Source organism: Callospermophilus lateralis, chromosome 11 (genome assembly GCF_048772815.1).
Source record: "Callospermophilus lateralis isolate mCalLat2 chromosome 11, mCalLat2.hap1, whole genome shotgun sequence".
In the NCBI taxonomy this organism is placed as follows: Eukaryota; Metazoa; Chordata; class Mammalia; order Rodentia; family Sciuridae; genus Callospermophilus; species Callospermophilus lateralis.
In genome coordinates, this window is record NC_135315.1 from 21,339,342 (window position 1) to 21,411,430 (window position 72,089).

Consider the following 72,089-nt stretch of genomic DNA (forward strand, 5'->3'; position numbering starts at 1 on the left):
TGCAACAGATATTCTAAGTGTATCCTAGTTATATCTGGCATTTGACTCCTTCATATCTTATGATCTAACTACTTTCCTCCACCACCATCACTCTTGTTCAAACTTACTATTCATGGTGTCCCACCTAGATGGCCACACAACTATATCCCTTCAATTCTTCCTACACCAAGCCGATCCTGTCACTCCATTGGTTAAAACCCCTCAAAGGCTTCCAATTGCTCTTGGAGTAAAGACCAAAATATAGTAAGGTCTGACCTTTCTCAAATTGTGGGCCTCCTCTCCATCCTCAGAAACCCTGATGGCCTTGTTTAGCTTTAATTAATATATATATATATATATATATATATATATATATATATATATATATATATATATATATTACAACATGACGTTTTAATATACATTTTGATACACACATATTCAGTGAAGGACTCAATACAGTCAAGTAAATTCTAACATCTGCTGCTCCATCCCATTCTAGTTCCTTTTCACAGACTTTTTCCCTTTGCCCAGAACATGCTGCCTACTCCAATTTTGGCCAGGCTAACTCCCACTCACCAGTCAGATCTTAACTCAAATGTCACCTCCTCTGAGAAGACTTAACTGGCCTTTGCCCCTGTACTGCCTGCCACCACCACTGTTAGCCAAGTTCATTTCTTCTATTTTAATATACACATGGCATACTGTGGTTTCCTTCATAGCTCTAGCACAGTATAAAATAGCGCATCAGTCCACTGCAGAGGAGACCATCAATACCTGCTGAATATATGTGCATGGCACTGTGTGAAAGTGCTAGATTATTCACTCAATAAAAGCTAGAACAATACCTGAATTACCCTCTAGGTAGTTCCAGTACTTTGAACATTAAAAATGATTAATAGGCATTTGTTGCAGGAATATTGAATGGTGCTAAGACACTTCTATTACTTTCTTGAAATATCCATCATATTTTTATGTGTTTGTTAGTTACGTCTAAATTTTCCACCACTCATCTTTGGTAAGACTAAATGAACAAACACTAGCTTCTCAAGACACATAAGTACAGTAATGACCATCACAAGAAGACACTAAGAGCATGCCTTGAATATATATTACCTGAGTCTATTTGTTTTGATTACTCTATTTAAAATATGCTTGAGTCACATGGAAATTAATTCTACTAACTTTCTTCCCATTAAATCTTAATAAAGAAATTAGACTGTCATGGACTGAAAAACAAACATTTAAAAGGTGTTTGCATTTCACCAAGATGTTCAGTGAATGCAATTAGTATTTTCAGAAAATATTCAAAATACTTGATACTCTATGGGGACACAGAGTGTATCCAAATATGCAAACCTTAACTTGGCCATTTCACAGGTTTACTGATATAAATCATATTGCTCAATATCTGGTGATTCAGTAGAAAGTGATCTTCAGTTTCAACAGGCTGTCTTTTAATTCAGGACACTGTTTTTAAAGGAAATTAACCCGAGGACTTTTTCCCACACATCTAAAGAATAGTAGAAGTTGCTTTCACAAAATATAGTAACTTGGTTTCTATGCAGTACCTATAAAGGGGAAAAAATTCCAAAGTTATTCTCTTAAAGAAGCAACTTTGGAAACCTCTAACTCATCATTAGAGTGTGCTTTATACAAATGAAAAAACTAACTATGGATACAAAACTGAGTTCTCTTTAAGCAACTGATGGAAGACTGTTTTTTACATGAAAAAAAAAAGAGTCTAAAAACAATACTCCTAGCAATTTGATCAAAATAAAACTTGTGCCCTCTTAATCTTCAGAGGTGCCCTATCTAAAATACACTTTTCCCTCAAACTAATATTTACTAATATTACAGAAGCAACTGTGAACCTGCATAGACATGCAAATGTCCTTACTTTGGGGTACAAAGTGACCTGCCTGTGAAAGAAAATGCAGATGAGGTAATACAGAAGTTTGCAAGAGGGAAAGAATACATAGGGCTGGGTGTGAGGACCATTCTTTTGGCATAAGAAGCATCTGAAAAGAGCCTTGAGAACTATATAAAACTATATACAGTGTTACATAGAAATGGATAGGCAGCAAGAAATTTAATGTGCCTGTCTTATAAGAACTTTAAGGTCCTTGACCCGTTGGTCTGGACTTTATTTTCAGAAGATGAATGTTTGCATCTAATTCTTTGCAAAGGTAGGGCCATGTATCATTGACCACTCAGAAATAAATCCCTAGAACTTAATGCAGCATCTGGCAGAATATGGGTAGGCCAAATATGTTGGTTGAAATGATGCTTAGAAACATCACATTAGGCTTATATGTTGTTTACACATGATTGAAAACTTCAGAGGAAAATGGGCTGAGGGTGTAGCTCAATGGTTACACACATGCTTAACATGCACAAGGATGTGGGAGTAGATTCCTAGCATCAAAACAAAACAAAACAAAAATTCAGGGGGGAAGATTGGTTGAAATTCAATGAAAACTATTAAGTCTGTCATTTGGCTCAATTTACAATAAAAGCACATGTTGATTGAATTTTTCATTTTGTACCAATTATGCTGTCATATAGGTTTGGCTATAATAATATGAGTCATACAAAATTCCAAAATCTGGAAACAGTACGACAGTCTGTTTTAATCACTAAATTAAAGCAAATGAGACACCGACAAAAATATAGGAAAGTATTCACTGATCAACCTTCATTGGGAAGAATGCCTTACCCAGCAATGAGACACAGCAACACTGAACAGTTGAACAACTCGGAAGAAAAAATATGAATAGTCAGGGAAAGTTTGTTTGGAGGAAAATAAAAATCCAATATGTATCACTAGATTTTGCAATAAATATGTGTTGCAATATGATTTTAATTGAAGAAGGAAGATAATTATAGCTTAAGAGCCAACTACTTAATCAACACCACAATCAGAATGTCTGAATGACAAACCTTAGCCCCACACCCAAGAAAAGAGGGTAAACCCAGAAAGTGAGTAAAACAAGTTTCCATTACAAATGTGCTGAAGCCATGTGGGCCACACTGAAACCACACCCTGAAACCAAGGGTGGGGGGACACATATGTTATTCATTCTTAATTATTAAATTTAAATAATTTATGTGAATTTAGATCTTTTTAAAAAATTAATTCCATGTTGTATTACATTCTGGAAATAGTACTTCCCTGAATATTGATGCAGTTGGGGTAAAACACAGCATGCATTTCTAAAAATAAAACCATTTTTTCCTAGTATTAATTCAAGGAATTTTTTTAATGCATGCTAACTATGTTTTACCTAAATTGCATCAATATTTTTTTCCAAGTATTAGAAAAAACAGCTTACATGATACTATAGGTGGAAATCCATCATCTAGGGGACAATTAAGTGAACTGGTAATCCTTTAACTTGAAAAATAAAAGATTTCAGAGGACAGATTAAACTTTGTCAAATATCCAAAAGACTCTCCACCAGCAAAATTATATTCCCTGTGGTAGATTTCATTCAATATAAAGACAACTTTTTGATAGTTTGAGCATCTCAAAAATGGAAAGCCTTGTAAGACAATTAGTTTCCCATTTCTAGAAATATATAAGTAGAGAGTGGGGATATTTGAGCTTAATGTTTAATATTTAACAAGACAGAAGGGCCAACATTTGTGAGTACTTCTACATTTAAGATACGTTGTATGTATTGCCTAAATTGTTGGTCTCAAATTTATGAATTGGATGTCTTTCATGAGGATTAAGAGGGATTACATAATTTACCATACACCCAGTAAGAAGAAGAGCTGGAGTTTGAAATGTGATAATAACCTCTAAGGTCCCTTGCAAACTGCATTCTGGTTGAAACCATGACAGTGAATGTTAGTAGTCTAGATAATTCCAATGTGGTCATTTCTATTTGTCCAGTCTGGTATTGTTTTCTGAAACTTTCAGTCAAAAATGATATTAGCTTTCAAGGTGTGTTGGGTCCTTTCCAATGTAATTCTGCATTTTTGATGGCTACAATCCATAACAAATCATCTGAGTTAGAGAGGGAAGACAGTTTTAGCTCACATGGCTCCAACTCAAGAAACTAGTCATGGTGTCCTGGATTCATGTTATTAAGAATAATTCTGCAGCAAGTTTGGTTTCAGCAGAAAGATGTCATTATCAAATAGTAATGTCCACCACGAGAGCAGAACAGAAGAACGGCAGCAAAAATGTTCTGTGTGTATTATCAACAAACTACATATTCCCTAAAACTATTTTTCAATTTTTCATCATCAGTTCTTGAGTGATGATGAAGAACCAATTAATTATTTAAAGTAATGCTTACTGATATTATTTCTTAAACCATTAATGGAAGGTATGGGAATATATAATAAAGCCAACAAAAAGCTCTTGACAAAACTAGATTATCAAGAAGATTATCAAATATGTAAATTAAAATTACTTTGGAAAACTTGCCATAGCCCAGAAACTGTTCCTCTCAGCTTAGCAGGTCCAGAAACTGAACTGGACCATACCTAGAAGGGAGCTGACACTTGAGCTAGTGTACAATGACTGTATTCACAATACTGATGTGTACATTAGAGTGTCAGTTTGGACATATTTTCCCACGTGTCCAAGACCACTTTCCTGGGCACTTGCACTCCTGCACACTCACCACAGTGACTCTTCTAAAGAGTATATTTTTTTCAGATATATTTTTAATGATACCACACGTCTGTTTTGATAAGTTTCCTATGAAAATTTAAATTACTCATTCAACAGGTGGCCTTTCTGGGGTCCCGAGGATACAAAGATAAGTAAGGTACAATCCTTACCTTTGAGGAAGTCATATCTTACAGTGTGGAGGGTGGGGGACAAGACACAAATAATCACTAGATAGGATAAAGACCTATGTGTATTATCAAAATCTTGCTGACTGAGGGTTCAGTTTCTTGGATCGATCACTATTATTTCTAAATCCTCTCTCTCCTTCCAGGTCCCTACCAGGCTAACTTGTTGGCTACCTGAATAGTCTCCTTTTCTTTCTTTCCCATGAGGGAACACTTCCTAAGTACTTCTAAGGAGCTCAAAATCCGACTTGCTTCTTTTGACAAGGGTGTTCTCTACCCAACAATCTTGCCTTCACTCCTCACCCTGCTTTTGTCCTATACACCCACTCAATAAGCTGCAGCAACATAAGATACAGATGGCTTCATCTCATCTCCACCCTTTCCTTCCTTAATGACAAATGGCCTAGCTTCTGTGCCCTGAATTGTCCAGAACATTCTTGCTCTCTGATCTCGAAGGATCTTGTGGCAACATCATGGGCATTTTTTTTTTTTTTTTTTTTTTTTTTTTTTTTGCTAGGCTTCATTCTCCATGGTCTTTCTGCAGAATTTGAAACTCAAGGCCTTCAAGAACTTTCTTCTAGAAACCCTGTCAGGTGAATCCCCCATGCTATAATACTGTGATTTCCAGTTTTCCAGATCACCCTTTATTCACTTTCTTTTTTATTTAATAAAATTTTATTTACAACTTTCCCTCAAACTACAAGTGCTCTTCAGACTAGCATTAAATTATATTGCACATACATAGTTACAACATTTAGATTTGCTCTGTAACATAATCACATTAAAAATAAGTAACTTGCCTTGTAATTCATAGTTTAATTGGCTCTTAAATAGTTTCTCTGGGGGGGAATAAAATTTTGGGGTTCTTTAAGAAACTGATAAATATAATTAACATCTATGTATTCATTTAAATTCTAAGGAATCCCAAAGATGAAGATTTGTTGTTTTTTCTAAAAATGCAATACAAGAATGCACTGAACCACAACATATAGTGATAGAATGGAATAGTATAGACAGATACAATTTTTTAAGTGTACAGTTGTAGGATATTCCATGTGGAAAAAAAAACCCTGATACTAGTAATTGTTTAAAGAAAAAAAACTGAAGTCAACAAAAATGTTGAAAAACAAAATTATATACTCTTAAGTAAGAAAAAACAACACAAAAAACAAAACCTATAGAACTGAAAAACATTTATTTTACTATCTTAAAAAGCAAACTAGAGAAGCTGATAAGCAGAGGGAACTAAATGCAATTAAATGCCTCATAAATTGAGGCATCTCTACACAAAAACGGAGACAGTATAATGAACTGACCTCAGAAGGGAAATGAGTAAAACAAAATTTCACAAAAGTCTTAATGATACCTTACTGCACAGAGTATCAAAGTTACAGTCTATATTTCTCTCCTTAGGTTCATAGTAAATGATCAAGCTTCTGTTTAATGCATGCTTTTTGTATGTCTTCTCTGGGTAGCAACATATGCTATATAGGTAATATACACACACACGCATTTTAGCATGAGAATCACAGTTCTCATAGTGACTTGCTTTTTAACCTATATTTATATACATTTTATTTCCATTACAAAACAATTAACTTTCTAGTGATTCATTTTAATTAACATATTACATAAAACAATTGATTTAAATGATTCGTTTTAGTAATACAACATAATGGGTCAAACAGTTTAAGCATAATAGGGTAACATGGCACTTTTAAAATTAATTTACCACAGTAGGAAAGTTTTTAATTTTAAAATGTAAGCAAGATGAGACTACATAGTTATGAACAGTGAAATAAATAATTGAGGTAATTTTTCATCAGTGGCCATTCATTATTTTACTTTTAGGAACCTGGAAAAAATTGTTATCATTGAGTTTTACATATTCTGGTAAATCTAAATGCTTCTTAGCTTCTTCGATATCACCTTGAATTGTTGAAATAAGTGACTCTAAAGAATCAAAGTTCCTTTCTGGTCTGAGGTAGCCAACAATGGCCACATTGAGGACTCCCCCATAGAAGGCCCCTTGGAAGGTATGGATATTAGTTTCCATGGACTTTTTCATGGTCTTGTAGTATGGGTATCATTCTATGCCCACCACCATCTATCTGTCTTATGGACATCTCCACTTCCAGCACTGCCAACACTGCTTCAACCATCATAAATGCCAGCGGATATCTGTGTTACCTACCCTGATAGGTATCTTCCAGACACCTGGAAGATTATCTATACTTATTCCAGAAAATTAGCTGTGGGGAGGCCCAGAGTTTGGAGCCACAGCTGAAACCTCTCACCACCTGGCCCCAGCAGAAGTCTGGCAGGTTTCTCATGAGGTCATCATCTAGGGACACCAGGTGCACCCCAGTGTATGTGTCCCATGGAGCAGCTGTGGATGCTGTGCCTGGAGCCCTGGACCAGCAGATGGACAGGGCAGGAGCTCTGTGGGCTACATGGGCACACCATGCACTGTGGGGGTCCCTCATACAGCTGATCAACAGAAGCTGCATGACAACTCGGGAAGTGTGTCTCCCTTTATTCACTTTCTTTTCCGAGTACTTTCTCTCTTTGAGTGTTTCCTCACCATTAGAACTGAACCCTCTACTCTCTCCTTTATAAAAGTCAGGTGGTCTAAAGGCTTCAACTACCACCTCAACTTGGATAATCTTTGGATAAGCTCTCTCCTAAATTATTATACCAATTTCCATGTTTCCTTTAATGTGCATTCATGATCATATTATATAATCTATAAACTATAAAGACTGAAAAAATATGTAATTTTAGTTAGTACCTTTGAGAGAATTCAACTATAGTCCCAAAGGATAACAGTACTCATAGGATCTTTTCAGAATAAATAGCCAAATTGAAAAGCAACTTTGTAGTTTTGGTCCTCTTGACATTTTTGACACTGTTGACCATTCCATCTAAAAAATTCTCTTCTCCCTTAGCTCGCTTCAAACTTCTGTCTCATGGTTCTTTGTTACCTGTCAAGCTCTTTTGCTTCTCATTAAATACTACAGTTTGTCAAGATTTTATCATTGGTCCTCATCTCTACCCACTCTTCCTGGGAAACATTGTGCAATCCATGCTTTCTCTTTGCTAGTAACTTGCAAAACCAGCCACAGTTTCTCTCCTGGATTCCAGACCCACACTGCCCATGGAATATCTACACCTGAATGTAGATGCCCCATCCCCGGCTCCCCTATCCTGAAGTAATTCTTCTCTATAATACCTGTTCCTCCTTTTCATCCATCTATTAATTAATGGAATTCTTCTAAGACCAAAACTAGAAACCTTTTGTCATCTTAGATTCCCCCACTATCAACCTGCAACCAGCCAACAGTCAAATGCCACCATTTCTATCTTCTATCTTTCTCTTCTTACCACACCACTCTGACATTCTGTTTCTTCCCTAACTCTCAGACACTTGCAAATCCCCCTATCTCATCTCCCTGACTCTAGGTCTCCTAAAATCCAAGTAGTACATGTCAGCAAAGTTAACTTTCTAAAAACTAAGGACACGTTTATCTCCTATTTAGCAGCCTTCAATGGTCCACTTTATGAGTATAGGACCAAATTCCTTAGAATGGCACTAAAGGACCTTCCCACTGTAGCCCCAACTTATTTTCCAGTCTTATCTCTTGGCATCCATTCACATATGGTTTATGCCAAACCAAACTTCTCCCAGTTTTCAAATATATCATGTATGTTTTTATCTCCTTTATACATGCTGGTCTATCTAGTGTTTTTTCCCATGCAATGAATTCTCACTCATTCTGTAAGATACCATTCAAATGGCATCTCCTTGAGTCATCTAGAAACTAGTTTCTCCTTGCTAGCACTTCATAAGGTCTTTTCCTTATATAAATCTGCATTATCAAATTCTTCCACCTCTCTTATAATTATGTGTCTTGTCCCCTACACTCCACCCCATAAGATATGGCTTCATTAAGGGTAAGAACCATATCTTACTTATCTTTGCATCTATGGGGTACTTTACCAATAAAATGTGTTGCATATAATATGTTCTCAGTAAATGGCTATTATACAAAAATGGAAAAATCAGAGCCAAGATACTGCCCCCTCCCTTTAGGAAATAATGGAGAAAGACCTGGAGAAAACAAAGAGTCCTCTTTTCTTCTGTCTTGCTATAACATACCTTATAGGTTAGCTATGTTCATCAAAATACTACAAAATATTCAGTGCCCCAAATTCCACTTAGATAAGAGGTACATTTTTAATGTAAATAGCTTCAGTGAATATCTCTCCAGTCCTTCCATCTTTGTCAGTAAGTCAAATCTTACAGTGAATTAGACTAACCAGATGGCAGTCTTATTACCTATTCTCACAGCAGGCTAAAATTTTCAATAGGGAAGGAGGAGAAAATAGGGAAATGGAGACTGTCAAGGGAGGACAAACAAAGTAGGATGTGGTTCTAGAGTACCAGAGAGCAACTTCAGAGCATAGAACTGCTTAGGGGAGATGGGGAGAGGTGCTGCAGAGAGGAAGAACAGTAAAAGAAATATTCAAGTTCAATGATGGAAACTTTGGTAGGTGCCAATTCCTCTACTCCTCCTCAGAGATGGGGGAAACACCCTCTCTCACACTCAGCAGGAGCAGCCCCACCTCTACACATGGGTTGGCCCTTCAGGAGAAGAGCTCATCGTACATTGTTACTTAACTCCTGTTAACTCATGTAACCTCATTAATTTTCCACCTACTCCTCCCATTATCTTTCTTTTCATCTGATGAGGTGAAGAGAGGGGTGAGCTGGTTTCTGTAGTCCTAAAATGTCAGGCTGCCATAGAGGATCTTATCTATTACCTGATCCCACCTAAGACATTCTCTCTACTCCTACCTTAACTGCAGCCATGAGCAGGCTCTCTGAGAAAAGGATGGTAAGGAAGAAACCCAGAAGGTTTCCAAACAAAAATATAACATGCATCCAGGAGTGTTTCCTGCCTTGTGAAACCTGCACCAATTCACCTTAAAGAAACTGAAGCAAAAGGCTATCCCTGAGAAGGCCATACCACCAGCACTTCCAAGAATATAATTCAGCATCTGTACTTCTAAACCACTGTTCCTCCAGACTTTCCTATTCTGTCATGTAACATCCACACCCAGTTGTGCTTGAGCAGTGGAGTAGGTTGCTGAGAGACCAAAAAAAAAAAATACTGAAGATGAGACATAAAAAATAAGATTTATTGAGAAATACTTATGGAGATATCCAATGGCAACGGGCTGGCCAGGTGCTTCACCAGAAAGTCCAGTGACAACAGGATGGACAGGTGCATTTCACATGGTGCTCCCAATGCTTCATCAGAAAGTAGCACCTCCATTCCCCCATGATGCTTTGTCCAGGGGCAGCCACCTATACAGGCACTTCCCTCTCCACAGAGCTCTGATCCAAATGAGTTACCACAGGTAGGAGGGCTTTATAGGTTAGGTTAGAGAAGTAGCATAAGTTAGCTTGCTCTGTCCCATTATATGACCAGAACCAGAAACCTGAAATTCATGCAAGAAAGCAAATCTCTAAAGATAATATTAACTTGCCCTAATTCCCAGCATACATAAGAGAAATGCAGTGTCCTTCAAGATAATATTTATCTGAATATTCTCGCCCAGACTTGTTCTCATTGTACCTTTAACTTGGCTAGGTTTGGGGGAATGGAAAGTGGCATTCAGAGACATGGTATTTTATTGTCCTCCTTTTCTTTAAGAACAAAACACCAATAGACCACTACATCTTAGTTCTTGTGCACCTTAATATTATATCAATAATTAAATAATAATCATTATTTTTATTTTTTTCTATGTCTATAATGGTATATCTAGGCACTACAACATTCTCCTAACTAGTTTTCTTGCTCCCAGTCCCTTCCAAACCAATTAGTACATTTCCATCTGGTAAATCTTCCTAAAGCAAAGCTTTTCTGAGACATGGCCCTAATAAAAAGCAACCAGAAGCTCCACATTGCCTATCAATGGTTCTTAATATATTCACTGACCACAAGGCAGCTCAAGTACACAAAATATTCCCTATGGAACAATTTACCTGCAGTGATGCTTGGCAGGGGATAAGAACAGATTCTGAATCTCAGGGTGGGAGAAACTTCCCCTAGTAAATAAATGCAACATAAATATGAGATTAGCAGAATGACAGAAGCACATGCTGAGCACTGTGAATACAGGGCAAAGGTGATATACTCTCCCAAGCACTTTATCTCTTCCCATGATAGAAACCTCTATATTCTTTCCTGGGAAGGATCAGCCTCTTCTGAGGGTGTTGGTGTATTTCTGGCCTCGATTAGGTTAAAGGGAACTACAATACTTAGTTAAAGACCCACATATTTTATTAACACCCCCACACCTCAGACACCACCAACACCACCATAAGGACCACATCGAACAGAATAACACTACTGCGTTAAGATGTGGCCCTAGGCAAGTCATGTCCACTTTTGTGGTCTTCGTTAACTCCTCTTTAGAATGAGGCAATTGGGGAAAATGATCTCCATGATCCCTTCTAGTAGAGGCCAAGCAGGAAACATCTGGCACACTCAACTCACGGGAAGTCAAGGAATTTAATAAAAGGACTATTTACAAAGGTCTGGATATGATAATAATCCCACCATGGGCAGCTATCATCACCCTTGTGCCCAAAAGGATAAAGGAAGGTAACTTCAAAAGGGAAAGTCCTATAAAAGGGGCCATTTTAAGACGAGCTATGGCTTTCAGTGAAAGGACACAGCTAAGTCACACAGAAGGCCAGTGGAATAAAGGGTTCAAACTTACTCTTCTCCCTTCTACAAATTTCTTATGGGGTCTCCACAGGGCAAACATAATAAAAGCCAGAGGGCAAAGTTGTCTTTCTGGGGCAGACAGCAGGATGGAGAAAGGTGAAAAAGGGTTCTGGAAGGGCAAACAGCATTGTAGGGTCAGCACTCAATACACTTTGTTGATAGATTATTACTACATGTATGCAGACAATTTCTAGTTTCTCTTTTCTCGTTTCTCAAGTTGCAATATTAATGTTTTGTTGACAGATTTTCCTAATTTATGTAAATTTAATTCTCAGTTCTTCTTCTCTATTACAGAAATACATACAGCAACAATAAAAAGAGTCTAACTTCCAATAATCAGTGCCTTCTCTTGGAGAAGCTAAGTGTAAGCTAAGCACCTCTGTCTTCCCATGTATTCCTTCATCCCCTCATCTTTTGAGGAATTCTTTAACACCATGTGCAACTGCCACCTTCTCCATCCTTGCACCAAAGTGCAAAATGATGGGCCCATTGGGACATTGCAGACTAACACAGAAAAAGCAGAAATTCCCTGGCTGTGGGAATGAGGGGCCGTAGATGCGGAGTTTGTGGCAAAGGATATGGAGCTTCCACTTGCAGGCACTGTGGATTCTCAGGATACTGGGAGAAAGAAAGAAAGAAAGAAAAAGGAAGGAAGGAAGGAAGGAAGCAAAGAAAGGAGGGGGGAGGGAGGGAGGAAATTCTGAAGAGGAGGCAACTTCCTAAAATGCTGAGGAGACTACAGGAACAGAACTCTGAGCTGTGGATAGTGAAGCAGAAAGTATCTGAGTATAAAGTAAAAAGAAGGTAAACGTGAGATACTTGTACCTTCTCTTCAGTGTACTCCACCACATGCATTATAAATAATAATAAAAAAACTAAATTACATTTTTGTTTAAGGATGGCTTTTTAAGTGGGCCAAGTGTAATTTCAGCAGATTTATGCCCAAAATAATTTCTCTCCTTTTTCTTACCAAGAACTGAAATTCCTAACATAAGGAACAATCTCTCATTTCACAATTAAAAGGAAAACTCAAAATGCAAATACCAAGGTTCCCAAAACAACATACGGTGGTTATGTTTCTATTAGTATGGATGAACAATATCATATATCCTCCCTAGACAGAGAAAAAAAGAAGTTAAAGACAAAAAGTCATAGCCCCAGGAAGTGCAGACATATTTCAACCTAGAGAAGAGGAAGAAAAAATAGAGTTGGAGACACCAGTGACAAACTTTAACAGCTTCACCATCTTGTCCAAAGACAACTCTATCCAGTTTCAAGTCTGCATAGATATCTAGGATCAATGCATGCTCGGATACTGCACCTAAAAGGACCTCTGATCATGAGGCATGCATGACATTTATTAAAACCAGGGCCAGTGAGAGTCCCATAAGATTGAAGGGCACATAAAAATAAGCTAAACAAAGAAAAGCATTCTTTAAATTTTTACCTTAAAATTCCATTTAGTTCATTTATACATAGGAAATGTCAGCCTATACTAAAACAGACCTGCTATAATAACAGATTCCACCCATACCACTGTTATTTGCATTTCTGGATGGCCTTTAAAACCACAAATCTAAGTCTAATTAGATATCCATCAGTGAAAGATCATGGTAAAGAATGTAAGATCTAGAGACAGACAGTCTGGTGTGAATTCTGGCTTGGCTACTAACTTATTAGTTGTATTACTCTGTTTATACCCTATAACCACTATTAAGTGTTAATTCCCCTCCTCTGTATACAAGGGATAGTATCTGGTTTACAGAATAAAGTGGGTTACATGAGAAAATGTACATAAAGCCCTTAACACAATTTTTGGCACAACAAATGTTAAATAAACATTAGTGATGAAAGTTCTTGTTATTCATGCTATTCTTCTGCTTAGAGCACCTTGGTGGTATCAATGTGATAGAATGTAACACTCCATCCCAATATAGACTGTGGGGTCTTCTTCATTCTTGAAAAAAATTTCAATTAACTAGCTAATTAATTAATTTTAAAAGTCTAACATCTTATAACTCTATAAATATTCACTTATTTATCTACGTTTTAAGACCAGAAAATTCTACTTAGCTCCACATTTAACCAAAATAATCAATATGGGAAATATTGATAATATCGGTGAAAGACACAAAAAAGTTTGATAGCTTTTGAATATGGAAGTTGGAGAATTCCAAAGCAATAGAACCTATTGAATTAATTCAGATATATATCATGAGTTCACCATTGTATTCCCTAGGACTTAGAGTAAAAACCTGATGAAAAGGGATTAATCTCCATAATGGGTATTAGCAGCACCTGGAAAAGCCAGTTGCATAAAAGGATTAACAGAGCAGTTATGCATGGGGCTAATTACTGTGATTTATTTTAATGACTATGCTGGGACTAAGGACAATCCTGACAAAGTTAGGAACCTCCAGAAATCCAAGCAAAAGGAACCCTCAGGAAGTTAGGGCAGAGTCTAGGCTGGGCACAGCCAAGACCTACATGCCTAACCTCTTCAAGGGCAGGAAATCTAGTCTCATTAGTTCTTTTTCTTTTTATATTAGAGTATTTTTAATCACAAAACAATGATAATAAAGAAAGCTTGTCCACTCTGAAAAGGGAAATAAAATCCCTTATGTACTTAATAATTTCCTAAGTCACAATGCTGGAAAATACAATTTCAGGTTACTTCAAAAGAGTTTAAAGAGTCATTGTACTAAAGCAAAGGCTCAGAAGATAAACCTGTGTTCAAATCCCAGTGGAGCCCCTTTATAGAATAATTTGGGGCAAATCACTTACTTTAATAACTTTTTTAAAAAGCTACCTCATAAGGCTGATATCAGGATTTAATGAGAAAAATGCAGGTAAATGCTTAACACAGACCCTAGATCATAAAAAAGTCTGAATAGCTCAATAAACTCAATCTTAGAACTAACTTTGCAATGTTATCTGCAAATTTGTGTAATCCAAAAAATTAAATGGTCTTTGGGCATTATCAACCATCAGCCCTGAGGAGCCAAAAAGAGTATGATAAATTTCCCCTTTACCATACGTTACATTTAAATAATTATTTAAATCTATTCCTCTGCAATTCCAACCTCTCCCAAAGTGATTCAAAGAAGGAGTTTCATTTGTTATGAAGCATTTTTTAAAATCTCTAAACAATAAAATTAAGACATTAATTTAACTTCATAAGACTTTTCCCTTAAATGTATATATATCTCACATATATTCACTTAAAGTCATCAGAGTAGGGGATTATTACTTTCTCTATAAACTTTAACCTCAGTGTGCACCATTTCTAATCTAAAATTTTCTCTATTCTATTTAGATTGACCCAAACTCCCTAGCTAAAAATTAACAAGAAGTTATATCCAAATGTGCCAATGGTCCATACGCAGCCATCTGTGATATTATTGATTTGGATGAAAAACACAACTGGACCTAAAGGAATTTTCTTTTAATTTATGAGGGAGGAGAAATAGCCACTGAATTTTTGACAATGTTTAATTTCAATATTTAACACTGGGGTCTGTAGAGTTTGATTGGTTGGTTGGTTTAGTACTTTCAGTTTTTACTATTTTATATGAAAACTAAAAAGAGTATTATATTTCTGCTTTCTATTCTATATCAATAACTTCTCCTAATGCAGGTTATCTGTATTGAGAAATTGTCTTTCACAGAATGAACTTAACCAAAAACAGAAACCTATGACAGGTCAATGAAATTTAAAAGTTAAGTCATGTTATATTTAATCCTTAAATTACACCATACTTATAGGCTAGCTAACCAGAAACCCAACCAGAACTGTCTATTCTCCTAATATATGAAAATCAAATTTTAGATTAGAACCACATATTTTAATGTTTTACTAGCCTCAAGATCATCTCAGTAACTTCATGGCCAAAAAAATAACCATTAATGAAGAAGAAAAAAGTGAAAGTCAAAATGTTTTCTTTATGAAACATTACATATATAAAGTACATTTATTCTAGGTATATATTTTATATTCTTTAAGATATCTCAAAATTCCTATGTAGAATCTTAGATTTCTTAGTATTTTTACACAATATCCTCAATTCTAAAAGCATCATTTCTTTCAAAGCAAAATTAAGTTAGTTGTCTCCAACCAGTCTTTGTTTAAATTTTTGGCAATAGCAAAATATATAGCACAAAAGTTGAGAGAACAAAATAATGGTGAAGAAAAAAGTGGGAAAAGGCACAAAGTGATATGAAAATATTCAGAGAACAATGAGTACCCAGCAGTACAGGAAGACTATAAGGCACCCTCCCTTCTATGGAAGAAGTTAAGTACGATGTTGCATTAGGAACAATAATGAAGCCAGAATATTATAACATATTATAAAATAATCAGATGTACAACACAGGAAATGGGAAGAAAGAGATGGCCATGAACTAGACTAATGGTGAGAAATCTCATGAAGGAGATGACATTAAACTTGACTTTGAAGCTCAGGTAGAATGATTTGAATAAGCCAGCGAAAGGGAAGAAAGGCACTCCTCACCAAGAGCAACAAAGGTCTTAAATGGAACAAAGCATAATGTCTTGGTCCAGAGCGAAAAGAAAGGTCTGCTTATGATTAAAGGATTTTTTTAAGGAAATGCTAACATTTTCCCTTGGATCACAGATTATTATTATTTATTATAATCATATATATTTTAATATTTAATATTGGTATTATCCATATTTTATGGGACAATAAGCTGAGACACAGAAAGGCTGAGTGTCTTGCTCAAGGCCACATAATCACCTCCTGAGGAGAATGCAGCACTCCTTCCACTCTACCACCCTTACCGCAGGGGCATGAGGTTGGACGAGTGAGCAACATTATAGAAAAGACTTAATCCATCCACAGAGGCTTGAGAGTGCTGGTGAAGTGATGACAATACTTTTTTAAGAACATTACTAATCATGCCACAGTGAACAGGATAGAACTTAATTGATGAGCCAAAAAAAAAAAAAAAAAAAAGACTTCAGAAGCTGGTGAAGTAATCCTGAGAGAAGTGGTGAAAGCCGGATTAGGGGTTTGCAGTGATATTAGAGAAAGAAAGAAAAACATCAGATATGGCCAAAGCAACAAAAAATAGTGAGTTGGTGGATGTAGGAAAAAAAGAATGAAGTCAGAAATTAAAGTATCATCCAGTGAAAAACTGATGGCATAGTTCATTACAAAGCAGTCAGACTCAACAGCTTCCCCCGCCCCTTACTCTCCTGAACAGCCATGTTTTCCTCCTCACTGCCCATTTTCCAACTTCCAACTCTATCCTTTCATTCACTCATATTTTGCAGGCTGACTGTGGATTGGACAGTGGTCAGACTCTAAGAAACAGAGATTACAGTAAAAGTAATAATGAGAACAAAACCATTTATTAAGCTCTTATTCTATGTATGACAACCACTGTTTTAAATGTTTTATATTAATTAACTCATTTGATCCCCAGTATAACTCTATAGGCTAAGCAAAATTTATTATTCCTACTTTGGAGAGAAGGAGGACATAGAATCCATCAAGTGTACACCTCTTTTCCCTGCCCGTCTCCTTTCACCAGACTGATGGAATGCCATTCTGCATTCCCTCAGCCCCCTGCCCATGCCTCAAATGTAGCCTAGATGACTCTGTATTATTATCCCTGATTCATATGTATGTTTGTTTGCCTCTCCAGGTTGACTATGAACTCCTTAAGAAGCAAGAACTATATCTTAGTCACCTATGTAAACCCAGGTCAAACTGCATGTGCTCAATAAAACCTGTTGAAGGAATGAATACATGAATGAATATGAACAATCTGTTCCAGCCAAACTGGTCCATTTGGAGTCTCTACCAGCTTGTCATATTCACAGTCCCCACTTCCCAGGACATTTCTCTCAATGATGTTGCACACATTGAAAAACCCCACTCATCCTTCCCAACACTCAGCTTAAATTCTACTTGCACCATGAAATTTTGTCAGGTGGCCCCCATTCTAACATGGCTCCTTTCTCATTAGTCTTAGGGTGCCAGTTCAACATCATAAAAGCTACCTCTTTGTACCTCTACCACCTGGTTCAAAACCAGGCTCTAACATAAACTAGCTGAGCTACTCTAGGCAAATTCTTGAAACTTTCTAAGACTTAGCTTTTTCCAGTTATAAAATGAGGTAAAAAAAATAGATATCTTAGAGAATCTGGGGGAGGATTTAAGAAATGTAAACCAACTGAACACAGCAAATATTCAGAAAATAACTTCTCTCCACACCTCCAAACCCTGAAGTCATTTATCATTTACACAGCTCTTAAATTGACATTATATTTCATTTCTCTTCAATTAAGATCAGGGGGCTGAATCTCACTAATTTTTCTTTCAAACATCTATCAATGTGCTTACCATAGAGAAAAATAAAATTAAGAATTACAAAGTAACAGTTATAGTGGATTATGGGAATCAGTGCAAATTGTGCTAAAACTAGAATCATAAGTTTTCATCCAATTTAGCTGTAGAATTACCACATGGAATTTCAGAAATTTCATTCATGCCAAAGAATTCAACAAGTGACAGTGCAAATAAAGGCAAATAAATTTCTAAAGTATACAATTTAATAAGTAATTTCTGGTTCATTAAAGGTAGTTTTAAATTAAATGTTACGGCATTAGAAGACCCACCATACCTGTATTTGTTCACAGGTACTTTTATGAAAAGGTTTCATTTCACATATTCTTAGGCTTAATATGATTATAACAGAAACCCTTCATGCCACTTTTAACTCTATGAAACTAGACTGAAATATTCATTTTTTCCTACTGGGTGAGGAAAATTACAAGCTAAACTAGGGCAAAACTGGCAAGGGCCAAAATTTTTAATAATTGCCAGTGAAATAATCAAAATCTATCTTTAACTAAACTTTTTCTTTCCAAATAGCTTTCATTAGTCTCAAGGCTTCATCATCCTCTGAACCTACTGGAATCTTTTTTATCCCCTATCCTGATTTATCATAGCCTTCTTTTATTGTATATTATCTTGATCAAGAATCAAATTCCCATGGTAAGTTTTCTTTTTTTTTTTTTTCTTTTAACTGCTGCCCTAGTTGCATGTACTAACAAGTTGGAGGAGTTGCAATTTGTTGGGTAGTAATCTCCACCCTAACAATCAACTCTTCATTAATGCTCTCAACCACATTCCCTTTCCCTGCAGAAACTATTTCTTTAGATCATAAACTTGAAGATGCAGCTATAAATTTAATTTGAAAAGGCAATTCCCAATATAATAATGAGTGCCAAATCCCTATCTTTCAATATCTTCAAGCTTCTCAAATTCTTCCTGTTTTATTTTGTTTCCATGGGGAGAAGTTCACAGTAAGAATTAGAGACATTCAGTTCTATCAGACCAAATACACCACAACTGAGAATATATATACACATTGATATACTAAGAAAGTAAAAAGTTAAGGAACCAAACTTATAATCAGTTCAACCATCTATTACATGCCTTTAGGAAAAAAATCATCACCTCTCTCAGCTTTAGCTTCCTGAGATACAAATTACAGATGATAACCACCATCTCTATCCTCAGCAGTTTGTTCCAGAGGATTTTACATTACAGTATCACAAAAAGCATTATAAAATTTCATATCATGCATTAATAAAGTTTCAATTAAATACTTCACAAGACAAACTGTTATACCAGATTCTGTAAACAGTACACCTAAGAAAATGTTTTGTTTATTGAGAAACATACAACTATAGTTCATAACTTTTTAAGCAAGTACTCTTTACCATGGATTTATATTTTTACAAGCAAATATTTACTTGCAAACATACCATATCTAAATTCTCTCTTTCTGGTCAATCAAAACTTATTGTAAGGTACTAAAGATTAGTATTGAGATTAGATATTTTGGTTCTTGTGCTAAGAATTTCTGTATGCTCATCTTCATAAAAAATTTAATTATGAGGAATTTAGAAACGTAAAATAACCCAGGATTATGTCATATTTTAGATTTTTAATGTTAAAAACAATGAAATCATTAAATTTTAAATTTCTCAATCAATATTTACTTCCAATTTTTGGGACAAAATATTAATATATGGACTGGGGTTGTGGCTCAGTGGTAGAGCGCTCGCCTAGCACATGTGAGGCCCTGGGTTCGATCCTCAGCACCACATTCAAATAAATAAATAAAGCAAAGGTACTGTATCCATGTACAACTAAAAAAATTTAAATATATTCTCACTCTCCAAATAAAAGATTCCCTAACAAACACACATACATATAATTTCCTAAATTGTGCTTTTAAGGCTTTTACTTCTTATATGCAGCAACACTTGGATGCTAATTAAATTATTTCCATATGTTTTTATTTTCTTTTTGGTTGGTTACAGGTTTTTACAAGATATCCTTATTATAGCATGATTCTGGTAGACTTCATGCTACTTGTTGTTCCAATTAATTAAAACTGTTTAAAGCATAAATTATTTAAATCTTATTTTAATCATAATTTTGTAGCTAAAATTGTTTTCCCCAAAACTTTGCAAACATTCTGTGCAAACTTAATTAATACTGAGGAAAAAGGATTTTAATAGTTGCCCAATGTTCTTCAAAAGACAAAAAGAATAATGAAACATGCTCATCTGAACTCCACCCATTTTCAATTTCAACATAGTAAATCTCCTTTTTTTTTCTTAGGGCATATTCAAAAGCATACATATTGGTATTGGTTATTACTGAAGATAATTTATGCAATCATAAGTCAAAGATGCTAAGTTGACAAAAAGAAAACCATGCAAGTAAGCAAACCCTAACATCTGAGAGGCACACCCTCTCAGTATATAAAGGCTTGCCACTGTCCTTGGTAGCAGGCACTCCCTGAGCTCAACAGCATCAACATGTCTGTTCGATACAGCTCAAGCAAGCAGTTCACTTCCTCCCGCAGTGGAGGAGGAGGAGGTGGAGGAGGATCATCCCTCAGAATTTCGAGCAGCAAAGGCTCCCTTGGAGGAGGATATAGCTCAGGGGGCTTCAGTGGTGGCTCTTTTAGCCGTGGGAGCTCTGGTGGAGGCTGTTTTGGGGGCTCTTCAGGTGGCTTTGGAGGAATAGGAGGAGGTTATGGTGGAGGTAGCTTTGGTGGAGGATTCGGAAGCAGCAGCTTTGGTGGGGGCTATGGAAGTGGGGGCTATGGAGGAGGCAGCTTTGGAGGTGGCAGTTTCGGTGGGGGCAGCTTTGGTGGAGGTGGCTATGGAGGAGGCTTTGGTGGTGGATTTGGAGGAGATGGTGGCCTTCTCTCTGGAAATGAAAAAGTAACCATGCAGAATCTGAATGACCGGCTGGCTTCCTACCTTGACAAAGTTCGGGCTCTGGAAGAATCAAACTATGAGCTGGAAGGTAAAATCAAGGAGTGGTATGAAAAGCATGGCAACTCAAGCCAGCGGGAGCCTCGGGACTACAGCAAATACTACCAAACCATTGAAGAACTGAAAAATCAGGTAAGGAGCATTTTAAAATCTAACTTTAAATCTAATTCTATCCCTGTAATATGGGTAGATGAATCTTAAATTAAGTATAATATAGCTGTTCACTGTGTTGACCTATGTGATTTTCTTGCTTCCAAATAAATCCAGTCTCATCAAAGAAAAATTTGAGTGAAGGTATGGTCATGGCAATCTTTATCCAATATGTGTTTTGTCTGTTTTACATGATGCAGATTACCAAGAAATTTTAAGTTTTAATGAACATATAATGAGCCCACAGTTAAATATGCCAGATCATTTACAAATGTAAGAATTGAAAAATATTAAATGAATAAGAACAAAATATTATTAAGATTAATAACAAATAAGCCATATTCAATAGCAACATTGCAAAATCCATGAAGTCTCCTTTATGGTATTGGGATATTGCTTATCTCCAGGGAATCTATGAATTGGACCTATCAGTTCAGAATATATCTACTTAGAAATATTTCTAGTAAATGGAACAAATACAGGGGTGAGCCAGTCAAAAGTTGGTTGAAATTCACAAAAATCACTAAGTATAAAAGAGACTAATACATTTAATTTATAGGATTACATTTGTTAGTTTTCAGAAAGGGATGACACAGAAATTGAATAGTGTAGAAACTTTAAGATAGGTTTTTTAAATTTAAGTATGTGGATAAGCTTAAAATATTTTATATTTAAAAATAATCCACACAAAAAGTTTTTGGAAGAGAACAACATAAAAATGCAGCTTATCTATTCCACTATAAAAGCCATATTTGCATCTGACCTTTTATTAAATGACTGTACCTATTCTTCCAGATCCTCAACCTAACAACCGACAACGCCAATGTCCTGCTTCAGATTGACAATGCCAGGCTGGCAGCTGATGACTTCAGAATGAAGTAAGCTAATTGAATGTGCAATACTATCCATACAAATACATTCAATTGTTTATAATAGTGACTTTAGATGCCACAGTAGCATTTACATTTTCCTGAATTCACTCAAAGAGAATTATCTGAGAAACTGAAATTATCTGAGAAAGTTTCAATTTCAGAATTACCTTCCTGGTAAGGAAGAAAATGCATTTAAAGTAATTGCTAATCTTCCTATGTGAGTTAGTATATGGTAAACATTACCATGACATGAAACCAAATACAACTCCTTCTTAAGAATTGTATCCAATATATGTATCACGCTTGTTGCAGGTATGAGAATGAGGTAACCCTGCGACAAAGCGTGGAGGCCGACATCAACGGCCTGCGCAGGGTGCTGGATGAGCTGACCCTCACCAAGGCTGATCTGGAGATGCAGATCGAGAGCCTGACTGAAGAGCTGCAGTACCTGAAGAAGAACCATGAAGAGGTGATTCAAAATTATATTTCCCCCAATTTTTCAAAAGGTTCATTGTGATCATGGTGCAGTCATTAAATCTTTTTTTGTTCCTCAAACAGGAAATGAGAGACCTTCAGAACGTATCTACTGGTGACGTGAATGTGGAAATGAATGCTGCCCCAGGTGTTGATCTGACTGAACTTCTGAATAACATGAGAAGCCAATATGAGCAACTTGCTGAAAAGAACCGAAAGGATGCTGAAGCCTGGTTCAATGAAAAGGTAATTCAACCACCCTTCACAGTGAAGCCCATGTAAGTTTTGTTGTCATGTCCGAGTTTTCTCATATTTTCCCATTTTTATAATTCCAGAGCAAGGAACTGACTACAGAAATCGATAACAACATTGAACAAATGTCCAGCCACAAATCCGAAATTACTGAATTGAGACGCACGGTTCAAGGTCTAGAGATTGAACTACAGTCCCAACTGGCCCTGGTATGTTAAGTCTTGAGACATGACTTCCATTTTATCATAGAAACACAGAGCTGAGGGTAAGAAAGCAGAAATAAAACTGGAACTCTAGGCTAATGGAGGAAAAGAACTATTAGTATCAGTATGAAGTACTGAGATTGAAATGTTACCATTACATAAAACACTAATTCTATTCATTTCCCTTATTCTCTAATTGTATCTTATTAAATAATTTGATAAGCTTCAGTATGCCAATTGAACAACAAGGTCATTAAGCAACAACAAAATCCTCTTTTCAGAAACAATCCCTGGAAGCCTCCTTGGCAGAAACGGAAGGTCGCTACTGTGTGCAGCTCTCACAGATTCAGGGCCAGATCACCTCCTTGGAGGAACAGCTGCAACAGATTAGAGCCGAAACCGAGTGCCAGAACGCTGAATACCAACAACTCCTGGATATTAAGATCCGACTGGAGAATGAAATTCAAACCTACCGCAGCCTGCTAGAAGGAGAGGGAAGGTAATTGGAAAACTGGGGAAATAAAAAAGAAAAATCCCAATTGTTTTCATTCGATATTATGAATAGCAAGGCTTATCCAAACTCCCAAGGAAATGCCAGAGGATGGGAGGAAGGGAGGTGTAAGGAGGAGGCAGGGTACCGAAAAAGGAGTATGGTAAGAATGAATCTCAGGGCTGTGTGTAGTTAAAAGTTTGTTTTAAACAGTGGGTTTTAAAACACGTGCTTGGCAGAACTGTATTCTCTCAAAACCTTGACTTATCTACTAAAATAACAATCATCGGAGAGGGAGCCACCGTTTTCCAATGTTAGATGATCACTGCTTACAACCCTCACCCCTCTAAGTTCCGGAGGCGGATCCTACGGCGGCGGACGCGGCGGCGGAAGTTCTGGCGGTGGCTACGGAGGAAGTTCCGGCGGCGGCTACGGAGGAAGTTCCGGCGGCGGCAGCTACGGGGGCAGTTCCGGCGGCGGCGGCTACGGCGGAAGTTCCGGCGGCGGTCACGGAAGCAGTTCCGGCGGCGGCCACGGCGGTAGCTTCGGTGGCGGCAGCTCCAGTGGAGGTGGTCACGGTGGCAGTTCCGGCGGCGGCCACGGCGGCAGCTTTGGCGGTGGCAGCTCCGGCGGAGGCCAGAGCGGAAGCGGAGGCTTCAAATCCTCCTCTTCCGGGTCCGCTGGAGAGGCCTCATCTAAGGGACCAAGGTCAGCAGAAAATCTCTGGGGTAATCAGAATTAGTTTTAACTTTATGTGATGGTTTTAGTGCTTCTTAAGCTCTAGGGCTGTTTTTAAAAATGAAATCTTAGGGTTTTCATTTGCATTTTTTAACAAAACGCACTTTTGACACCAATATTGAAGGAAAAGTGGCATGGGCTAAATGCCACCCACAGGGTAAACATTGATTGGATTATTTTTAATGTGAAAATTTGAATTTTCCTTTCTTAAGAAATGTAATACGTTTTTCCTTTTGAATATTTGCATGTTAATTAGCAAGGATACCTATAAATTGCTTAACCTGAATTCTAATTTATTTATTATTATTCACAGATACTAACAAAACCAGAGTAATCAAGACAATTATTGAAGAAGTGACACCTGATGGTAGAGTTCTTTCATCTATGGTTGAATCAGAAACCAAGAAGCACTACTAATAAGTAGCATCAAGACGAAAGAGCCTCCCTTCACACAGGCCATTATATAACAGATGCATGGCAAAATGTTCAACACTTCTGTCTTAATGGTCTGTGGAAACAGGTTCACTCCTTGAAAATAAGGTGTCTAAAAGGTGTTTTGTGATTTCTGTATTTCTTCTTTTCACTTTGCCAGAAAGTGTTTTTTCATGGAAAAAGAAAAAAGAAAAACTTTCTGTTCTCATTTACTAATGAATTTCAATAAACTTTCTTACTGATGCAAACTATCTGAATTTGTCAGAGTTTTTCTTTACTTAATCTTGTGGGTATGCTCAGACCAGTTTAAGCAATCTCACTGAGTAAAAAGGTTCAGAAATCCCCAGTCTTATACTTTCTTAAAGATATGCAATATGTGGTAAGCTCCCATCTCTCTTGGCTTTAAATTATTTCAGTCCTGGAAGTTTAAAATATTTCAAGTAAGACCCAAAAAAATAAAAATGGAAATTCCACATTTTCTGATTGTCTACTCACATTTGCCTGCCCTTATTTTCTTCCTATATTACTTCATCCCAATTGCTATATTGCTTAAAAGATACTTTCCAAACTTAACCAGCCCAGTAAAATACCAAGGCCAGCAAAATTATTTGGTGTCTATCAGATGATGCCAGTGTGACCAAAGGGGCAACTCTAGGTCTCTGCTTTCCACAATCCTGCCCAGGGATCAGTACTAAAGACCTAGTATTTTCAGGGTTAGCCCAGTCCCGTCCCTTAGCCAATAATAACCCAGCTGGCTTTACTTACTACTCTGCTAGGTAATACTATGAGGGAAAAAAAGAGACTAGAGGGCTGGAGTTAATATGTCCCCCTAAAACTACTTGTATTCCCTGGTGGTCTCCTGGATTACCCATGCCCACCAAATAGCAACCTTCCTCAATACCTTTGAGTTGTGCTCCAGTTTCTCCCAGGATTGGAACCCTGGTTAGCCTGACATTTGGGATTCCCTCTACATTATACACTACCCTCAAGTTGATTACAAGAGCCATATTTCAATATGAATGGACTTCCTTACAGTCCAGTTTCCATAACCAACTTGATACCAAGTGTTACCACATCTGAGAAGCTCTCCACTTTAGTTCACATACCTCTTTATATGTGGACATTTGTACCAGCTTCTCTTATTAGAAGACAGTTCCCCATTGAAGACCCAACATGCCTCATTGTGAAGCCCTAAAACAGGTATTGCTGGATGAGGACTGAGTTCCTACTGTGTGTAATAGTGCTGGAGTGGCTGCTGTTCAGAAACACGATCTTTGAAATTATTGTCTAATAAAGTTAACCAAATCCCTAGGATGGATTGTTCATAATGTGAGATGACCATTGTCCTTATCCTGCAGAAATAAAAGTTTTCATATCCAATACGATTGATTCAAGACAAGTTATGAGACAGCTGTCCTTGGTATTAAGCTTTGTCTCCTCTGTCCATTCTTCCCTCCTTACTCCAGCCAGGACCTTGGCTGGTCAGAATTCTAGTTGAGTGCAACCCAAAACCTTCTTTGTACCTTTTCAATCTTCCAATACCTCATTAAACATTTATATTAAATTCTCTCAGATAAAGTACCTGATAAAGAATTACTCTCTTGACTGATACTGTGGTACAATGGTTGAATAAATAGAATCTGTCAAAAATAATTTTGACAAGAACATTGGTATTTGTGAAAAATAATTTTTTTAATTATTAAGTAGCATATAACACTATTTTTACCATGTAGCTTTGTCATGTACCTATTTTTTTAAATCCTGAACATACTTTTACAGATACTAAAATTGTTGTAGAATCCTGCTAAGCAGTTCACAGTGAAACTGGCAGAGTCAACTTGTCACCCATGTGAAATTATACTGCATAGTAAAAGCTTGTTTCTCCCAAATATTCTCTAATGCTGCTAAAGGCCTTAACATTTTGCACACTGGCCTTGATATTTATGATGACTTGATATTTTGCTTGGTAATGGAGAATATCTTTGTTAGGATCGCCTTTATCAGGAAGGTAGCTTGATTAAGATTAAATAAAGGTACATTCAGTATATCCCATCTGGAATGCATCTTGACAGTAGAAATTGGGGAAAGTGCCTTCTCATGGTTATAAACATGAATTTTCAAGTCAGTGATCCCTGGGTTTCATATCCTGGCATTACATTTACATATTATGTTAACATAGAGAAGTTACTTCTGAACCTTAGTTTTTTTTTATCTGTACAATAAAAACAAAACAATAGCCTCCTCCCCACACTTATCCAAGGGAAGTACATTGCAAGACTTTCAGTGAATGCCTGCTAGTACAGAACTCCATACTGTGTTTTTTTTCTATACATACATACCTATAATAAATTTTCACCTTTACAACTTCTCTTCAGTGTATCCAAATTTCCAGCATCACTAGTATTGCACTTTGGGGCCATTATTAAGTAACATAAGGATTTGAGGAACACAACCACTGTAATACCACAACAGTCAATTTGATAAGTGAGCTTCTAAGTGACTAATGGATGGGTTGTGTATACAGCAATTCTCACCCCAGAAGGAATAGCACAAGATTTCATCATACTACTCAGAACATTACACAATTTAAAAGTTGTAAGTTATTTATTTCTGAGATTTACCATTTAATATTTTTGGACCTCACTTCACTGTGGGTAACTGAAACCATGCAAAGCAAAACCGCATATGATGAGAAACTACTGTAAACCACAAGTTGAAAATTCAAAAGCATTAAGCTAAGTCAAAGGAGCCAGACTCAAAGGCTAATGTGCTGCATCTCGTTTATATGATACTCTTAAATAAGTCAAGCTGGAAATTAGGAAACAGACCAGAGGTTGCCAGAGGGCTAAGGGAGGGCATTCACCACAAAGGGGTACAAGGGAACTTCTCAAAATTATGGAAATGTTCACCTTGTTTCTGGTGGCTATAATACAACTGAATGTGTCAAAGTTAATTGAATTATATATTTGCTATAAAGTTCACAGGGGTTTTAAACCTCAATAACCTTTCCTTTTTAAAAAGTGAAAATAAACAAATTGTGACTGAACATTTCATTTTTCAGTGTGTTAAATGTTGTCGATTTCTACTCTATTTTTAGCTCCAAAAACAAAGCTTATACTCTAACAACTGGAAAGCATGGAATGTCTTTATAACAAGGAATATGGCGCAAATAAATAATTTCCATTATAATGCATTTTAATGACCATGCTTCGTGAGTCATACTCTTATTAATCTAAAGAGCCTAGGAATTAAGTAAAGCTGAACCATAGACTGTCTATAATCACATCAGCTTATACCTGCAAGGCTGGTATGAGAAAGAAAAGATAAAAGAGTCATAACATACATACAATCTTTAAAATTCTTCCCCCTGCTTCTTCTGGTATCTTGTTATCGAAGTCAGTTTGGGGGTGTGAATGAGTCATATTTGGATAACTAGGTTATTTCTGTTGGGAAGAGATACAGGGAGCTGGTAGGTAATTGCTACTTGATAGGCAGCCAAGAGAAACAGGCTCACAGCAACGTCTCCTCTCTGATGTATCCTCACCCTTCCAAGTTCCATGTCACCTCCCTCTTGAGGTCTTTTTTTTTTTCCTTCTATAAAAGTTCATCTTCCAAATTGCCTTTTTAGAAAAAGAATGAAATAACGTTCTCCCTGCTGCCCATCACTCATTCCTTTTTACCTCCTTCTCCCCAAACCTGTCCATTGTCTTTCTGCCTTCTTAAAATAACTCCAGTTATTGATCTAAAGGAACCTAATGTCTACCCCAGACTTTAGCTCACAGTGCACACCATTTATTGGTTGGTTGAGCGTTCATTTAGCAGCATCAGGCACTGTGCCAGGTAATGGGGATAAAATAGGAATGGAACACAATTTCTGACCTCAAAGAGCCCATAAATAGCAGAAATAGCCACTCAGAGGGCAGAACGCACTACACAGAATTATTCCCAGGTTGCCATGGAAGCTTTAAAATGCAATATTTCCTATACAATTGAGATCATCCCTAGCAACCTATGCCCTCTGAAATGTCCACAGGGGGTCTACATTCAGATTCAAACCAAACTTTCAATCTTCTCATTTCTGGTGGGAAGAGATACAGGGAGCTGGTAGGTAATTGCTCTTCTTTTCTTTTCATCAGCCATCTTAGTAGAACTGATTATCTTCTCCAAAATTGGTGACAAAGACCAAGATGTCCCATCTTGGTAGGGATAACATGCATGACATTTATTTATTTGTGGAAACTATGTTGAGATGGAAGAAATGAAATAATCACAATGGAATTTCTACTTCATTCTAATTAAGGGAAAGGTATTCACATGGCTATAAGACTCTAATGATCATAAATATTCTTTATGTGTAGGATACTCTAGTATATGTTGAGGACACACCAAAGTAAGGAAGTCTTTGCTTCTGTTATCAAATGATATGGAGAACAATGACACTCTGTATGTACACGTAGATGTTTACAATTATCAAAGTGCTTATCTCTGTATGTGGAAATCATCTTCAGCACCACCTTGGCACCTATGCAGAGCTCAGCAATACTAACTGACTTGCCCAAAGCTTCACACACAGCAAGTGGCAGACTTACATCCTGAACCCAGGATCTCTGATTTTTGAGCCTAGAGCTCCTTCTTATAGAGCAGAGATTTCTAGACATTTTCCATTACAGACTCCTAGTCAATAAAAATATTCTAATGTGCACAATGAGTATATTATTTAAGCCATACATAAATACATGCCTTCATATATGTGCTGTACTGTAGCTCAATGCACAACATATATTAGTGCAAACACAGTGAAAATTTTGGTCACAGCCATGCAAACAGAATTCCTTGCAATTTGGCATAAACTGGAACTAGTTTCCAGACAGATCATTATAAATAGGATTTTCACTTCAATGAATGTCCCATGGGAGATTCAAAAGTCATGTGGAACATAGGACAATTCCTTGTGTCAGACTGTATCATGAATTTCTGGATATCTGGCATTCTTGCCCCGTGCCCAACCACATGCCACAATGATCCTATCACTGTGATGACCACACACACACACACACACACAATATGCCCTAGAGGACTGTCTCCCTTCACTGAGACTGAGAACTAAGCTTTCATTCCTTGCACATGAAGAGTACCTGCAGGAAAAAACTTGTCAGCATATGTTCCCCAGGAATTCTTTGGGAAGTCCTTCAATAAACTAGACTGTAATCCCAGTGAAATGGGGACCATGTCTGCCTTGTCCATCACTATAAACCCAAGCCCAGCACAGTTATCATCACACAAATAGCAAAGGCTCAATAAATATTGGTTAAGTGAGTAACAAAATGAGTGAGTTAATGCCTACACACCTCCCAAGGCAAATCCAGAAAGACTGAGTTTTAAAAAGAAAAAGAGCAGCCATGTCATCCAGGGTCTCCCATGTGTTAGGAACTTTTCTAGCTCTCCACACTCACTACTTCTTTTATGGAAAATATCTAAACTCAGTAAATGGTGGTCCCAACCTTCTAGAAGATCCTCTCACCTCCAGTAATAGCAGCTCCCCACCCCCAGCAGGTGACTTTAGAACCTAAGACACTGGTTCAGAGCCAGTAAGGATACTTCCAAACGTGAATGCAGGCAGAGAGGGTCCCTCCAGTGCTTTCCGATTCATTCACTGTTTCCATGCTTCTCTGGGACTGAGGTAAGGGAAGGCAAGTACTGAAATGGAAACTCAGTAAAAGCTGCCAACACCAATGGTGTTTTGCACCAATGCAAAAAGAACCCTTCTTTCCATGAATAAAGCAGAAGAAAAGTGCAGCAGAAACAGCTGTGCCAGAAAAAGATCAAGCTTTCTGGACAATATCAAGGATGTGGTGCACTGTGGAACTCCAGCAGGGAAGCCTTTTCAGAACTCTGCCAGGAAGAGGGAGGGTTTGGAGCCCCTGAAAGTTTAACCCAATGGATCAAGTTCACTCATTTATTCAGAAAACACAATTGAACACCAAATGTCAGGCCATATGCTGGGTCCTGCAAATAAAAAGCTAAATGAGTCAAAACTGTCCCCCATGATACATGCCACAATAGAAGTATGTGTCAGGGGCTGGAGATCATGGGCAAGCCAATGTTGGAATATGAATTATAATGGCTTATCAGGGAAGATTCACTAAAAGATGTGGCTCTTGGACTGAACCATGGAGAGCAGCACAAATTGAACGATTAAAAGGTGGGAAGTAAACTCTAAAACAAATACGGGCGTAGCTACCAGTACTGCACAGAGGTACCCAGCTTCACAACTGTGATTCATATAAAAAAATCTCTATAGAATCTTTATGTCTGATCCTTAACTTAATCACCTCTGTAAAGTCCCTTTTGCCAGGTGAGGTAATGAATTTCACGGTTCTGAAGATGAGGGTGTGGTCTTCCTTGGTAGACCATTACTTTGCCCGCTCCAGGAGACATCCTGGATTCTCTCCCTAATCCCCACATCCTTCCCACACCAGTCATTACCAGGTGCTAGCGAGAGACTTCCTCCAAAATCATCCCAGTTCCACCCAGTTCTAATTTCACTACCACTTCCCTGACTCGGGTCACTTTAACACCTCACCTAAATTACTGAGCTGGCTTCCCTAATGGTTTCCCATGGCTACTCTCCCGCCACCCCCACCCCCGCCCCATCCATTCTCCACACTGCAGCCAGAGTGGCCTTTCTAAAATCACTCCTCTGCTTAAACCTCTCAACCATCTCCCTTTACACACAGGACCCAATTCAGAATCTTTCATCTGGCCCCTAAATCTCTTCCTGGGCAGCTCTCAGCGCCCCCGCCCCCTGCATGCTCATCACCTGCAGGGTCCCCTCAGTTCTTGAAGGCACCACACTCTCCCTTCCTGCTATGGTTTGGAGATGGTCTGAGTATGTTCCCCAGGGGTTCATGTTGAGAGGTGGAGGAGTTGGTTAGGTCACAGGAGGCTCTATCTTTGGAAGGAATTGAAGAGATCCTGCTTAGATCTTTGAAAGGATTGTTCTAAGAGGGAGTCTGGTGCCTTCCTGTGCTCTGGCTTCTGATCTCACTGTGTGGTCACAGGTACTCCCACCATAATGCCATCTGCATGAGGTCCCCACCAGAGCCAAGCCCAGGACAATGCCATACTCTCGGACCTCCAGAACTGTGAACTACATAATCCTCCTTTCATTATGAAGTACTCAGCTTCAGGTATTTTGTTACGGACACGAAAACCAGACTAATACATCTTCTCATACTAAGTGTAAATGTTGGGTTTATATTTATATTTTTTCCTCCCAGAATGCCCCTCCACTCTCTGGCCTGGAAATCACTCTCTCATCTTTCTGGTATTTTCTTACTGTCATTTCTTCAAAAAGGTGGCCCCAACCTAAATTAGGTCCTCCCTCAATAGTTCCATGTTCTTTCCTTCCCAAATTTTTTAATATAATTTTAATTTCATGATTATTTACTTAAGGCCCACCTCCCCCACACTAAACAATAAGTTCCATAAGAGTTGATAAAGCATTTGTTTCCTTCCCCTCTGAATCACCTGCTACTAACACAGTGCTTGCACATAATGGATGCTCCTTAACTATTTCTATATAAATAAATGAATGTCACTTAATAGGCAGCATAACTGTAGCCAAAAGCTTCCATTTGATACTAACTTGACATTCTGAAGACAATTTTGTAAGAACTGAGCTTATTAGACCACACCCAAATGCTTTTTTTGGAGAGGAATTTTGGGGTTAAGTTTTATTTTTCTACCTGATCCTAGGATAATTATATGCACTGAAAGGTCCGGCAAATAAGTCACCAGGCCCATTCTGGTCTTTATTCATCCCGTTTTATGGTATTTATCCTTTAACAGTTCTTTTCCTCAGTTTCTTCATATTTAAAAAGGGTGAGGGACCCTCCCCTGAATTTCCAGCTTCCTTATAAGGGTCAAATGAGATAACATACAAGAATTCCCTTTGGAAATGATAAAGCACACTATTAATGTAAAGCAATCTTATCTTTATATTCACCGCACTCTGGAACCTCAGAAAAAGATCATTGTTGAGTGAGCGTCAGTGGTTTAATCATTTCCAGCTGAGGGCACGCAGGACCCAGGCTGATAGGGAGGTTCCACCCCAAGCACCTGAGCAGCAATACTCATTTGAAGGTGAACGTTGCCCCCTGGTGGAAATAGAGGGTACAGACACACTCCGCAGCCCGGAATTACCAGGGGTCCTGATAGATGCCGAATGTAAAGAATTGACTATTTAGAATGCCTTTTAAAGCGACAGCGTGTTTTCTTTCTATTTTATGCTGTTTTGTTTATTTTGCATTGAAAAACAAAAATTGTGTGTATTTACAGTATACAATAGAATGGCTTGAAATATGTATACATTTTGAAGTGGCTCAAACAATTAACATCACATCATTTTTTTTTATAGTGAGGACACTTAAAATCTATTCTGTTCTCTTATCAATATTTAAGTATAAAATACATTGTTCTTTTCTTTTTGTTGTGAAATGTTCTTCTGGAAACATCTATTTACATATGAAAATGCAGATGTGCTAAACCAATTAGTTGTCTGGTTATTATTTAATAAGTAATTATAAACAATTAGCAATAGATAATAATAAAGAGTAGTAATAATTAATGGAGTTACATAATAGACACCAAAGATATTTTATGATTCTCTATATATGCTAATACACTGATTCTTTAATATTTCAACTTCAAAAATTCAAAGAAAAATTTTATAATTCATATAATATGTTGACTAAGAAAAGCAATTAATAAAATAGATATTCATATTAACATGCATGATAGGGTAGTTATTTATATCTAAAATAGGCTCCTCATGTGGCCAGAATCTCAAGGTCACCTTGAACATCACCAGCTTTCACCTGGGAATGTGCCTCATGGCCCTGAATAAATTGTTTAGTATTTATCATCTGCAAATAAGGGGCTGAATTAAGTGATGTCTAAGGTTCTTTGCAACTTTACAAATATCCTACAACATTGCCTAGACTATGCATTTAAAGGCTAGGCCAATGCTGCCCACAGCACCAGCTGACCAGCTTTAGGCTGCTTAGAGCAACACTGTTCCCAGAGATACTCCTGACTGTCCTTGTGATAACACAACTACATACCTTTCTTCCCTACCTGAGCCTGAAGCTCAGAAAGCAAAGCCACCCCAAGCACTTACCCCTGCATCATGTGGCTATCTCCCTTCCCCTTTTGCCCACCATGTTGTGAGGTAGCCAAGAGGATACTTGTTAAGGATACCCACTAGACTTTCAACTTTCAAAACTGTGAGCTAAATAAACCTCTTTTCTTTCTAAACTACCCAGCCTCAGCAACTTTGACACAACAACAGAAAATGGACTAATACAGCAACCTGTCTTCCTTCACCTTTATCAATCACATTCTTGCCTGCTACATGACCTCATAATGATGCCCAATCACTTGACCTGGCTTTTCCCTCAGACTCTCTCTGGTGTCACTTTCTTCTTTCTATATGGTCACATAGCCATTTTCTCAGGATTAGAAACTTCTCTGGCACTCTTTTTTTTTTTTTCCTAAACCGCATCAAATTGCCAAACCCACATCAGTCTGATGCATCCTCCTCTCTATTCCTTCACCAAGATTACTTCCACATATGAAGCTGAATGTCAACACAAATGAGACCTGGACCCTCTATACTCCATGACGATCCCTCACTCACCACTGGTCGGGTATTTTCCCAGTGGACTTATTCGCTCTTCCTATCAGTCATCTTTGGGACATCCCACCAAACCCTTGAACCCAATTGATCCAAGACTAAACTTGGTGTCTTCACCCCACCCCAGAATCACTAACTCAATCAATATTATGAGTTCTCAGCATCTGAAATCAATTACTAAAGGGCGTCCCCAACCTCCCTTTGTCCTTACTCTGCAAGGTCATTGGAAGCCCATATCCTCCCAACTCCATCTTCCCCCAACCTCACTGCCTCCATCCTCCCCACCTGGACCATTGCTCTAACCTTGTCATAAGCCTTCTTTTAATCCAGCCTGGTCACATCATCCTCTGCTTTTCTCTTAGTCTCCATTCCAATCTCTTTAGATGAACACAGAAGACTAAACGCAATCCAGCCCCTGTCTAGACCTGACAACAGATTCTGACTCCGATAGCAGCCTTTTCATTTCTGCACTTATGTAGCACCATGCCTTTTGTTTTTGTGTTTAACACACATCACCAAGCAGGTACTCATATATGTTAATAAAGGAACGGGTCCACCTTTGTGTCACTGTCCAAGATAATAAATAGATGTGTGTGTGTGTGTGTGTGTGTGTGTTAACACACTTTGAGGGGGAGGGATGGAATATCTGTGTCTGTAGTTAATATCCTTCATACATCTCGGTGGTAATTGAGACCCTACTGCAGCTGACGGTGCCCTCTCCTGATCTTACTTTCCTTTTAACCTTTGATCACACCCGGCACTGGATAATGATGGCATATTCCTAGGATCCAGATGAAAGTAAAGGATGACTCACTCAAAATTAGAAGCTAAAATAATGAAGTTAATATAGAACAAACCCTATTTCAGGTGAGATAAATATCCTGAAGCAACACCCAGAGATGTTAGACATTAATTATTTTTTTTTAATCATCCAATTATACGTAATTTCGTGCTAATCTAAATGATGCCATTTTTTCTTTTGGCAGACATAACTCACATGGAAACAGTCCCCATGACTGTATATAAAAGCTCAAAGAAACCATCGGCGCCCGGTCCACATTCTGTTGCCACGTTTACGCCGGACACCATGTCGCTCCGGTTTTCCGGCGGGTCCAGGCGCTCTTGCTTGCAGTCTGGAGCCGGGTCTGTCAGACCACCCAGCGGAGGCTTGGCCGGCAGCAGCGCAGGCGGCAGCTCGGTGGCTGGCGGTGGATTTCCCTGTGCCCTGGGGATCCCCAAGGTTGGGAGCCATGCGGGAGGCGCCCTTGGAAACACTGCTGGAAACGAACGAGGACTCCTCTCGGGGAACGAGAAGGTGACCATGCAAAATCTCAACGACCGCCTGGCATCCTACCTGGATAACGTGCGGGCTCTGGAGGAGGCAAATGCTGAACTGGAGCGAAAGATCAAGAGTTGGTATGAGAAATACGGCCCTGGGTCTTGCCGTGGACTTGATCATGACTACAGCAGATATCACCTAACGATCGAGGATCTGAAAAATAAGGTGAGAAGTCCGAAGTTGGAACTGGTCAACGTATTTCAAAGTAAGAAATACCTAGCAACAAGAAATATCTTGTTGTAGTTGAGATATGCTCGTGCCTGGGCGCGGTGGCGCACGCCTGTATTCCCAGCGGCTCCGGAGGCTGAGGCAGGAGGTTTGCAAGTTCCAGACCAGCCTCAGCAATTTAGGGAGGCTCTAGGCAACTTAGCGAGACCCTGTCTCAAAAAAATATGAAAGGAGGAAGGGACTGGGGATGTGGGTCAGTAGTTAAGTACTCCTGGGTTCAATTCCCAGTTTAAAAAAAGAAAGGAAAAAAAATGCTTCATGACTGTACTTGTATTTTTTTTTTTACTTATTTAAATATATAATTCTTCTCATTACTCAAAAATAGACACTTTGATTCCTGAATTTCCACAGAGCTATAATGTTCTTAGTTGTTCATTTTGAAATATATTCATAGATAAGAAAGTATTAAAACATATTTAATGTTTAAAAATTCAGTTTTAAGTGCTTTGATTATGACATAAGGAAGGAAGTTTTTATGCAAAAGTTACTTGGGTAATTTTTATTTTCTGAAATAATTACTAATAAGAGCACACTTACTTACTGTGGTCTCCCTTTTGATTTCTTCTAGATTATCTCTTCCACTGCTGCTAATGCAAATGTCATTCTGCAGATAGATAATGCCAGACTGGCTGCTGATGACTTCCGGCTAAAGTAAGTGATAGAAAATAATCATGCTCTGGGAAAAGTTTCCTATCTATTTAAGTTGTCAAATAGAATTTTGATTTCACCCCAAGTAGAATAAACTATAACCCAAAAGATTAAAGAAAGCAAATGATTTACATTACATGACAATCAACTACACTCACAATTTATACATATTTATTACATTCTTCAAACAAAATATCCAGGCATCACTTTGCCTGCCTAGAATAGTGCCAAGAACAAAGTAGAGAGCCAGTAACAATTTGCCAGCTAGGCAAAAGGGTAAACTAAAATAAAATTTCAAAATGATCTAGTTTTATCTAATTGGAATATGGTATTGGAATTTGTGTGATTGAATAACTGCTGGTTATCCTGTACAGAATTGGGAGGCAAGATAGGAGACTTCTTTCTCTGTATATTTTTTATAATATTTAGAGTGCTAATTCAGCTTCTAATTTTCGATTTCAATAATTAAGGTTTTCTTCTCCCATTTCTTGAAGTAGTCTAACTTATACTGAAATAAATACCACCCCCCCCAAGGTATGAAAATGAGCTCACCCTTCACCAAAACGTAGAGGCAGACATCAATGGGTTAAGGCGGGTTCTGGACGAGCTGACGCTTTGCAGGACGGACCAGGAGCTGCAGTATGAATCTCTGAGTGAGGAGATGACCTACCTCAAGAAGAACCACGAAGAGGTAGGGGAAGCTTTGCTTCTGGTCAAATCAGAATTCTGTACATTTAAAACATTTGGTGGGAGGGGTGTTAAAATAATAATAGTGATTCATGCTCGTTATAATCATTCATTCACACACAAGCATATAAAGGAAGATTTCATTTCTCCTAATCTGCTACTCTAATCCCATTCCTGGAGGTTATAAATATTAACAATTAATCTGTACCCTTCCACTTTTCAGATTGATACAATTCTATCCATTTGAAAATAACACATTACTTTGCATGAATATAACAATCTTTCTTTATATTCGATTATTTCATCTACGTAAGCCTACCTTGAGGTCAGTTTTCTCATACAGGACCTCTCTGACTAGGAAAAGATGTTTTTCTTCCTTCCTTCCTTCCTTTTTTTTTTTTTTTTTTGTACCAGGAATTAAACCCAGAAGCACTTAACCACCGAACCATATCCCCAGACCTTTTTATTTTCCAGACAGTCTTGCTGAGTTGCTTAGGGCCTTGCTAAGCTATTAAGGCTGGCTTTGAACTTGTGATCCTCCTGCCTTAGCCTCCTGAGCCTCTGGGATTATAGGCATATACCACTGCACCAAGCTATTTTTTCTTTTTGTATTTAATGAGCCTGGATTTACTTCAATATCGAGGACTGCACAATAATAAACCCTTATTTAACATGAAATACCACGCAACTTCAATCCCCACCCCATCCCCCAAAAAAGAGATTGTTCCAGAAGTAATTGAAAAAAATCTCTGAAAAAAATGGTTGACAAATTTTCAGAAACCCCTCTTGACAGGAGGTACTCCATTAATGGTTTAAAAGAGCCAAAACATCAAGTCTACTTGTCCCAAATGGGAACATAATGGAAAAGAGAAAAGAGAAGGAAAATTTTAAAAGAAAAAAAAAACTTTATTTATTTATTTATTTTAGTTGTAGTTAGACACAATACCTCTATTTTATTTATTTTTATGTGGTGCTGAGGATCGAATCCAGTGCCTCACACATGCTAGGCAAGCACTCTGCCACTGAGCCACAGCCCCAGCCGCAAGAAAAAAACTTTTTTTTTTTTTTTTTTTAAAGAGCCAGGGGAAAGTTGGACCACCAGAGAGTGTTGGCAGGAGAGCCAAGAGATCATGCCCTGTAGCAACCTCAAAAAAGAAAATCCTGGGTTGGGGTTACCGCTCAGTGGTAGAGTGCTTGCCTAGCATGAGTGAGGCATTGGGTTTGATCCCCAGCGCCAATTTTAAAAAAACCTAAATAAACAAAATAAAGGTAAAAGAAAGAAAAAAAAATCCTGGAGAAGGAAGGGAAGAAATGACAACCTCAACCAACCAGCCAGCAGGGGACATTCCCTGGAAGGGTAAGGTTCACAGCAGGATTCATTGGCCCCTTAAAGATAAGATACACCTACTGAAAAAGGGTGCCTTTGAATGCACTGAGTGTAGAACTTCAAGCAACTCAATTTTCAAATTTTTAGAGCAACAAGAATTTTTTTCTTCACCACAGAATTTTACTCAAAATATGAAAATAGATTAATAATGGTTTCCTTGATCAATGCACATCTTTTGCTCTTGATAGACACTGAAGGTCATAGATTTAGGGTCATAAAAAACGGCTTAAGGAAGCAGAGATATCAGTCCTTCGAAAGCAGTTCAAATGAAAAGGTCAGCCACCCAAAGAACTAAGTTCAGGCCATTGGTTTGTTTCTTCGTGCAGAAAGAAATCCTTCCTCTGACTTGGTTAGGCAGATTAATGATTTGCCCCGTGACCTCTCTTAGAACAGAGAGGCTGTCCTTTATAGTTGCTAAGAACAGACAGAACACTCAAGAGCCGGAGTGCCATCTTCAAACTGCCCTCTTACAAATCCTAGTGTCTCAGGCATGTTATTTCACCTCTTTGTGCCTCAGTTTCCTAATCTGTAAAATGATAATGATAATAATAATAACAACAACAACAGTAGTACCTACCTTAGAGGGATGTTGAAAGTCTTGAATTAGTACACATGAAGACAGTGCATAAAACGGTGCCTGGCATATAATAATCATTCAATAAATAATTGCTGCTGTCCCTAAGATGAAAGTTCCAAGGGCTCTGATTTTTATTTGTTGTTTTTTTTCCCCCCACTTTATTTCTATCAACCATTTAGTCAACGATTATGGTCTTTGTAGTCCCTTCTCATGGAAAAGAATGAAAACCTTCGCTTTGCGCGGAGGTGGTGGTCATGGTTGTTTTAATGAACAAATAACTAATTAAATAGATGACTGGCATGAACATGGGTGGAATAAGCCGATTCCTTTTGGGGGGGGACCTGAAGCAACGCCTCTCAGACCTCTCCTCAGGCTGCATGTGAGCACACCCGCGTTCCCCTCTAGGAAATGCAGGCTCTGCAGTGCGCCGCGGGAGGCAACGTGAACGTGGAGATGAACGCCGCCCCCGGGGTGGACCTCACGGTGCTGCTGGGCAACATGCGAGCCGAGTACGAGGCCCTGGCGGAGCAGAACCGCCGGGACGCCGAGGCCTGGTTCCAGGAGAAGGTGAGGTCAGCGGCCCCTGCCCACCCACACCACCCTGGCGAGTTCGGACTTCGTGTGACCCTCCGCGCCCTGCCTTCCAGAGCGCCACGCTGCAGCAGCAGATCTTCGACGACGCTGGCGCAGCCACCTCCGCCAGGACCCAGCTGACGGAGATGAAGCGCACCCTGCAGACACTGGAGATCGAGCTGCAGTCCCTCCTGGCAACGGTAGGAGTGAGCGCAGGTCAGCCTGATTCCAAAAAGCCCCAAGAGTGGCCTGTCCCTTCGTCCCTGCAACAGCTCCACCCGCTCATAGAGTGGAAAAGAACAGGAAAAATGCCCCCCCCCCCCAGAAGAAGTGCGTTGTCTTCCTCTTTGACTTTAGTGAGGTTTCCCCTCCGGGCCTGTGCTCAGAGCTCATTTCATGGAAATAACCAACTTGTGGCAGAGTTCCCACCTTAGCATAATTCTTCTCAGCCCCGTAGAGCAAGTAGCAGCAGTGACGCTGCACCTGAAAATTAAGTGACAGGTCTGTGGTCACTCTGTCACATAGGGCAAAGCTAGTTCATACCAGCATCTCCTAATATCGATGAAGACATATTTAAAAGACACGTTGTGGTTTTCGCCAGGCAAAGGAAAAGAGGGTACGTATCCCAACTCCACATGGGCACTCTCAGAACCATCCTTCCCACAGCTCCTGGGCAGAGGTCCCATCCCAGAGCACACACCTAGTAGAACTGGGCAGTCGGCCACTTCAGCACATACTAGGGCACCTGGATTGCTTCAGAGATTACCATGGAGACAATTTAGGACTAAAGCCCACTTCTGGATTGTGAGTTGGCAGCACCCAAAAGCCTTGATTTTGAGAATTATTGCACAGGGTGGCCTATGAACTCCATCTTCACAAGAGGTTTTCAGCTCCCTGAGAACACCAGGTTGCAAAATAAAGACAAGAACAGCTACCATAGAGATGAGCTCAGTGAGACAGAAGGAAAAGATAACTCAAAACAATAGGAAGGGTCTTGACCTGGGTGTAGCCCAGCAGCAAAATAAATAGATAATCAGTAAATATTAAAATGAGAAGTTTTTATTTAGCCATTCTAAAAAAAATGCCCCTACTTTCTTACTTTATAATATTTAGGGGGGACTTGTTTTTACCACTGCCTAACCCTAAGTTTAACCAGCATGTCCCTCTTCTCACCACCTTACCACTGCTGCTAGCTGGTTCCTGAGCCTCTCCCTGCCACTTTGGGTTCCCAGAACCTTCCTCTCCACATTCCCCTTTCCCTCAAACTAGAGCCCTGAGGAACATGCTCCTGCTGCAGTAGCTTCATGAGTTTCTGTTTTGAGAAATATTGAGGGAAATAAATTCCTGAGCCCCTAGATCAGAATTTAAAGCATCTGCACACAAGAAGCTATGATGTTATAGAGCAGTTAGATTCTGTGCAGCCCACAGTACTATGGCTTGGGGGGTCATGAGAGATTCCTCTCCAGAAAGCACATTTAACATCCAACACCACTGAATTATAGAATAATGGTGGCATAGAACCTAACTTCTCTGCTTTTTGACCTAAGATTAAAAATCTAAGTTCAATTTCTTATAGTTAGACAACGTAAGTCAATTGTGAGTTGGGAGCTGTCTCAATCTATTGACATTCACATTGCTTCCTGTAGTATGCAGACTCCCAAATTCATCCTGCCAACTTTCCTCACGACAGGCCAGCCTTTACAGTGGAAAGCTGTGACATATGTAGAGTTGTTGTCTCCTCTGACTTATGAGAGCATTAGCAAACTTAAAAGGAATGCCTTATGAGGACACATCTTTGAGGAAATTAAGGTTTTAAACTGCTGAGCTTTGAATTTACCTCACTTCACCAGAATCTTGCTACCTGTTAACTGAACTTCCCCTGTACCATCCTGATCAGCTTCCACCCAAACACTCCTGAAGAGTCCAGGACCCCCCACCTGACCAGCTGGTCAGCCTAACTCAGTTTCCTAAGTTAACACCATTGGGCATATGTCTGCTACCATGATGAATATTTTATACCTACCTCTTTGCAATCCTAAAACAAAATCAATACATAATATTGATTATATATAATATTTAACAATGCACAAAATTATTTCTAAGACTAGTGCCACCATCACAATTAAAAGGAAAAAAGAAAAGTATTTTTAAACTTGGGCCCAACCACCCCAGAAAATGTCAGACAGAGTCTTGCATCTTCTTTTAATAAATGTTTTATTTTTAGCAATATAAGAACAGGAGTCACTCCACACAAGAAAAAAAAAAAAAGAAAAGAAAAGAAAATGAAAGAGTAGAAGAGGGGTGGTAGACATTCTGATAATAATGAATATCAGAAAGAAGTAATGACTGCCCAGTCATATTTCTACATGATAAAGGAAGGAGGGAAATTACCTTCATTGAAGTAAAGATCACATGCCAAGACAAATTACAGACTATGGAAGTAGAAGAGAGGAAGTATAGTATTCATAAGAGTAGTGTCGAGATAATGACCTGTACTGTGTTGCGAAATGCACTTCTGGCTTTGAAAACCCACTCAGTAAGGTGTTTGTTCCGTCTCAAGTGTGTTCATCCTTTGGTGGATGACAGAAAGTCAAGGATGGATTAGAAAAGGAAACAATAGCACAGTGGGCCTCGGAATACGATAGGGACACAGCAGAGTGAAACTGAAATACAACAGGCAACGCAAAAATACATATGTAACTTCAAAAAGACAAATGTTCCCATACTGATTTCTTACTGTGCTACCCCCAAAAGTACTGTCATATGTAGATTGGTCCTAATAGGGAGTATTACCTAAATACCATGAATATCTAGTGGGTCATTCAGAAGTCTAGTGGGGAAAGGGTTGCTTATTCCCTGTCAGGGCATTCAGCAGGCCTGTCCCCACCCCAGCCTCCAACTCCCATTTGATTATGACAAGCCCCACACATTTCCAAAACTTGCCCAGGGAGCAGTCTTGCTGGTTGCTGAGAAACATGGTACTGCATAGTCCTCAGGGTGGTTTCATCCTTTGCTTTGTATCTTTGATGTCCTCAGAAACGCTCTCTGGAGTGCTCCTTGACAGAGACTGAAGGCAACTACTGCACGCAGCTGGCGCAAATCCAGGCTCAGATTGGGGCCCTGGAGGAGCAGCTGCATCAGGTCAGGACTGAGACCGAGGGCCAGAAACTGGAGTATGAGCAGCTCCTGGACATCAAGGTCCACCTGGAGAAGGAGATTGAGACCTACTGCCGCCTGATAGATGGAGATGGGAAGTAAGTAAAACCACTGGAAAGTTCCACACTGCCCCTTAGCCTTCCACACATCCAAGCCTTTTTTTTATTCCCACTGCACAAAAGCATGTCCATTTCTTGCCTCGAGGGTCCTCTCCATACCTTGTACATCACAGCATCCTCTTCACGTGTCCCACACAACTTCCCATTCATTGTACTTTTAATCATTGCAGGTTTCAAGATTCTCCCCAACCCCCAATCCCAGGCTTCATCCTTCCTTCAGTTCATTCCTAATATCACTGCTGCCCTGAAGTAAATGCACTCCACATATGTAAATATGTGGATCCTAGGGGAGTAAATATATTTATCTTAAACTCTTGGATTTTAAAAAAATGGAATGATTTTTAAAATTGGCCTCTCCTTAGATAATATTTAATTACTTTCAGCTCCTGCTTAATATTTGCTCCATAGTAAATTAAGATCTGTTTTTGTCATACAAAGTTCACTCGAGCTCACTGATTCAGTGAATATTTCTTATGTAATAGTAAACAAAAATATAAAAGAATAAACTTTTTTTTGGCAGTTCATGCTCCAAATCAATAAGCTTTGGATCAGAAAATTCAGGAAATTCATCTAAAGGTAATAAAATCTAGTTCTGTTTCTGTTGCAGTAAATACTTTTGCATTAAAGATAGTCATATATGGCCGGCCACAGTGGCACACGCCTGTAATCCCAGCAGCTCAGAGGCTGAGATAGGAGGATCATGAGTTCAAAGCCAGCCTCAGCAATGGCAAGGCACTAAGCAACTCAGTGAGACTCTGTCTCTAAATAAAATACAAAATAGGGCTGGGAATGTGGCTCAGAGGTTCAGTGCCCCTGAGTTCAATCCCTGGTACATGCCCCCCCAAAAAAGATGTCATATGCTATGGCAACTGTCTATAATTAAATAATTTTAACAAAAGTGCTCTGAATTGAAAGTATTGGTTTTAGTTTTATCCAGCTATCTCAAATTATTATTATAAATCTTTACTTACTCCTCACTAAATAAAAATGTACATGATGTATTATACTACAACAACAATGGAATTCTTTATCACATAGTCTTTTAAGCTGAATATATGAATTCACATATGTTTTATTTCTAGATTTAGCCAAAACCACGCTGGTAAAGACGGTGGTGGAAGAGATAGATCAACGTGGTAAAGTTCTTTCATCCAGAATTCACTCCATTGAAGAAAAGACATCTAAAATAGTCAATGGCAAGACAGAACAAAGGGTTCCCTTCTAGCTCTCATTTTAGAGAAAAGATAATATTTTGAGAAAAGATCTGGCACCACTGAATTATTTTAAGTATGAGAGAGAAATAGAAAACACTTTCTACTCTTAAAGTTCCTTAGAAAAAATACCTGTTTTCTTAATAACCTTTTCAGGTTGTTGGGTGTTTGGTTTCAAATAAATAAAAAAGTTGATGTGCACACATTTCTGTTTTTTGAAGACTAATAAATAATTAGTTGTGATTTTTCCTTAGGGAGATATTTATGGAATCAATTTTTAACTGAATTTCACTTGAGTTTTAATAACAGTCGGTACCAGCACTTGACATTAAGTATTAAACATTCACTAGGCATAATCGTGAAAGCCCAAGTGTCTGCACAGGCAAAGAGTTTAGGAAAACTCAGGAATTCTGCAACTGAAAAGTCCACCTCTAGATGGCGCATGCATGGCATTTTACCAATCGCCTATCTCCAGCCCTTTTGGGGCCACTGGATACTCCCTAGGACAGGTTCCCCATTTAAACAGGAACATCTCAAAAAGATCCACAGTCATTAGCCTCATGTTAATGACTTTTTTCCTAAAGCAGTTTGGAAGCTTTTTCTATGAAGGCCCAGCTAGTAAATCTTTTAGATTTTGCAATCATAGAGTTTCTCTGTTCAATATTCAACTTGGTCATTGTAACAGGAAGCAGCCACAGACAAGACAAAGAGGAACAAGACTGCCTTCCAACAAAACTCTGGAATATGAATTGCAAATAATTTTATGTGTCAAGAAGTATTGTAAATTTTGATTTTTTTTCAAAAACTTAAGAATGTAAAAACCATGTTTAACCCAAGGGCTGTATAAAATCACAAGGCAGGTCAGATTTAACCTACCAACACCCATTCTAGAGTTCCAAGTCTCAAAGGGTTGATGAACTTTCTGGCTATTGTGTCTTTCTTTCTTAGGAAAGCAGCTTTTTTATTTCTCTACTATATGGTCTGATTCCAATGCAAAGCTCCACTGAGAGCAGGAATTCTACCCAACAACCCAACATTCACATGGAAGTTCCAAGAAGTGGTGCAAAGCACAGGATTACAAACTCTTCCACCAAAAGTCATCAAAGGATGCAAAAACTAGAAATTCATGAGGAAATTACTTTCCAAATGTACAATGCATAGGGCCAGCTACTTATTTACAGGCTTCGGTGTTAAATGAAAATGTGAGGTCCCTTGTTCAAAACTCAGATTTAAAAAATGTCATTAAAGGTATTAAAATAGAATGCTTTTTCCCTTCTAGTGAAGCTGCATTCTCAACTTTTGCTGGGTTTTTGTTATTTTGTTTTTGGATCTTTTCTTTTTAAACTATTTAATGTCATTCTAAGTAAAAATAAAATAAAATTTTAAGTTGTTGCATACCTTTTACCACTCGTTTTTATATTATGCAATCAATGCCAACTTTAAATCCAGCCCTAAGAACATTTAACTTATACACAGAACACTGAAATTACCCAATTCCTATCTTGTTGCTCTTACATGCAAGTGTATTTTTGTTTTCCCCAAAACAGTGGGAACACTACTCAAAACAAACTTAACCATTTTTATTTTGTTTTGTTTTGTTTTGTTTGCCATACTAGGGATTGAACCGGGGCCTTGCACATGCTAGGCAAGCATTCTACCTTTGGGATACACCTACAGCCCTATTCTACTTCTTTATATATGCACATTCTACCAACATGCTCTACCCTTGATTTACTGATGCATAAGAAAAGACTGAAAGCAAAAGGAACTCTGGGTTGACATATCATTATTTCCAGCATATGTGGTTGGCCATTACAGGAAAGTAAAGGTGCTATGGTAGAGTTCCTGGGTCATTCATGGTTCTTGGGAATGCCAACACTTTCTGCATTTGAAGCAAGTGCTGGTTTGCATGAAAAGACTAGCATGAAAAGTCAGAGACCTGGCTCACTTAGGCAGAGATGGAACGTACTGATTTTATACTCACTTTGTGTATTGCTGGACCCCTGTGCATCGCAGGTCCACCAGAATGCAACACATACTGGCATTGCACGCGCTACACACCACAGAGGCAATAAGGACCAACTGCATATAAACATACCTCGCATACTCCTCTGCTCACTCATATGCCTCATGGGTCCCATCAGAATTCACTTAAAAGACACAAGTCCCAAAATAGAATTATTAAGAATTTCAAGATGGGCACAAAGAGCATTAATCCAAGTGTGGGGGTCTTCTGAACGTAAGATCCTGTGCAACTACACAAGCTTCAGATCCACAAAGCCATCCCTGCTCATCGTGTATGCTCATAACTCGTTGATTTTTTTAAGACACTGTCTTCATGGTGGTCTGTTTTCCACAGCAGGGCCCCGTAGAGCACAGAAGGGGCCTTTGCACTTTGTAGTCAGGTTGCTGTCGATGTGAAATGACTTATAAGGAAAACAACTCCCGTGCAACATTTCTTGCCAGAAATCCCTATGTATCTATTCAGCAAAGGAATGAATGTAGAATTAAAGTCAGGTGAATTTCTTTTAAATCCCACTGGGTTCACAGGTTGGAAGGAAACATCTGGTCCTCAAGCTGTAGTCTTAAATCTGTCCTTCCTTCCTAGGAGTGTGAGAACTGACCATGGCCTTCAGTTCTATGATTTTTGCTTTGCAGAATTCCAGGGCTCCCTGAGTTCCCTAGGTGTTCCCTAATGACTTTATATTTTTCTCTGGTGCTTGAAGATTCATACTGCTTTTTGCTATATGGGGTTTCTGAACTGGCAGGAATTCCAAGAAATCGGTCTCCATGTGAAAGAGAGGCAATTGAACCACTGTGCCAGGGTAGTTAGTTGTTAAAGCGGCAATCACAATCTGCTATTCCTTACTTCAACAAACACCCAAAATTTGTGGGAGCTCTTTGCAAGGAAGTAAATTACCACTTCCTGTAAATAACTCCCTTGGGATAATACATGGTCTCTAATATACTATCAAACAGTATTTACTGATGGCTTATTTAAAACTGTGTATTTCCAGAATATGTTTTTTTTTCTTCTGGGGACTCACTTCCCCTAAACTTCTCATTTCCTATGATTATATCTTACTTAGTTTAATGATTTTTTTTTTTCCTTTTATTTCTAATTCTTTTCTAAATTCGGTCACCTCACCTCTAAGATTTACGTTGCTGCCTCTTTTTCTTCCCCCTCCCCCTCCTTCTCCTGTCATTTTAAAAAATATTTTTAGTTGTAGATGGACACAATACTTTTATTCATTTTTATGTGGTGCTGAGGAATGAAACCCCAGAGCCTCACACTTGCAAGGCAAATGCTCTGCCACTGAGCTACAGTCTCAGCCCTCCTTTGTTCATTTTTATTGGCAATTCATGTTCCTTAACTTCTAAAGTGAGTCACAATTCCAAATAGATTTTCTAACCTTCTAATTCCCAAAGCTCCTGTTTCTTATTTAAACCTAGAACTCAAAACCACGTTGGCTTGATTTCTGAAACTTCCCATCTCCCCTCCCCCGACTTGTCCCTGGACCCTCTGTCTCCTCCCTCTCTATGATCCTATCTTGATCAGTGGGATCCCTCTCCCAGCATTTTCTCCTTATCATGGACTACTCCTCTGGTGAGAAGCCGTGACTGATCACTTTTGAGAACTCACAGAGCCCAAACTGCTTCACTTTCTTCTGATCTTCTGGAAGAATCTTTTCACTCACCAGGGGTAAGCAGAACTCTCCCTGCACCCCAGCTCTTCTCAAATTCACCTGCTATAATTTTTAGTTGGCTTTTTGGAATTCTCCCATAATCATATTCTTCAGATGCCTCCGAATTCCCTCCGGGTCCCACAGAAATGCTTATAATATGCAGGTCTTGTGGTTGATGGTAGTTCGTTCTACCAGCTTACACGTTGAGGTTCATGATAACACATTGTCATCTAGATTTGTTGTTAATATTGTACCTGGTCTTTGATTTGAGGAGATGATTGTTCTACAGGATTTTCATGTGGAGCTTCAAAAACTCTGCCACCATTGCTACCATTTCCCAGAATTTGTGAAAGATACTTTGGGTTGGTATTCAATTTTAATAAATATATTTTCTCAGTATTTTATAGAGATTATTCCAGTATTTCTAATTTCTATTTTGCATGTGGGGAGCTTCTGAAATCTAATCACACTTCCTTTGTAGATGATTTCTAATTTCTCTCTGGCAGCTTTAACATTTTTCTCCCTAGGGGGTAGGGGGTAAATTCTGTGGCATGGCACTTGCCCAGCATGTGCAAGGTCCTGAGTTCCATCCCTTATAGTGGCACCTTATGGCAAAATAAATAAATTTTCAAAATCTCTTTCTCTTAACCTCTCTTCTCCCCCATCCCCCCACACACACTTACAATAATATCCTTCTGTCTTTTCTGCTGTTCACTTATTTTCTTTTAATCTATCAGCCATTTTAGATATTAAATTTTTATTTTTTTAGATAGTAAATTTTTATTTTTTTAAATAGAGCTGATCTTCTTTGAGAATCACATGTTAATTGGTAATGACTCCAGTCCTCTCTTTCATTTCATATATATTAGAAGCACACTGTTTTGTATATACCATCTTGTAATTTCGTCCTTGTTGGTCTTTTGTGTCTTCAGGCAGTAGTGTTGGCTCTTATTAATTGTATGCGGTTTATTTCTTCATATGTTTATTTTATTTGAAATGTAACTTTGGGAATCCTAAAAGACCAGGATGTTTTTCTTTTAAAAATATTTTATTACTTAAAACATGAGATAATGGGTTGGGGTTGTGGCTCAGCAGTACAGCGCTCACCTAGCATGTGTGAGGCCCTGAGTTCAATTCGCAGCACCACATAAAAATAAAATAAAGGTTAAAAAAACTGAGACAAAGATAATAGTGACACATATCTAACAACATAAACTTACAAACTGCAAAAAAATAATACTTTGGTGTCATAAGTTTAGGTAATACAACAAGTTGTCATACTTAATAAGGTAATTTCTTTTTAATTAGAAAATTTTTCTGGCTTTCTTTGCAAGCTCATTTATTGGGTCTTGAAATTTTATATTCTTAGCAACTTCATTTTCAGCCTATAGAACTGAAGTGATGTTAATCATTCTTGGTAAATGCAAGATCTCAAATAATTTTTAATTTTAAGAAGAAAAAAGAACAGTTGGAAAAAATAAGATGAAGAGAGGCAAAGAGATGGGTAAGGGGAGTGGCAATATAAAGAATGGCCAGCCACCAAGGTAAAAGCTAACCTCAAGAAGAGTCCTACACGCCAACCACAAACCGGAAGGAATGACAAAATGTAGGACGCAGAAGTTATGAATGGAAGCGACCAGAGATGTAGAAGAATCTCAGAAAGCAACTGTCTCAAGCTCAATCAACCAAGAGACTGCAGGAGAATCACTATAAGGAACAATGAGTGGATCAGCTATGTGCAGTGATCAGTGATCTTAATCACTAACTCTATAAAGTAGTGGGAGCAAAATCAGGAAACAGTAGAAAGTGAAGAGGAAGAAAGAATCTGCAGAAAAGTATTCCAGAAAGAGTGAAAGGAAGAAATGTAGCAAAATGAGAAATGTAGAGATGAGAAGGGAGTATAGAAGCTAACATATAAAGCTGGGAAAGCTGAGACGCAGACAGGTTACCCTATCCCCTTGCTCAACCTGATTAGCAATGGAGCTTAGACAGAAAGCCAGTGGAGACGAAATGGTAATTCAGGAGGGATAAGGATCAAGGAAAGACTTTCTGTCTCCAAAGAAGATCCCATTTAGTTCCTCAGTTTTCTCTGAGGACCTGGCCTTCTCCCTCTCATGGGTCCATAGTCTTGACATTTTCAACATATCTGAAAGAAAGCCATGACGATGAGGCTTTGCCTTCTGGAGAAAATGCAATGTTGTTAGTTTGGGAAGGGAAAGAGAAATTGGTCTATCACACTGTTTTATTCATATAGGAATTTTATATTCCTAAAACATGGAAGACAGGAAGGGTTACTCACACTAAATTGGAAAAGTATCCCTTTAATAACCTTGATAATACTCCACCCTGCCCCATTCCAGAGATAACAAATAACCTCAAGGTACTAACTATCCACCTACAGAAATGGACACAGTCGGGTAAAGACGTTCATTAAAAAACATCACCCAATTATGGATAATTCACAATGAGCTGGCAAACACCATTTTGCTATGAGTAGCAAAGTTCATCAAGAAACACCCTGATGATGTGTATATAAAGCAAAATGAACTGAGTAGGAGAGTCTCGCCATTAGAGCAACCCTCCAGTGTGGGCATCATGTCTGTGCGCTTTTCTTCCTCATCCAGAGGGCTGGGCTCCTGTGGGGGTGCAGGCTCCGTGAGGCTCTCTGGTGGGGAAGCCAGCTTTGGGGCCGGAAATGCATGCGGTGTGCCAGGCATTGGAAGTGGCTTCTCTTGTGCCTTTGGGGGCAGCTCAGCGGCAGGAGGCTATGGTGGAGTGCTGGGCGGGGGAAGTGCTTCTTGCGCTACCTTCACCAGGAACGAAAACGGCCTCCTCTCTGGCAATGAGAAGGTGACCATGCAGAACCTCAATGACCGCTTGGCCTCCTACCTGGAGAATGTTCGAGCACTAGAGGAGGCCAACGCTGACCTGGAACAGAAGATCAAGGGGTGGTATGAGAAATTTGGACCTGGTTCTTGCCGAGGTCTTGATCATGATTACAGCAGATACTTTCCAATAATCGATGACCTTAGGAACCAGGTAAGAAACATAATGTTATGGGTGTTAAAATTCATGAGAGTAGTTAGCCACACATATACACACAGATGTGTAAGCTGTCAGGACAGGACTTTGAGCTCAGCTTCTAAATTTTGGTAGTTCCTTATCAAGATTAAAATAATTTCTATTAAAATTCTGACCTTTGAACATGGCCCAACCATCATCTGGTTTTAGGTATGCATGTATGTTTTTAGTAATATTAAAATATTAAAATCTGGCCAGTGAGTGTCTCCAACTTTGTATTTATAATCTTTCCTATGGAAAGAGTTTTTTTTTTTTTTTTTTTTTTTTTTTTTTTTTTAGGATAGAATGGGAATAAAAGAGAACATACTTCAATTTCCCATATGTAAATATTAGATACAGGTGCCATTAATATTGCCATAAATACCATCATAATTTCATAGGGAACCTTATTCAAAGAAATTTGATTTTTTTTTTAAATTTCCTCACTCTTAACTAACTCTCCATTTATCAGATAATTGCTGCAACTACAAGTAATGCCAATGTTATCCTGCAAAATGATAATGCGAGACTAACAGCTGATGACTTCAGACTGAAGTAAGTAGAGCTAAAGAGAAACACACAAAAAGTTCTCTTAAGAAACACCCCCTCTTTTTTAGGTTCTGCGAGGTCTGCTTTCTTCTTTTGTTTATTATTTGTTTTGAAGCTTATACATACTGGAGTGGCTAGCAGAATAGCACATCTCACTTGGGAAGTTGGGGGGCTAACACAAATGAAAAAGTCACAGGGAAGAGGATTTTGACTATTTCCATTCTCTTGCTTCAAATAAATAAATATATATTGTACTGTGAATGATCCAAATGAAAATTTTACATGTTATTTTAACAGTTTTATCACAAATCTTAGTTTGGGTTTCATGAAAATCTAAAAAGTGATGTGATTAATGTCTAATGACTAAGAGTGAACTTTTCAAATATGTCTGTAAGGTATGAGAACGAACTGGCCCTTCACCAGAGCGTGGAGGCAGACATCAATGGCTTGCGCCGAGTGCTGGATGAGCTGACCTTGTGCAGAACTGACCTTGAGGTCCAGCTGGAAACTCTCACCGAGGAGCTGGCATACCTCAAGAAGAATCACGAGGAGGTAGGCATTGTACCTCCTTGACTTTCAGTCTGCCTCCCTCCCAAATTAAAAATTAATTTCAGGTGATAAATATCTTAATATCTAAGAAGCATGGCAGTTTCTCCCTATGGTTTAGATTATTTCTTGAAATGTGTCTATTTGTCCCTCTCAAAAGAAAACTTACAAAATGCTTCTATCCATACAGATGCTGTCTGTCCAGCTCATTAAAAAACAGTCAAATCCTGATCTGATTAAACGAATCTCTCCCAGGAAATGCAGGCTTTGCAGTGCGCCGCGGGAGGCAACGTGAACGTGGAGATGAATGCCGCCCCCGGGGTGGACCTCACGGTGCTGCTGGGCAACATGCGAGCCGAGTACGAGGCCCTGGCTGAGCAGAACCGCCGGGATGCCGAGGCCTGGTTCCAGGAGAAGGTAAAGCCACGCGGGGCGCGCTTATCCGCGCTGGGTGCGGACGCGGACGTCCGCTGACACCAGCCCCTGACGTTGCAGAGCGCTTCGCTGCAGCAGCAGATTTCCGACGACGCTGGCGCCACCACCTCCGCTAGGAATGAACTCACGGAATTGAAACGTACTCTTCAAACCCTGGAGATTGAACTGCAGTCCCTCTTAGCGATGGTGAGTCCCCAAGTACAAAACTGATTTCCTTTAGAAATTGAGGGAAGAATCTAAGGAGAATGTTCTTCCCGTGTTACTTACTTGAATTTTTATCCACAAATGACTATGTAGACATAAGGCACGTTTGCATTTTACATAGGATACTGCCCTTTGCCTGGAAGTTATATCTAGATGCTAATAATTATGAAGCGTTGTAAATTAACACATACAGTTATTTAGAGGTGCTCAGAAATCTGCTCTCCCAAGTCAAAAGATCAAAACCATTGTGTATGGAAAGCTGTTAGCACCTTTCCTGCTTTCTTTATCTAGCATTCCTTTTGGCCACCTAATTAAGAACACTTCAGTTCCTTTTTAAGTTTCTTTTTAAGTGGCATAAACAAGAAGCAAAGTAGAGACTGTAAGATTGACTCTAAAGCTAAACATGCATAATGACAATAATAACCTTTTTCATTAAGGGTTTGCCCAGTAGTTTTGCCCTCAATTATCCTGAGGCATGGGTGGGACAGGCTTTATAATTCATTTCATTATTTGAATCTGAGATTCAAAAAAGTGATTCGCAGAGTTCCACAGAATTTCTCTTCAAAGTTTCGAGGCTATCCTCCCAAGCCTATCCTTTTCCCGCTATGGCTAGGAAACTCCAGTATTTATTCACAAAAGAAACCATGAATGCATACAAAATCAGGGATCATACAAAAATTCTTGCATATAAAAGGGTAAGACTTTTCTGTCTTCATTCAGTGTAAAATTACAGCAGGTATTCCCTCTGTGCATCTATATAAACTCATTGGGATTCATACACTTACAATTCAAACGACTCAAAACTTAAAAGGGTAATTCTTTTCTTTAGTTCATTCTACTTATACAAACTTTATGCAATTGATGGTACAATTGTTTTTTCATAGAAGAGCTGCAATCCACATGAAAGGAGGCAGCCACATGATTAGAAATGAGGTATCAAAATGCAGGGGGACTTTTACCTTCTAGGAAAATGGCAAAGTGCCAGACCCCACAAGCACAAAACATTGGTGTGTGGTCAGGATTCCTTTTTTTTTTTTTTTTAAGTTGATAGACCTTTATTTTTATTTATTTATATGCGGTACCTCACACATGCCAGGCAAGTGCACTACCTCTGAGCCACAGCCACAGCCCCAATCAGGGTTCTTTAGATTCTTCACTAGGTAGAAACAATTTCATTTTTTTCTAATACTCCTGGGCCTATGAGTAACATTCACCACTAGTTATGTCATTCACAAATGGAAAAAAAAAAAAATACTGTGGCATCTAGTAAAGGAAACGGTAGTGAACAGACAGATTTTTTTTTTTTGATTATTTGCATTTTGCAGAGATTTCTGTCTGTATCTCTTAAGTGATGTGGCTCATTCTGAACAGTATGGTAACATTTTCTATAAAACTGTCTCACCGAACCACAGAAACACTCCCTGGAGTGCTCCTTGACAGAGACAGAGGGCAACTACTGCACGCAGCTGGCACAAATCCAGGCTCAGATCGGGGCCCTGGAGGAGCAGCTGCACCAGGTTAGGACTGAGACCGAGGGCCAGAAACTAGAGTATGAGCAGCTCATGGACGTCAAGGCCCACCTGGAGAAGGAGATTGAGACCTACTGCCGCCTGATAGATGGAGATGATGAGTAAGACAATTTAATATTATTAAATATTATTTGAAATCAAGTATAAACACCTTTCTTGTGTTATTTCTGCATTCAGTGTGAACTCCTACCTTAAATATTTGTCTTTTGGTTTTCTTAGCAAACCTTAGAGTAAAATAATGAATGCAAAATCGATTTTTACAGATCTTGTGTCAAATCCAAAGGCCACGGAGGACCAGGAAATCAGATAAAAGGTAAACAAAAGCTGCGTGAAGCCTTCAGATTTTTTTGGATGTTTTAAATGATGAGTGATCTCCCATTTATGAATTTAATAAATTCATATATGTCAATTTTAGATTCATCTAAAACCGCTATTGTGAAAACAGTCGTCGAAGAATTAGATCTTCGTGGCAAAATTCTCTCATCCAGAGTTCACACCATAGAAGAGAAATCCACTAAACCCAACAACAAGAGTGAACAGAGGGTGCCTTCCTGAACTCCAGCATCCCCAAATAAAGAATGGCCCTGAAATTAAAAGACCAAGTCGAAACTCGTTTCCTAAATGAGGGCCTTCTCATTTTTCTGCTTTTCCTCCAGTGAATTAAGACAGACTCTCTGTAGAGTAGTAACTCGTCTTCAGCTTTCTCTTTGGTGGTGTTTCAATAAAAGTTCTTCCTGTTGCAAGTCATCTGCCCTGGTTCTGATCAATCTTTGTATTTTAAATATACCCTCCCATGGGAGCTGACGTTGATCTTTAATTTCTTCTGTTTAAGGCACTGGTCTTCACAAGTTAGAAGTAAGTTTAACATATAGACTGATGGGAGTCTTGTTGCCATTTCCATAATACTTTTTCATCCTTCCATACTTCAATAAATATTACAGAGCACTCACTAAGTGTCAGGTAGCGAGCATAAAAGAGTAACTATTTTAATAACTCCAGACCCTGGTCCAACATGCTCATGGAAGTGGAAATAAGGAATTAAAGAATCACAAACATCCTAAACATAAAGGAACAGCTCTCCATGGTTAGTTTTGGAGGCAGAAGGGGAAAGAGTGAGAGGTGGGGAGCGGTGTAAGTGAATTCCAGTAGATGTCGTAAGTTACAATCTCCACCGCTCCACCACAAGGGTGGGTATTCACAATGGAGATAGTAAACAGATCCTTGGTTGCCAGGGTTTAGGTGGAGGTGGGGTTAGGTGAGGTGTGGGTAGGGGATAAATAGGTGGAGTAAGGGGATTTTTAAGACAGTGAAAATACTCTATCCAGTTTTTGCCATCCAAGATGCAGAGCAGTGTGTCTCTCAAATTAAATTTAATTGTAAATGAAATGATATTTGGCATTTATCATCAATGAAACTATTATCTAGCCTGTAGTCTAAGGTCTCACAAAGGTACAGGAGGTATAAACTCAGCAGAAAAATCTTATTTGATTTTATTTGAGTGAGAAGATTTGTCTCCCACACGTTGACACACAGCAGAAACAACCTGCTTCTCAGGTCCTGAGAACCAGAAAATGGATCCTTATAGTAGATTTATTTATTAATTTCCAAAACTTGGATGCAACCAAGATGTTATTTAGTAGATGAATGGAGAAACTGTGGTAGATCCAGACCATAGAATTTTATTCAGTGCTAAATATAAATGAGCTATCTAGATGACCATGAAAAGAGACAGAGGAAATTTAAATCTATATTATTAAATGAAGACAATCAGAAAAGGTTATGTACTGTATTATTACAACAATATGACATTCTAGAAAAAGCAAAACTATGGATACAGTAAACAGATCCTTGGTTATCAGGGTTTAGGTGGAGGTGGGGTTAGGTGTGGTGGGGTAGGGGATAAATAGGTGGAGTAAGGGGATTTTTAGGACAGTGAAAATACTTTATATAAATACCATAGAGGAGACGTATGTCATTATACAATTTTCCAAGTTCACAGGATGTACAACCCCAAGAGTGCACCATAATGTAAACTCTGGGCTCTAGGTGATTTTGATGTGTCAATCAATATAGGTTCACCATTGAAATAAATGTACTACCTCTCTGGTGTGGAATGTAGACAAGAGGGAGAGTGCAGTAGTAGGGGCATGGAGTATATGGAAAATCTCTGTACCTTCCTCTCAATTTTGCTGTGAACCTAAAAAGGCTCTAAAAAAATTTGTCTTCATAGTTTTATTTTAAGTACTTAGCTCAGATTTCTTTAGTATTTGAGATGTCTGACCACCAACTCATCATAATTCAGGGAATAAGGTCTACTAGCATCAAGTTGAGAGAAAGAATTGAGAGAATTCTATGGGTAAGGAAACTGAGGCAGAGAATGGTTGAGTAATTTATCCAGGGTCACAGAGCTAGTAACTGGAGGTATTTCCTTACCTGTAGAATGAGGATGATCACAGTCTTTACCTCATAGGGATACTGTGAGGATTAAATGATGTTTGGAACAGTGTGTCTCATACACAGTAAATCCTGCTTTATCAATTATTATCAATTCTTCCCAAACCAGGGGAGCCCTTTGGTGGGAGGAATTAGCACACTAGAATATGATTCTCAGAAAAACACGAGGACTCTAGTATCAAGAGAAACCTCATTCGCATTCAAGAAAAATGCTGTACTAAACTTAATTAACAGGCATGTAGAATGTAAATTTTAAACAACAGCATACTTAAAGCTAAATAAATTTATCAAGAGAGAAATTGGCCTACGATCATTACAATAAGATAACATAATGAAAAATTTAATTTGGAAATAAAGCGACATTAACAGCATAACTTACAGGTGAATTCAACTCAATCACTTTGAGCACCTATGATATGTATATTATGTAATATTGTATTACGTAGTAGAGTCTCAAGAAATGGTAATGATCTGTTGCTGGATGCTGGTTTCTTACCATGAAAAAATGTCCACTCTCAGGGAAAAAAAAAAAAAATATATATATATATATATATATATATATATATATATATAAACTGGCTCAGGGAATTGGTTCAATCTATCCTCTACTTCCAGAAAGGACTAAAGCATCTTTAAACCCTTCAAGGGAGTATTTGCTTAGCGGAAGTCTATGATCAAAAGAATTCAAAAGACTTGCCCAATGAGTAAATAGCAACTCAAGGAGTTAAGAGCCATTCATTCCAACCCTGCTGTGATGGAGGTGTTCTGTGGTCTCTGCTGCCATGGTAAATTCAGAGTCAACTCATCTCCAAAATGGCCTTAATAATATATGCTTAACTTGTCTCACAAAAGATGATAAGTTAATTAGTATTTGTAAATTATCCTGAGATAAATAGATTACGTTAATAATACTTTGCAATCCCATAACACCTCTTATCGAAGAAGCTCAAGCCTTATAAACAACTAAACTGAAAACAGACTCTATTTGTCATGTTTTTTATTCCTGGGATACATGGGCAAAGTTTTAAAATTTGACCAGGCCACAAGAAAATCAGCAATAAGTCTCTGAATTTAAGCTCTATCTCCTATCATACACTATTCTAAACATAAGCCAGTATTTTGAATTACAGTCTTGTATTAATTTAGACATTTGTAGTAAAAATAAATTCATGGCCAGGCATAGTGGCACACGCCTGTACTCCCAGCAGCTCAGGAGGCTAAAGCAGGAAACTACTGAGTTCAAAGTCAGTCTCAGCAACTTCGTGAGGCCCCAAGCAACTCAGCGAGACCCTGTTTCTAAATAAAATATTTAAAAGGGCTGGGGATATGACTCAATATTTAAGCATCCCTAGGTTCAATCCCTGGTACCGCCCCCCCAAAAAAAGAGAAATTCGTGCATCCCAGTTCACTGAACATTCCGTATCTTTTAGTGACAATTAACATTGGATATTTTTCAAAGTGTTCAATATTCACAACATTAAAAATTCTGATTCAGGGTTGGGGATGTGGCTCAAGCTGTAACTCACTTGCCTGGCATGCGTGGGGCACTGGGTTCGATCCTCAGCACCACATAAAATAAAATAAAGATGTTGTGTCCACCGAAAACTGAAAAATAAAAATATTTTTAAAAATTATCTCTCTCTCTCCTCTCTCTCTCTCTCTCTCAAAAAAAAGAAAAAGAAAAAAAAGAAAGAAAATTCTGATTCAGGAAACAAATTACTATTTCAAAACTAAGCCTGTCATCAATCAAGCAATCAAATTTGTACCATTGTCAGTGATAGAGACCTGACCCTGTTGACATGTCCATTTTATTATAATACATAATTAACATTTGCAAAATGTCTGTGCCCTTCAGACTGTCTTATGGACATTCATTATTGGAGCTGCTCATTATTGGAGTCTTTATTTGAGACTGTTCAATGCTATTATTTCCATTTGCCCCCCAGGGCAATGAAGCCCAAGAAGAGTGGCTAACTTCCCAAGGACATCAAGGCAAAGAAGAAAGAGCCTGCTTCCCTATGGAACTCATCTCAGATCTGCATACTGTGATTATGGGGCTCCTAGGTAGTGATGGAAACACCCCTCTCCTTCATGTATTTCCTTCCCTACAGATCTACATGTCTCCAAATAATGTCTCCAAATAATGCATAATATTTTGAATACATAAGTTTGAACTAACAAACTTATGTATTCAAAATAGGCAATATTTTTAAGGCAGGGAAGTGAATAATTTGGAGACTCAGATGCTAACTGAATTGATGTTCTGCTCCTGGACCAAACCAAAAAAAAAAAAAAAAAAAGGTGATTCAAATAATTCTTTACCAATACCACATACTCGTGAATTTCAGTGTGTCTGACAAGCAAATTCCTATAGGATATCTATTATTCCATCTTTTCAATATTTTTTAAAAATCAATTCAAAAATTCCCACTATGAAAAGACCACTATATGCTGAGAGTCTCTGATTCTAACAATACTCAATAAAGAGTGAATAACAGAGATACTTCATATGCATTTGCAGGACAAGAGCAGTAGACATTTCTCATTTGAATTATCAATTTTTGTTAGATGGGAGGGGGGAATCTATTCCAGAGGTCAAAAACATGTACCTTTATACCTTTTGGGAAAGAACTGATGATTTTCTTTTCTGTGATCTATGAAGCTGTGATTTAGTATTACTAACCCTTGGAGGCTATGATTTAGTGTCACTCCACCTGGCACCTTTTTTACATATAAAAAATATGCTTGGGGCACCTTGCCACCCACTAGACACTATTAAAAATAGCCCACTTAGGGAAAACAACAATTAGGATGCGAGTTATATTTTATTACAGATCGGCATAGGTGAGATCGAAATGACCACTGAATCCTATAAAAGGCCACTGGAGCCACCCTCTGCTGAAGGTGGACTCTAGCTTTGCTCCTCTCTGGGAAAGGGTCGCTGGGCTGTGCAGTCGCCATGTCTTTCCCATTGTCTAGCGGATCCAGGCGGTCCTGCTCCCGAGCTGGTTCTGTCAGGCTGTCCCGTGGAGAGGCGAGCTTTGTGGCTGACAATGTGTGTGCTGGGTCCTTGGGAGCAGGAAGCAGCTTTTCTGGTACGCTTGGGGGCGTTTCTTCTGGAGGAAGCTTCTGCAACGGTGGTGGGGGGTCTGGAAGCCACGTTAGCACTGGTTTTCTTGGAAATGAGTGCAGCCTTCTCTCTGGGAACGAGAAGGTGACCATGCAGAACCTCAACGACCGCCTGGCCTCTTACCTGGACCACGTGCACGCTCTGGAGCAGGCGAACGCAGACCTAGAGCAGAAGATCGAGAGCTGGTATGAGAAGTATGGGCCTGGCTGTTGTCGGGGTCTTGATCATGACTGCAGCAGATATTTGTCAGTCATTGAAGACCTCAAAAAGCAGGTAAGAAATATGAATTTGCATACTTTCCTTATAGACTTCCAGGGGGCATAACTTAAAGTAAAGGAAACAGAAACCATGTTTTAAAAATTTATCGGAGCCGAGCCCTGGGGGCACGCCTGTAATTCCAGCAGCTAGGAAGGCTGAGATAGGAGGATCGCAAGTTCAAAGCCAGCCTCAGCAAAAGCTAGGCAAAAGCGAGATGCTAAGCAACTCAGTGAGACCCTGTCTCTAAATAAAATACAAAACAGGGCTGGGGATGTGGCTCAGGGGTCAAGTGCCCCTGAGTTCAATTCCTGATACCCCTCCTCAAAAAAAGAAAAAAAAAAAAAAAATATATATATATATATATATATACATATATGATGTAGAATTTGTTAATTGTGTATTCCAAGTCCTAAAAGCAGTGTCCAACAATGAAAATTTATAGGATTAAAATAATGAAAGAGCAATAGTATTGAAATAGAGTAATCACTGTCATTTTTTATATTTAACTCATGCCTTTACCAACAGTAATACAAAGTGTTCGTGTGGCTCTTACGCTCTGGATATTTATTATCTAAAGAAAATTCAGATTTCTATAATATAGAAAAAAAAGTGATGCTAAAATAGATGCTTAACAGGTTAAGAAGTTACTGAATCTCACCGAAATCTGGAGGGTTCTTTGAGTTTGGGTTCTTAACATTCTGCACATTCTACCCATTTAGATTGTTTCTGTGACCACAAGTAATGCCAGCATCATTATACAAAATGACAATGCCAGGCTGACTGCTGATGACTTCAGACTGAAGTAGGTGATAATGATTAATTTTTTTTTTTTTTTGTAAAGGTAAAAATACTAAAATTGAGGCCAGGCAGCACAGCTCTAGAGGCTGAGGCAGGAGGATTGCAAGTCAGCCTCAGCAAGGCCCTAAGCAACTCAGTGAGACCCTGTCTCTAAATAAAAAGGGTTGAGGATGTGGTTCAGTGGTTAAGCACCCCTGGGTTCAATCCCCGGTACCAGGAAAAAAAAAAATACTAAAATTAAATTAAAGAACCCATGGTGCTAGCACACACACACCACACTCACTGGGAATTGAACCCAGAACCTCACACATGCTAGACAAGCTCTCTACCACTGAGCTACATCCCCAACCCTCTTACTGATTATTTAAATGTCTTATTTGAGTGTTTTACAGTGCTGGGGGTTGAACCCATGGCTTCACATATGCTAGGCAAATCAAATACTCTACTACTAAACTATATCCCCAACCCCTTTTTTGCTTTTAAAACCCAAATGTTTTAATATCAAAACATTGATAGCCATACCAGATCAGTAAAGAAATTAAATTAAATATGCCCTTTTAAAAAGAACTTTAAATATGCCCTTAAAAAGAGAACTATCATAACATTTTAAATCTAGCAATATTTTGTTCAACTAACACATGGGATGACAAAAAAAATATATTAACTCTGAAGAAGTAACACCTCCAAAATGATATTCATACATCAGTAGTTCTCGCAAAGTATTTTAGCAGTTTGCTCTTGCAAAAAGCTTCAGAAGTGTATAGAGAACCTCACATCTTTTGGCACATGAAGTATCTTTACATGTTGCATTTGGCACCTGCCTAGGGTTCCAATTCTCAAACACCTTCATGAACTTTAAGGTATGAAAACGAGCTTGCCCTGCACCAGAGTGTTGAGGCGGACACCAACGGTCTCCGCAGAGTGTTGGAGGAGCTGGCCCTGGGCACAACAGACCTGGAGATTCAGTGTGAGACCCTGGGAGAGGAACTGACATACCTCCAAAAAACTCATGAGGAGGTAAGGAAGCCTGCAGAGCTGCTATGTACAATCCACTCTTCATTTCAAAGCAGGGTTTGAATACCAGTCAAAATCCTCCCTCAGATATTAATATTGACCCCTTTCTAGGAAATGGGAGACCTGCGACATGCATCAGGAGGCAACGTGAATGTGGAGGTCAACGCAGCCCCAGGAGTGGACCTGACTGTTATGCTGAACAACATGAGGGCTGAGTATGAGGAACTGGCTGAACAGAACCGTAAAGACATCGAGGCCTGGTTTAATGAGAAGGTACAGCTATGGCAAGTTACCTGCGAAGGGCTTATTCAGTGAACAATCAAGCTAGCCACTAACCCTTCTGACAATTCCTCTTCAGAGTGCATCATTGCAACAGCAGATTTCAGATGATGCAGGAGCAACCACAGCAGCCAGAAATGAGCTGACGGAACTGAAGCGCAACCTACAAACCCTGGAAATAGAACTTCAGTCCCTTACGGCTATGGTATGTAGGAATTGCCATTGAATTGAACATGTGTGTGTGTGTGTGTGAGCCCATTTTTCCATTGCTCTCACAACATATCTGAGGCTGGTGCTTTATAAAGAAAAGAGGCTCACTTAGCTCACGGGTTTTAGAGGCTGAAAGTCTAAACAGCACCTGCTGTGACACACCATGGTCAATGTCATCATGGAATGAGTGCATGTGAGAGGGAGAGATCACAGGCCAAGTTCATTATTTTATCACAACTCTCTCATGAGAACCAAATAGGGTTCCATGGGAACTATATCAGTATCTCCTGAGAGCAGCACCTTCGATGACCTAATTACTTGCCAATAAGTTCCATCTCTTAAAGGTCCACCCCCTCTTAACATCTCTGCACTGGAACTAAGCTTCCAACACACAAATGCTTGGGGGACACAGTCAAACCATATTCAAACCATAGAAGTGTGTGTGTGTGTGTGTGTGTGTGTGTGTGCGCGCATAGGTACAAGAAAACACATATATAAAAATATGAACCTATACCACAAGTACAGTGTGTCTAAGTACATATAATTAAAAATACAAGTTTATGAAAATAAACATTACTTCTGACCCATCCACCCCAAAACCTGAAAAAAGGCTTTTTTCCAATGGAGAAGAAATCTCTTCTAACCAATTTCAATTTTCAGCTGAAAAGACTTAGATCTCTTGTGCCAACATTTCTTTCCACCTTGAGAATGCTTAAAATAGGAGCATGCCCTTTGCTTTCACACAGTCCAGCCTGACTTCATTCCTCTTTCAGAAACATTCCTATGAATGCTCCCTGGCTGAGACCGAAGGAAACTACTGCGTTCAGCTCCAGCAGATCCAGGATCAGATCGGGGCAATGGAGGAGCAGCTACAGCAGATTCGAACGGAAACGGAAGGCCAGAAGCTGGAGCATGAACAGCTTCTCGATCTCAAAGTATTTTTGGAGAAAGAAATTGAGACATATTGCAACTTACTAGACGGAGAAGAAAGGTAAATATGAATGGTGGGGGGAAAATGAATCTCACGGGAACCATATTTTTTCCTGGAAAAATATTGCCATATTGCATCCTGGAATTTCCCGTGCTGGAGATCATGCCCATTCAAAAGCATGTAGTCTCTCTTATGGATACTGCCGCATCCCAAGCGAAATGAAACAGACAGAAGTCTGAAAATCAAAATTCTAAGTATGTCAAGTCTTTGTTATGTACGATAATATAAAGAACAGTTAAATATGAAATATTGAACAGTTACAATATTCCAATCCGAGGGGGAGATTCTACAGAAATTGCTTTCTGTAATTTAGTGTTTGAGCATATTTCTTATAATAAGTAGCTCACTCTATCTTATTGTTCCATCACTCATTACCCCACATGCATCCTCTCTAAAAGCGAAGCAATGATGATTAGGAAGACCTAACTGGAGGGGCACCATAGTTCATCATCCAAGAGCAAAACAGCCTTGGTTGGGAATTACGTACTAGGTAAATTTGAGCATGTGGTTGAACCTCTTTGAATCACAATTTCCTCACTGATAAAACTGTGATAACACCAAAACCATACTTTTTATTTTTATTTTTTTTTATTTATCTTTTTTTTCCCTTTGGTACTAGAGACCGAACCCAGGGACACTGTACCACCGAGCTATATACCCAGCCCTTTTTATTTTGAGACAAGGTCTCACTAAGTTACTTAGAATCACTAAATTCCTGAGGCTGGCCTCAAACTTGCCATCCTCTTGCCTTATCCTCCCGAGTTGCTGGGATTAACAGGTTTGCATCACCATGCCCAGCTCAAAACCATACTGTTGCCTATCCTTAGCCATAGCATCTCACTCTGCTGTGTAAAGTGCTTCTGGCAATGGCTTATACACAAAAAAGTACTTGGTAATCAATGCTTGCCCATGGACACACCCATGAGTAGATAACATGTGTACTCTGGAAGGCCAGGGTGAGCCCTCTTTAGCTATTCTCACAAAAACCCAACAGTGATGGCTCCTTTCTCAGAACAAAGTCCTTTCACACCATTCATTTTTCACTGAACTGACAGCACCTTTCATGAAATGCTACAGATTTTTACATGAATATGCTTTATTTCCTGCCATGTAAACAGCTATTTCTTAGCCCCATTGTACCTCGACTTTCCCTTGTACACAGTAGGCGCTCCAAACATGCTCGTTAGCCAGGTGGATGAAAAGTCATAGTGAGACTCAGAGTCCCCACATTGCGAGATGAAAAAGATAATATCTGGTCAGGAGGAAATTTCTGCTCAACATCTGCTCATCAACATCTCTTTTTTCACTATGTCAAAAAAATTAATGTCCTTAAACATAAGAAGAATTTACATCTTATTGAAACTAGAACTCCAGAACTTTTGTTCCCAATTCCCTATTATTTATGAGCTCCCTCTTGAAAGAAAAAAAAAATGCACTAACTTATTCTTATCTTCACAGAAGGAGCACACCCACGTGTTACAAAGCAAAAGGGTGCAGACCTGGGAATCAAATCAAAGGTACAGAAGGCTTTTTCCTTGATGTAATTCTTTAAAACTTCTTCCGTTTTATAACATAAATCACTTATTTGTGAACCAAATAAAATTTATGTTTAAGTTCCGTTCTAGTGAATGAAGAAATGAGGAGTCATTATGATCATTCTTGAAATTTGCATTTTATATCCTTGTGGAACAGATGTGGTCAAATTATGAAATGACTGGATGAGGACTCAATCCCTCAATATCTTCCTTACCTTGAACATATTCTTTTTCATTGTTTCAATGCTTTGATAAACAATTACTTTGTTTATTATTAATTTTATTTAAAAAATTAATGTCCTTTTAAGCCACAAAAAATAGGACAAGTCAGTATTTAAAAGAAGGCATTACTTTCTCCGTGCCTATACCTGCCTGTTACTAGGTGGTTTTTAATCCATATTTCTTTTATGCATCTAGATACCCATTGCTCTAAAAATCAGTGGTTAATATAAGAAAGATAGTTTCAAATCTTGGTAAACATAGACTTTAAACATAGTATCTCAATTTTCTGCAAATTTGCAAAAAACAATTTTGGAGGGGCCAGTGCTAGGAGTTGAACCCAGGGCCTCCCACATGCTAAGCAAGCACTCTACCGCTGAGCTGCACCCCATCTCTGCAAAAACCCAATTTTAGAAAGCATACCTGTCATGACTACTTTTCAACCTGCTGAAAATGATCGCTGAACTTTGATTTTCCTTTAGACTCAAAAGAAGAAGTGTTTGTCAAAACGGTGGTTGAAGAACTCGATCAACTTGGCAATGTGGTTTCACTGAGAGTCCACTCCATAGAAGAAAAATCTTCTAAGATAAGCAACATTACAATGGAGCAACGAGTACCTTCTAAAGCATCATAATGAGAAAAAAAAAATCATTTAAGAAAATTGCTGCCTTAGCAAAATTCCATGGGCCAAATGGAAATTTTCATTTCTTAAAAATAAAAGGACTGAAATTTGGGTTCCTTCTCCTACTTTTCTCATGTTTTTTGCATGTCACCCTTTTTTAAAAGAAGGGAAAAATCTTGCTCTGTCCCTAGTTTCATTTTGATTTGGGGGAACATTTCATTAAAATATTTTTCCGTTGCAAGGTTGTGGATTTTTTTGGTTTGGGTTTTTTGTTTGTTTGTTTTTTGTATCAGGGATTGAACCCAGGGATGCTTAACCACTGAGCCACATCCCCAGCCTCTTTTATATTTTATTTAGAGACAGGTTCACACTGAGTTGCTTAGGGCCTCACTAAGTTGCTGAGGCTGGCTTTGAACTCATGATCCTCCTGTCTCAGCCTCCAAGCCGCTAGGATTATAGGTGTGCACCACCATACCCACCGCAAGTTGTTTGTTTTTTTAAGAAATATGCTTCTTTTTAATTTTCACATGACAATACTAAAGACATGCTAATGAAATCATGTTCTTCACTTCACAGTCACATTTACCTCAAAAAAATAACAGGATAAATAGCAAAGATTACAGCCCTAATCTCTGGTCCCAGGTTAGAAATGCTTTTGATTGCAGAACTATAATGACAATATTTTATATTAAGAGTGCTTGAACTCATTTTACAATCATTAACCAATTTAATCTTTATAAAAGCTCATGTGTTAAGTGTTTTATCTTCACTTTATATACATGAGGAAAGCGATATTCAATCAGTTTAAGGAATTTCCCTAGGAATCTCCTATGCAGCTGATATGTGGTAGAGCTCATTCAAATCCTGATCACCTTCTCCCGCGTGGTGACCAGAGTCCCACTGCACACAACAAAATCAGCATAATGATTTCACTGAAGCACATTCTGTTTCCACACTGAGATTCCATTGCCACCAAAGAAGGACCACAAACAGGCAGAATCTTGTGTGAATAATCACCAATGTCACACCCAGGAACACGGCTTCTAGTAGAGTGGGTCTTCACTCTGCTTATATTCTCCTCCTCTCTGTCATTACCCACCTCCAGTCCCTCTGCCGGCACTTCCCTCCTCAGTCCTCGTATTAACTCCTGGTCACTGGATGTCCCCGTCCCTTGGGCTACAGTTTCCCTCATTACGCTTTATTACTCTTTCATTCTGGATATTAGGGCCACATAGGAACTCTATGTCCCAGAAAGGAGGACTAAAGCCACACCCTCGCTCTCTCAAAACCCTTACCACTTTGCAAACACAGTGTTGGACATTCCTTCTCTCAGGACTACCAGTACTAACACTAGTCACTCCTGCTTGCTCCCAATAGAGTTGCTTTTCTTTCCAAGAACCATTCAACTAACTTCCATTTTTCTGTGTTCACTTTTTTTCTACTAATACAGATAAATAGACATATCTATCTACGTAAGATGGATTTATAGTTATATAAGAATAAACTGTTACTCCAAAACACATGCTTTTAATAAGCAACTTATACTATTCAAAATGGAAAAAACTTAGGTCCTCTCCTTGTTTCCAAATGGTCAACATTTGCAAAAACTAAAAACAAAAAATATACACAGACACATGCATTTTAAAGATAAAAAACTGTCACCAATACTTGACAAATCTCAAAATTCTTATTGGATATCTTTAACTGAGACCACTAATTGCGAAATTAAGACAATATAAAAGGAAGTTTACATATAAATAAATCATAATAAAGATACAATGCAACAAAGAGATCTTCAAAATCAGTCATATGGGGGAAAAAATCATTCCCTTCAAGTGAATGATAGTGAGAATACATACCAACTTCTCAACAGTGGAAGTCAAAGACATTGGACTGATATCTTCAACATTCTAAGAGGAATTCCAAATTGTTAATAAATTTGGGAAAAGTATTGACCATATTAATCACTAGAAACAGAGAAATTTAAGCTATATTAAATAGCATTACCTAACCAACAACCTGGAAACACTTTTAAAAAATTTTGCCACAAATTATGCATTCCATTGTGGAATTGTTTCTACAATTTTTTCTAATGGGAACAATATTCCATAAATAAGCCTTACGTGCTACCTACCACAGACATGAAATGAGTAAAGTCAAGGCACAAAACTAAAAGAGAATGAAAAAAGAGTAAAGAAAGCATAAGGACCTATGTAACACCACCAACCATACAAATATACAAATTATGGGCATTTCAAAAGAAAGTAGAGAAATAAAAAGATTTTTAAAAAATTATTTAAAGAATTGGGATCTGAAAACTTTCAAAATCTTGGGTGAGACATGTGACCTATAGATTCATGGAATTCAAAGGACTCTAGGCAAGATCAACCTGGAGAAAAATACTCCAAGGCACACTATAGTCAAATTGTCAAAAGTCAAAAAAGAAGAAAACAGCAAGAAATAAGAGATGTATCACATACAAGAGTACCCTAGTAAGGCTGTCAGCAGACTTCACAATAGAAACTTGGCAAGACAAGAGAGAATTGAATGATGTATTCAAAGTGCTAAAGAAAGAAAGAAAGGGAAAAAAACACTGTCAGCCATAAACACTATTCCCAGAAAAGCTGTAATTCAGAAATGAAGGAGAGATAAAGACATTCTCAGGCTAACAGAAGCTAAGCAGGATCATCATCTCTAGATCCGCCTTACGAGAAATGGTAAAGAAGTTCTTCAAATTGAAACAACAGGGCTCATTAACAACATGAAAATTAAAAACTCATTAATAGAGATACAAATTAGAATATTATAATAGAGGTATATATATCACTTATATCTAGTACGAAGCTTAAAAGACAAACCTATTAAAAATAACTGGCTGGAACTGTAGCTCAGTGGCAGAGCACTTACCTAGCATGTGTGAAGCACTGGGTTGGATCCTCAGCACCACATAAAAATAAACATATAAAATAAAGGCATTCTGTCCATCTACAACCAAACAAAAATTTTTAAATAACTATAGCTACAATAATTTGTTAATGGATATGCAACATAAAAAATGCAAATTTTGATATAAAAAACATCAAATGAAGGCCAGTTAGGATGTAGAGCTTTTGTATGTGATCAAGGTTAAGCTGTTTGTTATCAGTATAAAATACACTGTTATAATAATAAGTTGTTCTATGTAAGTCTTATGGAAACCACAAAGTTAAACCAATAGTAGATACACAAAAGATAGAAAAGAATCAAAACATACTACTAAATAAAGCCATCAAGTCACAAAGTAGTACAGCAAGAGAAAAAAACAAAGTATCTACTAAAAAAATTACCTATAAATGGATTAAATCCTCTAATCAAAAGATACAGAGTGAGTGAGTGGATTTTAAAAATAAGGCCCAAAGCATATGCTGTCTATAATATACTTACTTCATCTTTAATGATTCATATAGACTGAAGTGAAGGGATAGGAAAATATATTCCATATTCTATACAAATGGAACCAAAAAGAGTAAGGGGTATTATATCAAACAAAATGGACTTTAAATCAAAAACAATGAAAGGAAATGTAAAAGATCATTATTTCATTATAAATTTATTAAGAAGATATATCAATTGTGAATATATATGCACTCAACATTGAACACCTAAGTATATAAAACAAATATTTATAGATTTGATGAGAAAAACAGATAGCAATACTACCACAGTAGCTGTTGTGGTTTTGGGCATGAGGTGTCCCTCAAAAGCTCCTGTGGTTATACAGGAATGTTTGGGTGTAAAACTACTGGGTTATGAGAGCTATAACTTCATCTGTCCATGAATGGACTAACAAGATGGTAACTGTAGGCCAGGGGGTAGAGCTAGAGCTAGGTCACAGGGAGCATGTCCAAGAAAGGTCCATCTTCCCCTATGGCCCCTTCCCCCCCACCCTCTCTGATTCCTGGCCACCATGAGCTTTCCTCTACCATACCCTCTCACCATGATGTTCTGTCTCACCTTGGCCCCAGAATAATGGACTCAGCCAACCATGGGTTAACCCTCTGAAACCATGAGCCACAACAAACTTCTTCTTCTCCAAGTTGTTCTTGTCAGGTATTTTGGTGATAGTGATGAAAAGCCAACTCACACAGAAGAAGATTTCCATATTCCACTTTTGACAATGGATAGATCATCCAGACAGAAAAGTCCATAAGGAAACATTGAGATTACAACTATACTTTAGACCAATTGGACCTAATGGACGCATACAGAGCATTACAACAAAAGCTTCTCAAGCACACAAAGAACATTCTCTAGGATAGAGAATGTGTTAGGCCACCAAACAAATAAATTTTAAAAGGGTTGAAATAATAACAAGTCTTTTTTCTGATCACAATGATAGGAAACCAGAAATAGATAACAAGAACTTTGGAAAATTCACAAATACATGAAAATTAAAGAACATGCATCTGAATAATCAAGGGATTGAAGAAACATTTTGAAGATCTTAAAATAAATGGAAATGGAAGCACAGCATAACAAAACATGGGATGTGACATAAGCCTTTTTTTATTTTTATTGGTAAGTTATAATATATATATATTAGTGGGGTTCATTGTTACATATTCATACATGTGTACAATCTCATTTTTTCAGTTTTGTTCTGTAGTACCTCCCTTAGGTCTCCCATCTTCTCCATTTCACAGTTAAAAAATAGCCTTAAACTGTAGCAGTATAAGCCTTTCTGAGAGGGAAGCTTATAGAAATAAAGGCCAACATTAAAGAAGAAAGGTTTCAAATAAACAGCCTACCTTTATATCTCAAGGAGCTAGAAAAAGAAGAATAAAGTAAGCCCAAAGTTAATAGAAGGAGAAGATAACAAGTAACAGGGCACAAATAAATTAAATAGAGATAAAAATTTAAAATATCAATAAAGCAAAAAGTAGGTTTTTTTGAAAAGGTAAACAAAATTGACTAGCTCTAGTTAGGAGAGAGAGAGAGAGAGGAAGAGAGAGGGAAAGACTTAAATAAAATCAGAAAAGAAAGGGGAGATATACCACAGAAGTACAAAGAATCATAAATATTTATATGGATAGATAAACAAATACATAAAACTCCTGGAAACATAAAATATACCAAAACTGAATGATGAAGAAATAAGAAATCTGAACAAACCAAAAAGTAAGAAGATTTAATCAGTAGTAAATAGTCTCCCATCAAAGAAAAGACTAGGAGGTTTCACATCTAAATTTACAGAGGGTTTCACATCTAAATTCTCCTAAACATTTAATGAAGAACTAATACCAAGCCTTCTCAAACTTTTCCAGAAAACTAAAGAGGAGGTAATACTTTCAAACTCATTTTATGATGCCAGCGTTACCCTGATACCAAAGCCAAAGATACTACATAAAAAGAAAATCATAGGTCAATATCCATGAAGAACATAGATGTGAACATTCCCTCCCAAAATACTACTGAAATTATCAGCACATTAAAAGAAATATTCATCATGGTCGAGTGGATTTTATTCCTGGGAAGCAAGGTTCAGTATATGCAAACTGATAAATGTGCTACACCGAATTAACAGAATGGACAAAGAAAACACCATACGATCATTTCAATAAATACAGAAAAAGCACAATGATAACATTCAACATCCTTTTGTGATAAAAACTCTCAACACATTAGACATAGACTGAGTGTATCTCAAATTAATAAATCTCAAATTAATAAATGTATCTCAAATTAATAAAGGCCTTATGTGACAAACCCAAAACATCATACTCAATGGAAGCTTTTCCTCTAAGATCTGGAATAAGACAAATGTGCCCACTCTCACTGCTTCTATTCAGCATAGTACTAGAGATCCTAGCCAGAACAATTAGGCAAGAAAAAGAGATGAAAGGCATCCTAATTGGAAAGGAAGAAATCAAATTGTCTTTTTGTAAATGACAATGTTAAAGATAGAAAAACCCTAGACACTTGGTTAAAAAAATGAATTCAATAAATTTTCAAGATACAAAAATCAGTAGCATTTTTACTCAACAGTTACAAACTGTCTGAAAAATTAAGAAGACAACCCCTTTTCCAATACCATTAAAAAATTCAGAATAAATTTAATCAAAGAGGTAAAAGACCTTTACATTAAAAACTCTAAAGTATTATGAAAGAAACTGAAGAAGATAAAAATAAATAGAATGATATTATATGTTCACCAATTAAAAATGTTAATATTGCTAAAATGTTCATGTAAGCCAAAGTGATCTTTGCAATCTCTCTAAAAATTCCAGTGCAATTTTTCACAGAGAAAAGAAAAGCAACCCTACAATTCCTCTGGAAACACCAAAAATCCTGAATAGTGAGCTAAAAGAATCAAATTAGAGGCATCACTTTACCTAATCTCAAAATTTAACTACAAAGCTATAGTAATCAA

The 72,089-nt window shown here is 38.2% G+C and overlaps 4 protein-coding genes and 1 pseudogene across 4 annotated transcripts; 4 read left to right on the forward strand and 1 right to left on the reverse strand.

The window, feature by feature from the left end:
- Positions 1 to 6,616: 6,616 nt before the first annotated feature.
- Positions 6,617 to 7,193, reverse strand: LOC143410832 (riboflavin kinase pseudogene; annotated as a pseudogene).
- A 13,270-nt stretch (positions 7,194 to 20,463) lies between these two features.
- Positions 20,464 to 24,790, forward strand: Krt10 (keratin 10). The gene is made up of 8 exons (XM_076871294.1): positions 20,464 to 21,060; positions 21,874 to 21,956; positions 22,263 to 22,419; positions 22,509 to 22,670; positions 22,760 to 22,885; positions 23,161 to 23,378; positions 23,721 to 24,097; positions 24,421 to 24,790. Exons 1-8 carry the CDS (start codon positions 20,464 to 20,466, stop codon positions 24,522 to 24,524), a joined length of 1,824 nt encoding a protein of 607 aa, XP_076727409.1. The 3' UTR covers positions 24,525 to 24,790.
- A 10,533-nt stretch (positions 24,791 to 35,323) lies between these two features.
- On the forward strand, positions 35,324 to 44,175 carry Krt28 (keratin 28). The gene is made up of 8 exons (XM_076871295.2): positions 35,324 to 35,740; positions 36,372 to 36,454; positions 36,986 to 37,142; positions 39,508 to 39,669; positions 39,750 to 39,875; positions 42,712 to 42,929; positions 43,471 to 43,526; positions 44,033 to 44,175. Exons 1-8 carry the CDS (start codon positions 35,324 to 35,326, stop codon positions 44,173 to 44,175), a joined length of 1,362 nt encoding a protein of 453 aa, XP_076727410.2.
- Positions 44,176 to 50,442: 6,267 nt separating this feature from the next.
- Positions 50,443 to 54,725, forward strand: Krt27 (keratin 27). The gene is made up of 8 exons (XM_076869221.2): positions 50,443 to 50,886; positions 51,380 to 51,462; positions 51,852 to 52,008; positions 52,258 to 52,419; positions 52,498 to 52,623; positions 54,054 to 54,271; positions 54,434 to 54,483; positions 54,586 to 54,725. Exons 1-8 carry the CDS (start codon positions 50,443 to 50,445, stop codon positions 54,723 to 54,725), a joined length of 1,380 nt encoding a protein of 459 aa, XP_076725336.2.
- A 4,858-nt stretch (positions 54,726 to 59,583) lies between these two features.
- On the forward strand, positions 59,584 to 65,692 carry Krt26 (keratin 26). The gene is made up of 8 exons (XM_076871361.1): positions 59,584 to 60,027; positions 60,732 to 60,814; positions 61,671 to 61,827; positions 61,936 to 62,097; positions 62,183 to 62,308; positions 63,087 to 63,304; positions 64,763 to 64,821; positions 65,541 to 65,692. Exons 1-8 carry the CDS (start codon positions 59,584 to 59,586, stop codon positions 65,690 to 65,692), a joined length of 1,401 nt encoding a protein of 466 aa, XP_076727476.1.
- Positions 65,693 to 72,089: the final 6,397 nt, after the last annotated feature.

Coding starts and splice junctions, on each gene's coding strand:
- Krt10 (XM_076871294.1), top strand. CDS start 20,464: ATGTCTGTTCGATACAGCTCAAGCAAGCAGTTCACTTCCTCCCGCAGT. Junction 22,420..22,508: donor TGAAGAAGAACCATGAAGAG/GTGATTCAAAAT, acceptor TTCCTCAAACAG/GAAATGAGAGACCTTCAGAA. Junction 22,886..23,160: donor TACAGTCCCAACTGGCCCTG/GTATGTTAAGTC, acceptor TCCTCTTTTCAG/AAACAATCCCTGGAAGCCTC.
- Krt28 (XM_076871295.2), top strand. CDS start 35,324: ATGTCGCTCCGGTTTTCCGGCGGGTCCAGGCGCTCTTGCTTGCAGTCT. Junction 37,143..39,507: donor TCAAGAAGAACCACGAAGAG/GTAGGGGAAGCT, acceptor GTTCCCCTCTAG/GAAATGCAGGCTCTGCAGTG. Junction 42,930..43,470: donor CTGATAGATGGAGATGGGAA/GTAAGTAAAACC, acceptor TTTTTTTGGCAG/TTCATGCTCCAAATCAATAA.
- Krt27 (XM_076869221.2), top strand. CDS start 50,443: ATGTCTGTGCGCTTTTCTTCCTCATCCAGAGGGCTGGGCTCCTGTGGG. Junction 52,009..52,257: donor TCAAGAAGAATCACGAGGAG/GTAGGCATTGTA, acceptor AATCTCTCCCAG/GAAATGCAGGCTTTGCAGTG. Junction 52,624..54,053: donor TGCAGTCCCTCTTAGCGATG/GTGAGTCCCCAA, acceptor ACCGAACCACAG/AAACACTCCCTGGAGTGCTC.
- Krt26 (XM_076871361.1), top strand. CDS start 59,584: ATGTCTTTCCCATTGTCTAGCGGATCCAGGCGGTCCTGCTCCCGAGCT. Junction 62,098..62,182: donor AGGCCTGGTTTAATGAGAAG/GTACAGCTATGG, acceptor ATTCCTCTTCAG/AGTGCATCATTGCAACAGCA. Junction 63,305..64,762: donor TTACTAGACGGAGAAGAAAG/GTAAATATGAAT, acceptor TTATCTTCACAG/AAGGAGCACACCCACGTGTT.